The sequence below is a fragment of the Olea europaea genome, chromosome 15 (assembly GCF_002742605.1).
Source record: "Olea europaea var. sylvestris chromosome 15, O_europaea_v1, whole genome shotgun sequence".
Classification (NCBI taxonomy): domain Eukaryota; kingdom Viridiplantae; phylum Streptophyta; class Magnoliopsida; order Lamiales; family Oleaceae; genus Olea; species Olea europaea.
The window spans coordinates 79949-138812 of NC_036251.1; the positions used below are offsets into that span (position 1 = coordinate 79949).

General features: G+C 38.6%; 3 protein-coding genes across 3 annotated transcripts in view; all 3 read right to left on the reverse strand.

The window, feature by feature from the left end:
* Positions 1–31839: 31839 nt before the first annotated feature.
* On the reverse strand, positions 31840–38977 carry LOC111409733 (protein REVEILLE 6-like). The gene is made up of 8 exons (XM_023039734.1): positions 38595–38977; positions 37603–37660; positions 36231–36354; positions 35967–36137; positions 35738–35869; positions 34429–34538; positions 33449–33508; positions 31840–32320 (listed from the first exon to the last, which is right to left on the reverse strand). Exons 1-8 carry the CDS (start codon positions 38849–38851, stop codon positions 32213–32215), a joined length of 1020 nt encoding a protein of 339 aa, XP_022895502.1. The 5' UTR covers positions 38852–38977; the 3' UTR covers positions 31840–32212.
* A 6871-nt stretch (positions 38978–45848) lies between these two features.
* Positions 45849–51361, reverse strand: LOC111409734 (C-terminal binding protein AN-like). Its single transcript, XM_023039735.1, has 7 exons — positions 50575–51361; positions 50144–50312; positions 49924–50054; positions 48109–48906; positions 47872–47919; positions 46964–47077; positions 45849–46342 (listed from the first exon to the last, which is right to left on the reverse strand). The coding sequence occupies exons 1-7, from the start codon at positions 51145–51147 to the stop codon at positions 46271–46273; spliced, it is 1905 nt and encodes a 634-aa protein (XP_022895503.1). The 5' UTR covers positions 51148–51361; the 3' UTR covers positions 45849–46270.
* A 2488-nt stretch (positions 51362–53849) lies between these two features.
* The window catches only part of LOC111409735 (uncharacterized protein At1g01500), an 18031-nt gene continuing 13016 nt past the window's right edge, over positions 53850–58864 (reverse strand). Inside the window, exon 2 of the mRNA XM_023039737.1 lies at positions 53850–54565. Coding sequence (XP_022895505.1) covers positions 54335–54565 — 231 coding nt within the window. The 3' untranslated portion in view covers positions 53850–54334. The remainder of the gene's footprint in view (positions 54566–58864) is intronic.

Consider the following 58864-nt stretch of genomic DNA (forward strand, 5'->3'; position numbering starts at 1 on the left):
TATATATATATATATATATATATATATATACCTACTGCTATGTGTTGGTTATGTTTGTATTATGATAGTGGTTAAAATAGTGGAAATCAGTAAGTATAGCAGTGGAGCATGTTGCACGCCAAATATTTGTAGTTGAAGGGGAGAGGTAGAGCCACACTAAAACTGTGTGTACATTTATATGAAACATGGATCTCCTACAAGGGTGACATGTGCATGTTCGACACATGTCGAATACCAACACTCCTTGAACACTATTATATTTATTTTCTTTCTTTGACATTAGTAATTTATGATTTAGTTCAGAGTTAATTTAATATAACAACTGGCTATTCTAATTTAAAAAATTTCACCAACAAGGATTAAAACTTTTAACTATTATTTTTAATAATAAAAAAGTGTAGAGAAAAAGATATACTACATAAATTTACAATTTACAAAATTTGATTCATATTGTCTCAGCATATCCATGTCCTACTTTTTCAGAAAATCACTTGTATAAATATCCTTCTTATTTGTTATGTTCAAGCCAAAGACACGTGTCCATGTCTGTGCTTCTTAGCTATGCTTAGAACTTTGGTGTCTGTGAGAAGGAAGCATGGTTGCAAGGCATATTTGAAATACTTGAAATGGAATCTTTGTGATCACATTCCTTTTTCAAAGTTCTCTCAGGAAAACGAAAGTGCTAGATATAGTTTTAAATAATTTGGCTTCTAGATTCATGCGAAAACTATATCTTTGTTTTATAGAATGTGATTTGCCATTTGTCAACATATTATGACTATACAATTTCCATTTTCAAATGTTGAGATGCTCCCATTGACTTAAATGTAAAATTTTTAAATTACATTTAAAAAAGTAGATTTGAAATATTAGATTAACTATTTATATGTTATAGTTGGATAAATTTTGCTAAACAAACTCTAGGGCATGGCCTTTTTATAATGTTTAGTTATGCTCGTTCTCTTGTGTTTGTTGGTAGCAGAACTTCAGCTTTTCCGAATTTGTATTTATGGTTATTTCTTTACCCTATCCCTTTTCTGGCTTCTCTCATAAATATTCTTTAGAGATTGGAACTTTGATTATGTCAACGGATCTTGCTCCTGTCCTTTATTTTTTTGGACTTTCTACTTACCTGGGCATTTAACATGGTTCTCTTTTTCTTGGTCAAGCTCTTCAGCTGCCAAAGAGCTAATGCACACAAATTTGATATTCTTACGTAAATAAGACTTTTTACTCTAATACTTTGGTGTCTGTCAACTGTGAGTGTGATAGAGTCCCACCTGCTTATATGAAAATAACACTCAAAATATAGTGAAATGAATGGTTTATTGATGAAATATGATGAATAGAAACCAAAAAGATACAAGTTCAGGGCTATTTGAGAGGCCCCGTCTCTCCTCCCTACTCTCAACAAAAAACTAGATTTTTCATGCCCTTCCCGCCTATTGTCTCACCCTTTTTATATAAGTTCCTTACCATAGAATATTACATTTTTACCCCTCACTAACAAACTCAACTGACTTGGCCGAATCTGTAGTATTATTGCTCTTCTCTCTTCTAGCATATGTGAACCGGACCGGTGGCCTATCATCACCCGTCGCCTCGAAATCCACCTTGTCCTCAAGGTGGAAACTAGGAAATTGCAACCTGACTATTTCAAATGGTTCCCAGGTGGCCTCGAAATCAGGCAAATTCTTCCACTTAATTAAAACATCAGGTCCCCCCACTGTGTTGATAGAGTTTGGGTGAACACCCAGCACTGATTCTGGTTCCAAAATGAATTTCCCTTCACCAGTTAATTGAGGAGGAAATGATGAGGCTTGCTGTACATTTCCCATTGCCTTCCGGAGTAGAGAGACGTGGAAAACTGGATGAATAGTTGTTGTAGCAGGCAGTTTCAGTTTGTATGCTACTTGTCCAATCTTTGATTCCACTTCAAAAGGTCCATAGTACTTAGGAGATGGCTTCTTAAATGGTCTCTGTGCAACAGACTTCTGACGGTAGGGACGTAGTTTGAGAAAGTCCAGGTCTCCTACCTTAAATTGGACATCCCAGCGGTAGCTATCTGTGCTCTTCTTCATCCTTTGCTATGCTCTAGTGAGCTGGACCTTAAGTTCTTCCAAAGCCTCATCACAATCCAATAGTAGCTGCTCTACCGAGGGGTAGGCTGACATACCCTTGTCTAATGGTAGAATTTGAGGTGGCTCACGGCAGTACACAATTTGAAAAGGTGTATGCTTAGTTGCGGTGTGGAAAGAAGTGTTGTACCAGAAATCAGACCAGTGTAAATAATGACTCCAATCCCGCGGTCTGTCAGCTGCAAAACACTACAAATAAGTTTTCAAACACATGTTTACCACTTCTGTCTGCCCATTGATTTGCGGGTGATAAGCGGTGCTGTGCTTGAGAACGGTCCCTTGTGCTTTGAATAAGGCATTCCAGAATGTACTCATAAAAATTCGATCCCTGTCACAAACAATGGAACGTGGTATACCATGCAAACGGATGACCTCACGTGTGAAAACCTCAGCCACCATGGGTACAGTAAAAGGGTGCTTAAGACCAATGAAATGCCCATGCTTACTCAAACAGTCCACCACCACCAAGATAGTGTCAATACCACTCGACCGGGGAAGACCCTCAATGAAATCCATAGATACATCTTCCCAAATCATCTCAGGAATTGGCAAGGGCTGCAACAATCTACCCTGGGACAAAGCCATATACTTGTTCTGTTGGCACGTTATGTACGCTGCCATGTACTCTCTCACCTTCCTCATCATCCCTTGCCAATACACTTCCCTGGCAATTCGCTTATATGTTTTAAGGAACCTCGAATGCCCTCCTACCTCCGTGTTATGGCATTCCCGCAGCATAAGGGTGACAAAATGCGATTGGCCAGGCAAGACAAACCTCCCATGGAAACATATAACTCTATCAATCAGCTCATACCCTGTCTTCACGCTGACCCCAGCCTGCAGGTCCAACATTAATTTCCCCAGCACTTTGTCAACCATGACCTCTTTTTTCACTTCTTCAAGTTGCAGAATTTTAGGAGTAGTCAGAGCCAGAACATTCAATGAGGGTTGCATTCATGATAGAGCATCTGTCGCCTTGTTCTCCAAACCTGGGCGACGCTGGATGTCGAATTGATACCCCATGAGTTTGGTAAGCCATTTTTGATGATCATCACCCACCAGCCGCTGTTCTAATAAAAATTTTAAACTACGCTGATCTGTTCTAACCACAAACTATCTTCCCAACAAGTAGTGACGCCATTTCTGGATGGCGAATACAATGGCCATTAATTCCCTCTCGTAAACTGACTTTTGCCCGATATTTTGGGGAAGAACCTTACTGAAGAATGTGATAGGGTGACTGTCTTGCATCAAGACAGCCCTTAGCCCATGGCCCGAGGCATCAGTTTCCACCACAAACTGCTTAGAAAAATTAGGTAGAGTAAAGACTGGAACACTGACCATAGTTGACTTAAGAGTTTGAAAGGCTGCCTCCGCTTCTTCATTCCATTTGAATCAGTCTTTCTTGAGTAACTCAGTTAGAGGCCAAGCTAACTTAGCGTAGCTTGCCACAAACCGCCTGTAGTAGCCTGTAAGCCCTTAGAACCCCCGAAGCTCCCTGATGTTGCCTGGGCTGGGTCAGCTCACCATTGTCTCAATTTTTGACAAATCAGTTGCTACTTCTTTCTCAGAAATCACATGACCAAGGTACTCCACTTCCGATTGTCTAAACAAGCACTTCTTTTCATTAGCAAATAACCGTTGCTCTTGCAACACTTCCAGCACCATGTTCAGGTGTTCATCAACTGATTTACTGTAAACCAAAATGTCATCGAAAAAGACAAGGACAAACTTCCGTAGGTAGGGCCAAAATACCTCATTCATCAGGTATTGAAAAGTTGCAGGGGCGTTGGTCAGCCCAAATGGCATGACCAATAACTCATAGTGCCCCTCGTGAGTACGAAAGGCAGTCTTATGGATATCCTCCTATTTAACTCTGATTTGGTGATAGCCAGATTTCAGGTCCAACTTATAGAACACACGAGCCCCATGTAATTCATCTGACAACTCGTCAATTACTGGGATTGGAAAACAGTCAAGCACAGTGACCTTATTGAGTGCTCGATAATTGACACAAAACCTCCAACTACTGTCTTTTTTCTTTACCAACAGGACCGGGCTCAAGAACGGGCTGAGACTTGGCTGTATGATTCCGACAGCCAGCATTTCCTTAATTAACTTCTCAATTTCATTCTTCTGAACATAGAGATATCTGTAGGGCTTTACGTTTATCGAAGTTGCCCTGGGTTGCAGGAGAATGGCATGGTCTCGTGCCCTTGGCGGGGGTAGTTCGTTTGGCCATTCAAACACCCTGTAATGGTACTGTAGCAACTCCTTAATTGAGTGGTGCACTACTGCTTCATTTGCCCTTGACCCCACCTCCATACAACTCAATTCCAACAAAATTCCTTGCTCCCCCTCCTTAAAAGTTTTAACTAGAGACTTCAACAACACTTGTGTCTTGCCCAAGCTAGGGTCTCCTTGCAATACTACAGTTTCCCCCTTCACCTTAAAGCGCATGGTTAAGGCGCACCAATTCACTTGCATCTGGCCCAAAGTTTTTAGCCACTTCATTCCCAAAATAACATCTGCACAACCCAATTTGAAGGCTAGGAAGTCCTCAACCACATCAACATGAGGCAGCAAAACCACTACTCCCCGACAAAGACCACCTCCTTTCACCGACAACCCCGTTCCCATGAGAACCTCGTAGCTTGCCGACTCCATAACTCGTAGCCCCAAGTTCTAGACTAGCTTACTCGAGATGAAATTATGCGTAGCTCCACAGTTAATGAGGACTACCACTGCATGTCCAAAAATCTGCCTTCTCAACTTCATGATTTTAGGTGCAGTCAACCCAACTACAGATTTGATGGACAACTCTACCGTATCCCCCACGTGATTTTCAACCTCCTCCTCGAGTTCCTCCACCTCTTCCCCTTGCACTAACAATACTTGTAATTCTCGATTTTTACACTGGTGACCCGAAAAGAACCGCTCGTCATAGCGGTAGCACAGACCCCTCTCCTTCTTCAACTGAAGCTCGGCGTTGGTCAGTCGATTGAAACTCGGCGCTGCTTTGGTGGTTAGCGCCGGTCATTGGGTCCCGACTACCGGAGCTCTAGGAACTGTAATCGGGGCCTGCTGGTTGCTTTGGAGGGTTGGAGCTTTTGGATACGGACTGGCATAATTTGGGCTACTCACAAATAAATTGGTATGAGATGGGGCTGCGTTGGAGGGCCTAGATCTAATTGGACCTACCGACGCTTGGGCTCGTTTTAGGGACTCATTCCGATCCTCGACCTGTTGGGCCATCTTGATAATTTGGCCCAATCCCTGTGGCCTTAGCGTCCTCACTTCAGCTCTAATCACTGGACTCAATCCATTTAGGAAGTTTCCTTCCAACACCGATTCTAGGATTGCTGGCAGAAGAGCAGCTAACAACTCAAACCAACGACAGTAGTCTCTCACGGACCCATCTTGTTTGAGAGTCAGAAATTTCGCCAACATGCTACCCTCCTGCAATGGCCTGAACCTCTTTAGTAGCAGTAATTTCAGATCATCCCAACGAACCAAAGGATGTCGCCCATTTTTCCACTAATACCATGCGAGAGCCTCGCCCTCGAAACAAACTGCAACTGCCTCGATTTTCTCCCAATCAGAAAATTGGTTGATGTTAAAATACCTTTTTGCTCTGAAAATCCAAGCATCGAGCTCTTCTCCATTGAATACCGGCATCTCCAACCGAGAGGTTCTATTTTCCAACCGCCCCATATCCTCTCGACGCAACCGTCCTTCAGTTCCTCCAACGAACTCCTATGTTTTGATTGGTGCCTCCTGACAAAATATGGAATTGTTGAACTGAATTTCTTCTCATATGATTATCATTAAATAGAATACAGTCCAGCTTGATTTTCGCTATCAGTTGGCATAACATAAGGGGTTACACAATTTACCCTATTAGTCTACAGCTATATAGATTTACAGCACATGATTTACACTATATAATTTTACAAGAATAAAATATGTGAGCTGGTAAAAATTGTCTAGTTAATTTACTAACATCCCCCTCAAATTGATGTAGGTCTATCGACCAGCAGCAATTTGCTAACCAAAAACTGGTGACATTATCGAGTCATTGCCTTGGTAAACACATCAGCCACTTGAAGGTCTGTAGAGATGTGAGGGAGAGAGATAACTTGATTGTCAAAAGCTTCCCTAATAGAATGGCAATCCACTTCAATATGCTTGGTGCGTTCATGATAAACAGGATTAGCTGCTATTTGAATTGCGCTAGTATTATCGGCATGAAGTAGAGTTGGATGTAATTGAGAAAACCCAAGTTCAACCAAAAGACCTCGAAGCCAAATAATTTCAGAACATACAGTAGACATAGCCCGATATTTAGCTTCAGTAGAAGACTTTGAAACTTAATCTTGCTTCTTACATTTCCAAGAAATCAAGGCATCACCAAGAAACATACACCAACCAGTAGTAGAGCGACGAGTGTCAGGACATCCAGCCCAATCAGCATCACTATAGGCTTTAAGTTGAAGAGTTAAACCAGCAGGAAATAATAAACCACGGTTGGGAGACCCCTGAATATAGCGGATGATACGATGTACAGCAGCCATGTGAAGATGTCTAGGGGAGGTCATAAACTGGCTTACTTGGTGAACAGCATAAGATAAGTCAGGTCGAGTAATAGTCAGATAAATGAGACTTCCAACCAGAAGACGGTAAAGAGTAGGATTAGAAAGAAGATCTCCTTCATCACGACGGAACTTAACATTCACTTCTAAGGGAGTGTCCACTGAAGGAGTATCCTGAAGACCAGCTAAAGCAATCAAGTCTTGGGCATATTTCTGTTAATTAAGAAAGATACCTGCAGGACTAGAATGCACCTTAAGACCCAGAAAATATGTAAGTGGACCAAGATCTTTCATATGAAAAGAATCATGAAGATGCTTTTGAAGTTGACCAATTAAGTCAGAATCTGTTCCAATGATGATTATATAATCTACATAAACAAGCAGCAGCACAATACCCTTAGAAGTAGTACGAAGAAATAAAGAGGAGTTATACTGACTTTGCACAGAAGAGAATTGAAGCAAAGTATTCCGAAACTTGTCAAATCATGCCCGTGGAGCCTGTCGTAATCCATATAAAGAACTTTTCAACTTACACACATCCTGAGAATTAGTGGTGCTCAATCCAGGTGGAGGCTGCATATAGATGTCCTCTTTAAGATCGCCATGGAGAAAGGCATTTTTTACATCCATTTGATGCAAATGCCAATTCTGGGAAGCTACAATGGCAAGAATAGTACGTACTGTAGTCATCTTGGCCACGGGGGCAAACGTCTCATCATAATCCACACCATACTCTTGTCTATTACCAAGAGCCACCAGTCGGGCTTTATATCGATCCAAGGTACCATCAGAGTTGAGTTTAACAGAGTATACCCACTTGTAGCCAATGGGTTTGACATTAGAAGGAGAAGGGACAATATCTCAAGTGTCATTATCAGTGAGAGCTTGAAGCTCATCTTGCATAGCCTTTCTCCAGCACTCATCCTTTACAGCTTTAGCATAACAAGTAGGAATTGAAATAGAGGATAAGGTAGTAGGGGATGAGGTATTGGCTACATCAGAAGTAACAGACAAATACCCATACCTTTTAGGAGGATGAGAATGATGGCTTGATCTACGAGGTAGTTGAACAATGTCAGGCTCAGGTGCAGGAGTATGATCTGGAAGAGACCCATCAGAGCTTGTTGAGATATCAGGCTCATGTTGTCGACATCTTTCATACACTAATCCAGGTTTGTAACGCTCTATAGACAGAGATGAGTCATCAAAACTAAAGAGGAGATAAAATATTAGGAGAGAAAGAGGTCTCAAGTGTTGGAAAAAATGCTGATTCTCAAAAAACACAACATTTCTGGAGACACGAAGTCTTTTTAAAGACGGGTCATAGCATACAAAACCTTTTTGAGTATTGCTATAACCCAAAAAAGCACACTTAACAGACTGAGGGAATAATTTGTTACGTTCTGGAGGATGTAAGTGAACAAAACAAACACAACCAGAAGAATAAAGATCAAGATAATTGGGATTTTTTTGGTAGAGATGAAAATATGGTGATTCTTGGTTCAAAACAGGTGACGGGAGACGGTTTATTAGATAAACTGCTGTTGACAAGGCCTTAACCCAGAACTTCGATGGAACTGAAGAATCAATCAATAAGGTTTGAGTCACATCTAATAGATGTCTATTTTTTCTTTCAGCAACACCATTTTGCTAGGAGTGTATGGGTAAGAGCGTTGAGAAACAATGCCTTTATTAAGGAGGAAGTCATGAAACTTTTTAGACATGTATTCTCCCCCCGAATCAGATCGCAAGATCTTAACACAAGTAGAGAATTGGGTCTCAATAAACGCAGTAAATATTTTAAATGTAGCAAGGACTTCGGATTTGGATCGAAGAAAGTATACCCATTTAAACCGAGAATAATCATCTATAAAGGTTAAGAAGTATTAATATTGAGCGTGCGAAATAATTGGTGTAATCCCCCACACATCACTATGAATTATGTCAAAACATTTTTTAGCATGTGTGGCATAAGTAGGAAAAGGAAGAGTTTTGCTCTTGCCTAACTTACACGAAGAACAATCAAATTGAATATCATTAAAAGAATATTGTTCTTTATTATCCAATGAACCAGAATGTAATAAACGAGACAATACTTGAGAGTTAGGGTGGCCAAGACGTTTATGCCACACCTCACTTTTATTTTTGACAATGGTACAAGCAAGAGATAAAGGAGGGGACTGAATAGCAACAGGAACTGATAAGTGCAGTGGAAAGAGTCGTCCAACTTTAGGTCCCTTCGCGATCTGCATCCCTGACACATGATCCTGTACAATGCAACCATCACGAGAAAAAGAGACATCACAATTATTTTCTACCAATTGGCCAACTGAAATAAGATTGGTAGAAAGACCAGGAGAGACAAAAATATCTTTAAAAGATGAAGAAATAGCACCAACAGCAGTGATAGGTAGAGTGCTTCCATTGGCTGTATGAATTTTTGAAGTACCAATGAATGGTTGGACATTGGTAAAAGCAGTGGTGGATCTGGACATATGGTTAGAAGCTCCAGAATCAATAAACAAAGGCTGTGAAGTAGTATGATTACCTTGAAAACCTAAGGCTGAAAAAGCAGAGACAATCATCTACTGCACCATCTCTGGAGTGAGGGAACGAGAGCTAGCTGAAGGATGCATTGGTGAGGCTGAAGCACTAGGCTGCTCTGTCATTGGAGTGGAATAAATCGAGGCATGAAAGGCAGGTGTCTATCTATTTTGGGGGTGAATAGAACATGCTGTAATGATGTGACCAGCCTTCTTACAGTAATTACAAAATTTCTTTTGATAGTTGATGGCAATGTGCCCATATTCTTTGCAACTATAACACTGCACAGTACACATGTCTCTTCCTTTTGGTTTGGCATGTGCAGCATAGGCAACATCAGAAAACATAGGAAAAACTTTTTGTTGCTCCAAAGTAGCCTGCGTGAGTATTCTCTGTTCTTCACGAAGGAGTTCTCCCAAACAGAGGTCCAAAGATGGAGGTTTCTCACGGCTCATCAAGGCTGATCTGGTGGTCTCAATTTCAAAACGAAGCTTCATCAAAAATTGATCTCTTTTGCTAGTTTCATGCACTTCTTGAACAGCTGAAAGAGCTGCATTTGGTACCTTAGAATAAATTATTTCCGAGTATTCAGTCCAAAGATTCATAAAGCCTGAGTAGTAATCCTGAATGGACTGACTTCCCTGAGCATAATTGGCTATTTCTAGTTCCAATTGAAATCTTTTAGCATTGTTTTCCTGATTATATACCCTCTTCAAATATTCCCATATTTCCTTTGTTGTACGATAGGGACGCAGATAAAGAATAATGTGAGGCTCCACTGACCCCAAAATCCAGCTCATGATTCGGGCATCATTCACCTTCCATTTGGCAAGTTTATCAGATTCAGTAGGAACTTCCTCAGAACCATCAATATGCCCCCATAATCCTTTGCCCTTGAGAAACAATTGAAATTGAAATTCCCAAGCAAGGTAGTTCTTACTCGTGAATCTAACACAAATATTCTCAGATTTTTCCATAGACATAACGATTCAAAAGATCTCAGAATCAAGAACCAAGAGAAACAAAACTATAATCCAAGAATGCGACAAAAGCTCACCAGAAAATCCAAGTCTGAATCACAAAAAAAATCACCAAAAAAACACAGCCACCACAGGTGGAAGAAGAACTCACCAGAAATTCCTAAGTGAACCACAAAAAAAGACCACATGATGAGTTGATAATCCCAATCCAGGAATCTCATGAAAATTCCAGACAAACTAGAGATATCAACAGCGATTTAGAGTGCAGGCTCTGATACCATGACAAAATATAGAATTGTCGAACTGAATTTCTTCTCATATGATTATCATTAAATAGAATACAGTCCAACTTGATTTTCGCTATCAGTTGGCATGACATAAGGGGTTACACAATTTACCCTATTAGTCTACAGCTATACAGATTTACAGCACATGATTTACACTATATAATTTTACAAGAATAGAATATGTGAGCTGGCAAAAGTTGTCCAGTTAATTTACTAACACCTTCGAATCCATGGTTGGATCCGATGAGTTCCCATTTTCCTTCCTGTCCCACTCTTGTTCTCCCCACTTTGTCATCACAAAGTCGAGCTTCTCCATTATCATTGCCATATCCCGCTGCATTTTCGACTTCAATAGCTCCCCCATTGAACCTTGATTCCAGTTGTCCCACACGATCCGTAATTGTCATGGTCCCAAAAATGACGCTCTGATACCAAATGGATAGAGTCCCACCTGCTTAGATGAAAATAACACTCAAAATATAGTGAAATGAATGGTTTGTTGATGAAATCTGATGAATAGAAACCGAAAAGATTCAAGTTCAGGGCTATTTGAGAGGCGCTGTCTCTCCTCCCTACTCTCAACAGAAAACCAGATTTTTCATGCCCTTCCCACCTATTGTCTCACCCTTTTTATTTACATTTCTTACCACAGAATATTACATTTTTACCTCTCACTAACAAACTCAACTGACTTGGCCGAATCTGTAGTATCATTGCTCTTCTTTCTTCTAGCATATGTGAACCGGATCGGTGGCCTATCAGAGTGCTCGTACCTTGTTTATGTTATCTACTGCCACCATTTTGTCGTCATGAAACATGATACATTGTCTTTAGATTTGATGACCTTAACCACTTTCCATTATAGATTCAAGAAGGCATTTCGGCAATCAGTCAAGGAGGCCTTGGCAGCCTCCTAAGCATGACGGGCTTCTCGGGAGTGGTTCCTTTCCAAGACCATCTGGATATGCAGCTGGGATCTCTTGTTCAAAGGCACAAGGAAATGAGCACTATCAACTTAAGAAGTGCAATGAACCTTATCAGCCTCTACGACCATATAAGGTTTAGGTATCCTTTGTAAATTCTATCTAAAATGCTGGTACCTCTGTTTCATTAGTATGGTTTAACGAACTACTGTGTTTCTTCATATAGTTATTTTTTATTTTCTTTTTCTATATACATTTGGATAACTTTAATGAATCCACATGGCAAAGAAGTGAAACTTACGGTCACTGCGGTAAACATTATGTCGTGCAATTCATAATATTTTCAGGCAGTACCTTATTCACGAAGAGACACTGACTCTTACAATGATGAAACATTTGGTTCAATGGAGTCGACTAGTGAGGATAGAGCAGAGGAGGAAAGGAGGAGAATAGGTATCATTCCTTTTTGCTCACAAATGTGTAGTTGGTATCTCTGATAATTTATTGGTATTGGTATCTTATATTTAATTGATTTGGTCATATTCCCAGTTCTAATAAACATACTTTTCAGCCTCTTTTGATTTAATGAGGAAGGAACAACAAAAGGCTCTTCAGGAGAAGCAAAAAGTAAACATGGAGAAGCATAGAGCTGAAGGTGTCTCAGACCTTGGGCAGGAACAATGAATTAGACTCTTCCTTTGCGGCTTCTATCATAAATGATTCTGAAAAATCTTCTTTTGCTTCACACTCACCTGTGTCTAGGCTACTTGTTCCGCCAGGTTTTACCAACAATATTCTGGATAAGAGTTTCAGCTTAAAATCTTCAATTCATCCTCCTTTGTCAGAGGTATGTTGTTTTCCTCTCTACTTTTTTTGTATATTTCCTTGGTTGGAGATTCAAATATGCTTTACAAGTCTGTTAATCGAAGGCATTAATAAAAGCCACATAATGTGCACAAGTAACCTCTCTGGCATCTTTTTAAAGTGTGTTAATTTTTCCTTCTTTCCAGGTCCTTCTTTCCTTTTTTCTTGCTTGTGGTTGTTGGATAACCGTTATGATTTTGCCTTTGTTGATAGCTAAGTTGTGCTTATTAACAACACAATTATGACTAGGACAGGACATGCTCCAGCTAATTTGGGTTCTTGACCTAAATTTTTGGGTATTTAGTAAGTAGAACCGTCGTATCCAAATTTAATCGTGGAACTATTCCATTCGGTTTAGTTCTCGAGTTTCATACTATAATTAAAATTTTTAATATTTATAAAGTTACATTAATTCAACTATTGACATGTTCAATTTTTGCTCTTACAAAATAATGTAGTTCAATCTTATGTATCTTTACGTCTCTTTTTATTGAGTTCTTCATATATTTGATTGATCACAAAAGGAGGGAAATCGCGAGCTCACAATAATTAAGAAGTGCAATCAATCATCAATTTGATTTCTCCAGAATGATAGAATGGCACTATGATAGAGTAAAAGATTTTGGTCTAACTTAGGTCAATTTGATTAAGTTGAGTTTGAACTGAAAATTAGAAATATGAAAATTAAATTTTTGGGTTTGAAATAAATTAATTAGTTAGCAAATTTATTTAGAAAAAAATAAAATAATTGGCTTATATAAAATAAATAAATAAATAAATAAAATACGGAGAGTCGGCTCTTAATTCAATTCTTCGGTTCTTGATTTAGAACCGAGAATTGAACCAACTTGTCAGTTTTCTATTCAGATATCCGTTAGGGTTTTTAACTTAAAGAAAAAATGCTCATTTTGATTCATTTCGGGTCGGGTCGACTGTCGAGGGTTTTGTCCAGTCCTAATTATGGCTGATCCATGCCTTGGCCAATGATCTTGTCTGATTTCATAAAATAGACTAAATTATGCCGGACCTATCAGAAATTTTCTCCTTTGCCATGACTTCACATGTGTACGTTTATGTAGTTTTGAGAAAGCATTTTTGTCTATTTGGATATTGGGTGACTTGATGATCCTTTATAATTTCTAACAAATGTTCCCAGTTCTGAGAAAGGACTAAGTTGACAAGGTGTAAGTGATATTCTGTTTGCAGGTGCCCAGTGCTATGAGTTTTGCCGAGGGGTTGTTTATAGATATTCTCATCACTTTTATTTGGTGCTCCATTTTTCTAGGCACTTACTGATTAACATGCATCATGTTTAAATTGCAATCCAATGTTAAACATTGCTGTATTTATTTCTTCATAAGAATCATTTTTTTTATTTTTATTTTTGTGAAGGCATCACTAATCATTTTAATTTACATTTATAATGCCCTGATAACAATTTAAGGTTTGTACAGGTTGAAAAACCCATAACAAGGGAAAGCCTCTTTCATGCTGGAGCCAAATCCATCCGAAATGGTACTCACGATAATTTAGAAAGGAAGTTATCACTAGAAAAATGTTTATTTGATGGACAGCCTGAAGATGAGACTAAGCATGCACTGCTTTTGAACAAGGGTGAAAACATAAATTTTCATTCGACTTCAAATTCGGCAAGCTATAAACTTGCCATGGAAAATGAGTTGCACCAGAATTCTAGACATGTAGATGCTCGTGAAATCTTGGGTGGCCCTGAAATGTTTGAACTCAATGCCAAACTATTGGAAGACAAAATTGTTGGTGAGTCAAATAGAAGTTATTAAACGCCAAATCTGGAAAAGAATTATAGCAGCACATTGTCAATGAATGGAGGTGGATCTGATACTACTGAGGTAATTACTGCTCTAAATATGCCACTTCTATATGTGCCTTGTCCGGTTCGCGCAACAAAGCGAGATATGAGAGTGACAGAAATGAGCACAGGGTAAATTTGTCTTAGATTGTCAGGAATGTTTTTAGTTCTCTAGTTGAGCAATTAGAATGTTTCTCAAGTTAAAATACGATCTGAATTATATTGCTGGGTTTTGTCACTTTCATTTTCTTGGTCCTTGTTCACAGTCAGAGATGTTGATTCTTTTAATAAATCTATACCGGAAAGATATGGATACCTTCTCGATTTCACCCATAAATTTACAAAGCTTGAGTTGATGGCATGGATGTGAATGTTTCTTGTGTGGACTCTGAAGTATATTTTTGTTAGTTTGGCCTTTTATGCTTGGTATGTTCTTGTTTGTGCTTATAGCTTGAGTAATATTATTTCATTATGCGGCACTTTTCCCATTCATTTGTATGATTTGCTTGTTCAAGGACATCCTATGGTACATTCTAATTTGGATCAGGCTGTTTTCCAATATGTATACCTTTAAATTTTGCCCCAATAATGTACAAGGCTTGACTTTATGCCATGGATGCTAGTGTTGCTTTTGTGGACTCTGAAGTATATTTTTGTTAGTTGGATTTTGCTACATGTATATCAAGTTTTACATAATGAGTTACTTAATGACACATGTCATTCTATCATTTGACGGATGAAAATATGGTCAACTTTTTCGTTCAATCTTTTTCTTCCACATCATTTTATGTAATCCTCTATGTACGATTTTTATGTACAAGTAGCATAATCCTTGTTAGTTTGTCTATCTTTGCTTGGCATGATCTTGTTTGTGCCTATAACTAGGGTAATATTATTTCATTATGCGGCACTTTTCTCAGTCTTTTGAATGATTTGTTTGTTTGAGGATACCCTATGGTACATTGTAATCAGGATCAGTCTGTTTTCCAATTTTCCTGGGTAGATTTAGTTAATTAAAACGTAGGATGATTGATGATTTCTGGGCTGAAAAGTAGGTGCTTCCCTTATCTCGTGTCCAATCTATCAAGCATTTCCATGTCACTTTTTCTTCACTTACTATTCACTGTATGGGTAATGATCACTATTACTTTATTATTTGTTGCATTTATTTCTAGCGTCATGATGGAAAACTTGATGTTAAGTGGAGTTCTGTCGATTCATCAAACTTTTCCCAATGGTCTTTCAAGGAAGGTGTTAGGATTTTTCCTCTCTTCAATGCTTGATCAATTCAGATTTACAGCATGAGAAAACAAGATACCGACTTGGTAGAACATAAACAAAGTGTTTATTTGCACAAAACACTAGCACTCATCACTCAAAAACAAGACAGTACCAGAAAACTTTCAGAAAGTTACAAAGAGGTGTTGCAGAGACTTTTTCTCTCACTATCTTTCTTTCTCTAACTACAGAAAATCATCCATCTTGCTCACACCTTCAAGTATCAGCCCCTCAATCCTATTTATAGGCATGGGACTTGTAGAGATATACAAGGAAATGTATGTAAGACTCAATTAAAACTAATACCAGAAAACTTGTTAGAATCTAAGGCTCCTAACTGATTTTCTAACTCACTAACTAATTTCCTAACTAATGAGTTTAATAACTGAATCAAGAATCAATATTTTCTCTACAGAAGGTACAATGCTTAAATATTTTCATCAAATTTTGTAAGAAATTCTTAATTTTTTTATCTATACGGTTTTAATAATTTTTCCTTTTATTGCACTACAGATGCAAAGACAATGGATGATATCAGATCTGGAAGGCCCAGTGATTTGCTATCATTAATCGTCAGTGGTGACAAGGGCAGATATCAAATTTCTGGCTTCGAAATCGAGGATAAACCTTCAGATGATTTTACCCACAAGAGCTCTCAGTATAGTAATAAGTTTAGTTATGATGTGCCCCCAGGGCACATCTCCAAGTGGTAAAAGGGGAGGGTGGAGAAATCTAGCTTTGCTTGAAGCTGTTGCGTCAAGAGTTTGAATCCTGAAATATGGATTTGACTCTTGAGTAAGTGCAAGTGTACAAACAACCTTCCACCCTGTACTCTTGGAGGCATGCGATTTACCTCCCTCACAATACTCCAGGGCAGGGGTGGTGGGGGACCCTTAAGGTTAGGATTTAACCCTTTTTTTAAGTTTAGTTATGATGTACCTTCTGCAGCTAATGAAATCTCTGAGCAGTTGGGTATTGGTAACAAAAAAGAGATTGTTCCTGCAGTCCTTACATGTGAAGACCTTGAACAATCGATTTTGTCAGAATACAGTGCTGAGACTTCAAATGTGCAGCCATCGATACAATGCTGGAGTACTACTAGTGCGAATACTGAGCGGCCAAGAGATCATGTTGGTGATCATGCATCTGGGCACCTGCTTTCATTATTGCAGAAGGGAACAGACCCTAGTAATTTGATCCCAAACTCTAGTATGGATCTGGGGTTTTCTGGCAAACTACTAGTCTCTGAAGAGCGTAACAAGGGCAATGCTGTAAATGAACCTAAAGGCGAAGTAGGCACCAAAAATATAGATAATTTGGGAAAGACACGAACGATGGAAGCTTTCTTTGGTTCTGCTTTCATGAAGGACCTGCAATCAGTTGATGCACCTGTTTCCATCCATAGGGGAGTACCAGTTGAGTCTATGCGCACTGATGCCCCTGAGTCTCATGGATTATTCTTTCCAATCATGGATAATGACATTTTTTCTTTGGGAGTTGATCAAACCATACTTGAACGGACAAATCATGATAGTAGTACTTTGATTTCAAACCAGAGAAAGCAAACCAAGCCAGGCAAGGGTGAGAACTGGCTAGAGTATGACGACTCCCAAATTGATTCAAGTCATCATACTGAAGCAGTCTTCAAACGTGGTGGCTTTGATGGGGTGGTTGAATTTCAGCTGCCTGAAGAGGAGAGCTTAATTTCTGTAGGTAATCAGAATCATTCGATTTCAACATTTATTCCAAGTAGTAATTCGGGTAAAAATGACTTCTTTCTCAAACGTCCTTCAAAAACTGGCTCCTACCAATGCCATCATCAAAGACAAACATATTATTCTGGGTTCAGAAAGTCTGCCCTTCACACATGGTCCTCGTGAACAAATGGAGCAAAATATTCCCTATCATAATTTTACGACCCAACAATCACTGTCCCGAATTGAGCCTCCCCAAATGACTCATGGGAGGCCATTATTTCGTCCCATGGATTCTCATTGTGCTCGCACAACTTCCCAGATGAATTTCATGGATCCCGAGAAGATACTTAATCAAGAATCTTAAGCCGATCACCATTTTCTTGAAAATATGATCCGCCCTCTTTTTCAGCACTGTAATGCAGGGGATGGGTCTGAAGTCCCTACTCACCACCCTTCAATGCATCAATTGCAGATGTCAGGCAATAATCCTCCTCACCTGTTACCGGACTTCATATGGGGTGGTCTAATGTCGCACACTGGCAATCAACCAACCGGTATTCAGGAAATGAATCTGTTGACACATAAAAATTCAGCCCAAATCGAACAGCCCAAGGAGTGAAGCCCAATTGGAGAATCCCCATATCAGATAGCCTAAAGAACGAAGCCCAATCGAACAAATCAAGATGAAGGCCCAAATAAGGAGGCCCAAGAACGCGGTAACACCATCGCCCAAGTTTGCAAGTCGCCCAGAATCTGAGCGAATGGAGTGTCATACAGTCGCCCAGAGCTGTTACTCTATTCTTGCCCAAACCTTCGAGTCGCCCAAGGTATTAACAAACATAACGCGTCGTGGTTATCAAGAAGTGCAGTTATTAAAGCAGCCCTATCACGTTCCACGATTCAAGGAATTCAATCGAAAGCGGTTGAACGATAAAGGGTAATGGCAGCAGTTAAAAGACAGTTTCCATGACAAGGTGGCCATTACGAAGAAAGTGGGTAGTTATAGGACGATCAAGCAGTTTTTAGAGCAGTTGATTACAAAGAGATCGCCTATGAAGTATAAAAGGGAGAAAGGACGTAGAAGCAAGGGACCGAATCCGAAACTCTCGAACAAAGAATATGTAATTTTCATTTCCTTAGTTTTTAGATTTAAACACTTTTCTTTCAGTAACTCGTGTGCTTGCGCCCCTTGGAGGCAAGTTGTTTTTCATTTCCAATTGTAAAGTCATCGCCAATAAAAGAACACCCCTTTTTGGGACTTTGTCTCAAGAGGTTTGTCCCTTACACAATCGTCTGACCCTTTTTAATTGTTAGCGACTAACCCGCGCGAAACAATTTGGCACGCCCAGTGGGACAGTGGTGTTAGGTGTTGAAAGTACAAAAGGGGAAACAATATGCCTCAGAGATCCGATAAGGAAGCAGCAAGTCAGGGAGGAATCAGTCTGTAATCGAGCGATATGAGGAGCAGCATGCCTCTCCACGAACAGATGGACAAAATCAGAGCAGTAACAGTCGTTACGAACCAATCACGGAGTTGAGTCCTCGAACCATGCATGCATTACTTGGAGAACTCACGCAAGACGTCGTTGAACAGGTAAATCTTCGAAGTATTCATAATATGGAAAGATTTACACAAAATGGGAATGTACACTATGACAACATGGCCAAACAACTAAAGACGTTGAACGAAACGATGAATAAGTTAGTAGGCCAAATATGTCAACCGGCTATACCTCTTACAAATCACTTTCAAACTAGGACGATCGTGGGACATAATCCCTCGGTCCTAAATCCGAGTCAAGGGGTAGAACCGCTTTCTGGTCCATCTAATTCAAACCAAGGGGGTACTACAATGCCAAATCAAAGCAATGGTAGTGGTATGCCTAACTTGGGGGGTAATCCAAACGTGAGAGATAATGTCCTAAACAATGGACAGAATATTCCACGTGGTAACGAAGGAGTAGATGTTCAGGCTAATGGTAATGGCCCGAATCATGGTAATTTTGTTGTCAATTAAGGACCAAACATCAGGCCTCATGCAAACCAACCGGTTAACCAACCTGTAGGAATTCCATATGACCCCAACGTCATGTTGAGGAACCAGATTATGAAAATCGTACAGGATCAGATGGCTTTTGGGGTGCGTCCCGTCATTAGGCCGACGTACACAAAGCCATATCCTGATTGGGTAGACCAAGCATATCCATGGCCTAGAGGATACAAAGTGCCATAATTCTCACTGTTTACCGGTTTAGGAGAGGTGTCTACTCTAGAACACATAGGGCGATTCACATTGGAAAGTGGTGATGTAACCGATTACCATAAAATGAGACTTTTCCCTAGTTCGTTAACAGGAGTAGCTTTCTCCTGGTTCATCAACTTACCAGCGAACTCTGTTCAAACATGGCAACAATTGGAACAGTTGTTTCACGCTCAGTTTTATAATACTGAGCCTGAAGTCACTTTGGCAGATTTGGCGAATTTACGTCAAATGCCAAATGAATGGGCAGAAAGTTTTCTCCAAAGGTTCAAGACAGCAAGAAGCAAGTGTTCTGTACCTCTGCCCGAAAAAGAATTTCTCAAGATCGCTCAAGGCTGCTTGAGCTTTGATTTAAAAAAGAAGTTCCAAAACAAGGAATTCCCTGACCTTTTCCAGTTGAGTGCGAAAGTGATTAGGTATGAGCGACTCATAAGAGAGGAAGAACAAATAAAAAATTCTAGTAAAGGAACTTATTACAAAGACCCAAATTTTGACGTTCATACCATCGACAACGAGTCATACGATCAGGCCGAAATGTGTTTGGCCGAATTGGTCAAAGGGGATACATATACTTGTCCCATAATGGCCAAGCCTAGACCATTGGGCAAAGATGAGCCCATAAAGGATGGAAACATAAAGGCTAGAACGTTCTCGTTCGACGTGACCAAAGCTGACCTTATATTCGATAAATTATATAGGGATAAGCAGATAAGATTGAGCGATAAGCACAAATTGCCAAACCCTGAAAAAATTAATGGTAAAAAATATTGTAAATGGCATAATGCATGGTCACATCTGACTAACAATTGCTTGGTTTTCCGTCATGTATTGCAGGATGCCATTGAATCAGGACGAATTACGTTCGATGATAAGAAAAAGATGGCAGTGGACGAGAATCCTTTCCCACAGCTACTTGGAGTAAACATGGTAACATTTGGATTCAAGAACAAGTTACCAAAATTCAAATTGGTCGTAGACGACGGAAAAGAAGATCCTAGACCACATCCCAGCGTCTTTGAACGAATCAAGGGAAAAGAACCAAAAAAGGACGAAGACGTCCTGTGTGCAAGGTGTAAAAGAGAAGTAAATGGAAACACGGAGAAACCAGGGACATGGCAGCATCCTCATCGCCCTGCCTTCTTTTCAAACATTCAGCCTGGTAGAGGGCGAGGTACATCATTCTATAGAGGACTGCCTTTTGAAAGGCAGTTCAGACTAGCAGATACTGGAAGAACATTTAGGTCGCAACCTCGCCGGCCAAATGTATGGCATTCATTCCAGTACAGTGCAGGAAGGGCAATACCTTTCGATGAGATGACTAGGACCCAACAAAGGCGTTTTCAACGAAACTACGGACGGATGATGAGGTAGCAACAAGGAATGCCACATCCTAAAGCGCCTATACTACTCGAGGTAGCCAATCAAAATGTCCTCAAGAATAGTGAAGAGACCGGTACAGATGAATCAATGAAGGAACTGCCAGAAACTTCTTCTGGGAGATCAAAGTTGGAGCGGGATAGAAGGGATGAAGAAGATCTAGATCAGTCCCTTGCTATCCAATTCGGTATGTTGCCTCCTGTAGTGGCCAATAATTACCTACTGGCCAATGAATTCAAGAATAAGGAAAAAGAAGAAGAGAGGAAAGACAACGAAGAAGAAGCTTGCGTGTTAGTGTGTGAAGAAGGCCAGACTTCTAGGGAGGCCTACAACGACGAAGAGGACGATGGGATGACAGACACTGAAGAAGAGATCGACCTAGAAGCAGAAAGGAGAAAGAGAGGAGTATCGCGCAATACTCTGTTTAAGCAACTACATCAAGAGGGAGTTCGCGAAGTAGACTTGTTGGGGGAGCCATCTGGGCGTCCTTTCGATTTCTACGTACTGTATGGAACACCCAAAAGGAAGAAGAGAGTGCCTCGCTCTGAAAAGTATGGGTCACCTCCAAGAATAATGTCCCCTCCCACAGGTTGGATAACTGATGAGGAAGCATTAGAAAAAAGTAAGAAGGAAGTTCAGGAGGCAGAAGATCAGCGTGATATACTGCACGTCGACTTATCATAGGGGGATGATTCGACAGAAAACAAGCAAGAGGAAGAAATAGAGGCTGCCGAAAAGGTTATTTTTAAACGGCCAGCCATGAAATTGACTAAACACTTGAGGCCATTATACGTCAAAGCTCTAGTTAACGGCGTCCCAGTAGCAAAAGTACTTGTCGACAATGGAGCAGCTATAAACACCATTCCATCTAGGATGATGAGAAAGTTCGCAAAGACAGAGGGTGACATGATTCCTACAGAAGTCATCCTCACTAGCTTCAATGGAGGAGCAACTTCAGCTAAGGGAGTTATGCCTTGGACATAACTATAGGTACGACTACTAGGACCGCTGTCTTCTTTGTAATAGATGGTCCTACTAGTTACAATGTGCTCCTAGGAAGAGATTGGATACACGGAAGTCGTTGTATACCCTCGTCGCTCCATCAATGCCTGATCTTTTGGAATGACAGAGGCGAAGCAGAGGTGGTACAGGCCGATCATAGGCCTTTCGTCGTAGAAGCAAACTCGGTGGAAAAGTTCATGTACGAAGGAAACTATGGACCTGTCAGAGTAGTACAAGACGGGCAAGAAACTCAGGTTGTCGCACAAAGCGAAGAACCATTCTCATTGGACGCACTCACTGAGATGTTCAAACAGATGAGGCCAAATATAGTGGCTCTAGAAGAGCCAGTAATTGGCAAAAGAATAATTAAGGAGTCTTGAATGGACTTTAAGTTACAAAAGCAAATGGCCGACATTCAGGTCTTCAAAGCCAGATTGATGGCTTCCAATAAGGAATGCAGTGACAAGGCGAAGGAAGAGACTGCCCTAAAAGCGCTGAAGGACAAGTTGGCAGTATTCGAGTTAGAGCAAAGCATTGGCCGAGAAGTCAATAAGGTGGACTATTTGGAGGAGGAAGTACTTACAAGAGAACTGGACGACGAAGTGATGCGGATTGCCAAACCTGGATACGCTCAAGCACAAGACCCTCTGATCAAAGTAAATATTTGCGATGAAGGAGAAGATCACCCAACGTTCATCAGCCAGATGCTCGACCAAGAGGTTAGTAACAAATTAATCGCTTTGTTAAAAGAGTACAAAGATTGTTTTGCTTGAGAATATGAACAAATGCCTGGTTTAGATAGAGATTTGGTGGAACATAGGTTACCAACTAAGCCTAATTTTAAACCTCATAGGCAACCTCCTAGGCGTTTTGCTCCTAATGTACTCCCTGAGATTAAGAAAGAGATAGAGCGATTATTGAAAGCAAGTTTTATAAGAATAGCCAGATATGTTGAATGGTTGTCGAATATTGTGCCAGTACTAAAAAAGAATGGTAAACTAAGGGTGTGTATAGACTTTAGGAATTTAAACATAGCTACACCCAAAGATGAGTATCCAATGCTCACGGTAGATTCTTTAGTAGATTCAACTGCCGGACATGTCATGTATTCTTTCATGGATGGGTATTCAGGATACAATCAAATTTATATAGCTGAAGAAGACATACACAAAACTGCCTTTAGATGCCCTGGGTCTCTAGGATGTTTTGAATGGGTGGTTATGCCTTTCGGCCTAAAAAATGCAGGGGCAACTTATCAAAGGGCAATGAATTTAATCTTTCATGATATGATAGGCAAGTTTGTTGAGGTGTATGTAGACGACATAGTAGTCAAGTCCATTAAAGAAGAGGACCATTTCGAACAGTTAAGATGTTCGTTTGAACGAATGAGGCAATATAAGCTAAAGTTGAATCCTTTGAAGTGTGCATTTGGTGTTAATGTAGGGAACTTTCTTGGTTTCTTAGTACACAAGAAAGGGATTGAACTTGATAAAAATAAAGCGAAGGCTATCTTAGAAGCCAAACCACCTAGCAACAAAAAGGAGTTGCAAAGGTTTCTAGGCCAAGTAAATTTTTTAAGACGCTTTATTTCTAACTGTGCAGGGTGAACTAAAGTCTTTTCGCCGCTATTAAAGCTGAAAAATTAGGACGAATTCGTCTGGAAAGAAGAACATCAAAAGGCTTTTGAAAGCCTGAAGACATATCTATCAAGTCCACCAGTGTTGGTGTCACCAATCCAAGGACGGCCAATGAAAGTGTATGTATCGGCTGAAAAGGAATCAATAGCTAGAATGGTCGTACAGGAAGACCAATTTGGTGAAGAAAGGGCAATTTACTACTTAAGTAGACGGTTAACTAAATGTGAATGTAATTACTCTGCTGTTGAAAAATTGTGTCTTGCACTGTATTTCACATGTACAAAATTAAGAGCTTATTTACGGCCCGTAACCGTTTATTTAATTTCTAAAGTAAATTTAGTCAAGTATATGTTCTCGCGCCCTATTTTACACCAAAGGGTAGGCCTTTGGACACTAGCTTTATCAAAATTTGAAATATAATATATACCTCAAAAGGCAGTCAAAAATCAGGCTTTGGCTAACTTTCTAGCTGATCATCCATGCCTTGACATGCCTGAAGAAATCGAACTAGAAATCAATTCGTTCGAGTTAAAACCTTGGGTGTTGTATTTCGATGGGTCAAAAACCTCTAAAGGTGCAGGAGTAGGAGTAGCATTGATTAATCCTTTAGGGATTTGCTACAAGTTTGCATTCACTTTAGACAGAATGTGCACCAACAATCAGGCCGAATATGAAGCCTTAATTGTAGGCCTAGAACTAATGATAGATATGGGAGTAAGAAATGTGATCGTTAGGGGCGATTCTCAATTGGTGATACATCAATTGATCGGTGATTTTAAATGCCAAAGTGATTCCATTATAAGTCAATACGAGATCGCCCAAGAATTATTAGAGGAATTCGATCAAGTAGAACTTCAATGCGTTAATATGATATATAACGACGTGGCAAATGAGTTAGCCCAAATGGCTTCAGGATACTCAAAGGTCTTGAATTGGAAGTCTACTTGTGAGTATGGAACCATATTGCCGTAAATCAAAGAAGGGCGAGAAAAATTGAACTTTACTGTATACAAGATGGAGATGCAGTGGATTGGAGAACAGAGATTAAAGGGTTCCTTAAAGAACCTAATGGAGGGATTAGTAGGAAAACGAAGCTATGTTTGCTGAATTACACACTAATAGATGAAGAGTTGTTTAAGAAACGCTCTGATGGTGTATTAATAAAGTGTGTAAGTTTGCAAGAAGCCAAGACGATCATGGCTGAAGTGCACGAAGGAATATGTGGAGCTCATCAAGCTAGCCAAAGGATGAGATGGTTAATTATTAGGAGTGGATATTTTTTGCCAAAGATGGGAGAATTATGCGTTCAGTATGCAAAAAGTTGTTTAGCATGCCAAAAGCATGGTCCAATACAAAGGGCGCCAGCACGAGAGATGGCATCTATTATTAAACCTTGGCCGTTCAAAGGTTGAGCGATAGATCTGATAAGGAAGATCTACCCCCCATCGTCCAATTAGCATACTTTTGTTATAGTTGCAACCGACTATTTCACCAAATGGGTAGAGGCGGTACCTTTGAAAGAGATCACCCAGAAGAATGTTATAGAGTTTATCCGTGATCACATTATTTATAGGTTTGGAATTTCACAAACTTTAATGGTAGATCACGGAATATCTTCGAATGGGGATCAAGTGAACAAATTTTTGAGCGAGTTTGGGGTTAAATTAGTAAACTCCGCACCATACTACGCTCAATCCAACGGACAAGCGGAATCTTCTAATAAGATTCTAAAAAATACCATCAGAAAGATGATAGATGAAAAAGTCAGAAATTGGCACGAATGTTTGAACAAGGCCTTATGGGCTTATAGAACATCACCTCGGTCAAGTACCAAAGTTACTCCTTTCCAACTTGTTTATGGACAGGAGGCCGTTTTGCCTATGGAAATCAACGTACTATCGATTCGAGTGTGCTTGCAACATAATTTGAATGATGATGAGTATGCCGAATCACTAGTTCAAAATTTATTGAGTTTAGACGAATTAAAGTTGGACGTCTTAGATAGATTGCAAGTTCAAAAGCAAAGAATGGCTAAGTTTTATAATAAAAAAGTCATAGCCAAGTCGTTCAGCCTGGGTGAATTAGTTTGGAAGACGATACTCCCTTTGGATAGCAAAGATCCAAAGTATGGGAAGTGGTCACCCAATTAGGAAGGACCATACAAAATAAACAGTGTGTTGCCCAATGGAGCATACCACTTGGAAGATTTAGACGGCACCAAGCACGTGAGATTCATTAACGCAAATATTTGAAAAAATATGTTCCTTCTTTATGGGAATGTGAACAGATAAAAATATAATCAAACATTTTGAACGATTAAAAGATAACAAGGTCAGAGCGAAATACGTTCAAATAAAGTCCTTTATTATCAAACGTTCATTACAAGAATACAAAAAAAATACAAATAACGGATGTTCTACAAAATACAACTAAAGTAAGATAATCTCCCGGTTGATCGCTGAGTAAGCTTCACACCGCATTCCTAAATGCATCACTGCAATGGTGGGATCGCCGAGTAAGAGGGTGTACTGGCCTCACCACCTTCCTAAATGCATCGCTGCAATGGTGAGCAAAGAGGCTGAGAAGCACTCTCAGCAGGCAAGCTGAGAAGCACTCTCAGCAAGCAAAGTGGCCCACAAACAGCCCAAAAATTGCCTTCCATCATTGACTCCTTCTGAAGAACAAAGAGACGATGGGAAGAATTTTGCACGAAAGAACTTCGCTGCTGGCCAGAAAATATTTCCTATGCCTCCCATACCAAAGGTGACATCAAGGTAAATAGTAAGGTGGGCGGACTAAACAGTCCATTTTGGATCAGATTGATCGTCAGAATGCCAAGAAATGGCAGCAAATTAGTTTCGAAGAAGAAAATGAAGAGATGAAGATAGAAGATGAAAAATGCGAAGCATTTATAAGGGGGTGAAGATGAAGAGACAGAATATGAACAACGATAGTTCTGTCTAATAAACGGAATTAAATAGCCCAAAGTCTTGGGAAAAGTGGTGGAAATATCAAAAGGAAATGGACAATATTCTTAGTGCAAAGCAGTTAAGTGCTTAAAGAATTGATGACTAAAAAAAAACATCAAATAAATGCACAAGAAGTTAATGTTCATTAATGATGAACAAAGTTACAAAGGGAAAAATTGAATTACAAAAGAAAGAAGACATGATATGTCTTAATTACAGTCTACCCCATACTGAACGAATGCATTCCCTAAGTTTTTCCCAATCCTCGTTCTGCCGAGAGGAAGTGATGTTCAATTCAGCCGCGACATCATCATCAACTTCCAACTTCTTGTACTGCTCGACCAAGGACTTAGTTCGCTCAATTCCCTGGGAGGCGTTGCGCTTTTTAGCAGCCGTTCTCGCCCTGCAGTCATCCATTTTGGCTTGAAATTCCCTCATCTGAGCAGCCAAATTAACCATCAAAGAGTCTTCAACCATGACTTCGGAGGAGATTTCTTTCAACTCGTCCTCAGCCTTGTTAATCTCCATACGTAAAGACTCTTTCTCAGCTACGGCTCGAAGATATTGAGTACGCTTGGCCTTTAGTTCAGCATTCTTGGCCAGCATAGAAAGGACCTCGGAGTGGATGACCTTCAACGTCGCTTTAAAATCGGCAGAAAGATTGAGCGACGGAAGCGTCAGTGCTTGCTCCAACTTCGCACTCAAGTGCTCAAGTTCATCCTTGTGTCTGGCAGCACTAGCCCTTCCAATATCCATATCCATGAAGGATACGTACTCAAATACCGACTCCTTCAGGAACTTCAAATCTTCCTCTGAAGAAGCAGCATGACAATCAGATGGAGCAGGGCGAGGCGTCTGAACTTGTCCCCAGGAAGCGAACAATTCTTGGATAGAACGCACGATCCTGTCAGCATCCTGCAAAGGAAATTGCCAATATTAAAGATGCTCACTATAACGAACAAAATAGAAATAGAAGTGAAGCAAAGACTACCTCATCAACAATCGTAGAAGATGGAATGCCCTCAACCAAGTCTGCCACCAACGACTCCTCCATTCGTGAGGACTTTCCCTTGTCTGAGCGAGAAGATGTTGCCACAACGGGCAGACTCATAGGAGTATCTACAAAACTCAAGAGCAACAAATCAGAAACCAACAGCACGAGCAAAGGTAAGACATCAAAAAACTGAATTACCTTCTGCTTCGATGTTTGGGGGGTTGACACCCTGGGAAGAAGGTGGCTCATCCATGGGTTGTGATAAGGACTCTGGGATTGAAGATATCTCTTTAAGCGTAGTCCCCTCATCAACTGGTTTGGATGAAGTAGCCTCAGCAGAAGATGATGGAGCAGGAGTTGTCGATGTCAAAGCCTTTGAAGGAGAGGCTGAGCTTTTCTGAGAAATCCAAAAGATCATCAGCACACAGAAAAGTTTCAAATGTGGAAAAGTATACTTGTAAGTAAACCAATTTAATTACCTTCCTCCTGACGATAAGAGGGGCATCATCATCATCATCAACATCATCCTCCAGAATGGGAGATGCTGAGGCTGGCCGTTTACGGCTTGGAGTACTCTTGGCCGTAGTAGGCTTGGCAAAGAGAGAAGAAGATGGACGAGAGCGACGAGAAGGAGAGGGGCTCCGAACAGACAAAGGAGTGACCAAAACAGGAGGAGGAGAAGAAATGCTCGGTTGGTCTAATGAATGAAAGGTACGATTGGCATCAGTCGCAAATAATCTGCGCTTCACCGACGGCTAGAGTTGTTCGAAAAAAGGGTGAATGGCGTGGCTAGAATTGAAGGGGGCCAATGAAAAATGACTGGTTAAAAGAAGATTACGAGCATCTATAGCCTCTGCCTCCGCCTTAGTAATGGTATGAAAATGGTCAACTAAGTTCCTTGAATAGCAAGGAGGAACAGGCCAAGTTTGGCCAAAACCAAGCTGACGAGCAAAAAATTAGGGAGCATAAATCTCTACCCCCGCTTTGGCATTGGTCCCAGTTAGAATATCATGAAATAGCTCCCTCCCGGTTAAAAAATGGATCCAAATGAGCAGGGAGGTGCTCGCATTATCTATAGTGGAAGGGGGATGTACATAGTTTGGAGTCAAAAAAAGAGGAAAAGGAAAAAAGGAAGGGATTGAATCCAAAGAATAAAAGAATGAAAAATGTCCCTTCTGGACATATTTACAGGAGTTAAGGGCTCCATGGCTAGCCCATAACAGCTAGCAGAAGGGTGAGAAATGGATGGAGCACCAAGTGATGGAAAATAGGATCTCAACCACAGTTGAGTGAACCAAAGAAGTCCACTGCCAGTGGGAGATGCACCATTCTTCAATTGAGCTTGAAGAGAGGCCATGCCTCTATAAAGGGCAGCAAAAAACAAAGAACATAAATTCAAAGGCCTGCCACGCGCCAATTCGTGCATTATAGGTAAATAACTTAGAGAGGGCTTTATACTTGGCACGCACAAAACATATTTACAAAGCCAAACTAAAAGGAAGGCCACTCGCTCAGTATGGGTAGGCTCAGCGCTCGAATAATTGTGGAGGGTCTGCAGGCTTGAATAAGAATCGGTGTAGTTTCTACCAAACTTTGGGCCGCCATCAGAGACTAAGATACCAGGAAAAATGGTATCGTCCAAAGGTGGCAGATTCACCAGAGCCCCAACATCTCTTAAGGTAATAGACATGGAGCCAAGAGGGAAAATAAAGGTGTTATACTCAGAAGACCAAAAACTCAAAGCAATTGAAAAGAGTGCTGAATCAAAAGTAAGGGGGTGGATAGAGATTTCCAACAAATCAGAAATCCTAGCGCTATCAAAAAGTGCCTTGGTAGGACCATGACCCACAAGGCGAGCATGTCACCTACGAAAAGCTATATCAGATTTAGGCCAAGTGCGAATACCTCTTTCGCGAAGTGGCCCCAGCGGCAGAGAGTTTAGAAAAGGAGGGCCATGAGTGCAAGAAAACAGCTGACCCACCGCCGCCTGTTCAACTACCTCCGCATAGTTGAAGAAAAGACCCAAGTAAAACTCATTACGTCCAACGTCGGCGGGCGCGAGAAAGCTTGGGGTTATGTATGGGCGACTCAGAAGTCTTTGAAAATCATCAAAACTAAAGAAATCACTAGCTTGAGATTGTGAAGCAGCCATTTGAGAAGGAACGAAGCTTTTCAGGGTTACGTAGCAGGGAAGCAAAAGATGAACAGTGAATCGTGAAGGAGACGCAAAAAATATGAGGCGTGGTTTGATGGCAGTAAAATGGCGTGTTTGGGGTTTATAAGGGTTTACAAAACGACGCACCTTTTCAAATTATAGAAGGAAACAATGATTAAAATTCTTGGGAATTTCGAATGTTGCTGGAAACACAAAGTGAATATGGCAAAATTTAATAATTGTTATTAATTCTGCCATATTGGGGAGTAATTGTTGACACATAAAAATTCAGTCCAAATCGAATAGCTCAAGGAGTGAAGCCCAATTGGAGAATCCCCATATCAGATAGCCCAAAGAACGAAGTCCAATCGAACAAATCAAGATGAAGGCCCAAATAAGGAGGCCCAAGAACGCGGTAACGCCATCGCCCAAGTTTGTAAGTCGCCCAGAATCTGAGCGAATGGAGTGTCATACAGTCGCCCAGAGTTGTTACTCTATTCTCGTCCAAACCTTCAAGTCGCCCAAGGTATTAACAAACATAACACGTCGTGGTTATCAAGAAGTGCAGTTATTAAAGCAGCCCTATCACGTTCCACGATTCAAGGAATTCAATCGAAAGCGATTGAACAATGAAGGGTAATGGCAGCAGTTAAAAGACAGTTTCCATGACAAGGTGGCCATTACGAAGAAAGTGGGTAGTTATAGGACGATCAAGCAGTTTTTAGAGCAGTTGATTACAAAGAGATCGCCTATGAAGTATAAAAGGGAGAAATGACGTAAAAGCAAGGGACCGAATCCGAAACTCTCGAACAGAGAATATGTAATTTTCATTTCCTTAGTTTTTAGATTTAAACACTTTTCTTTCAGTAACTCGTGTGCTTGCGCCCCTTGGAGGCAAGTTGTTTTTCATTTCCAATTGTAAAGTCATCGCCAATAAAAGAACACCCCTTTTTGAGATTTTGTCTCAAGAGGTTTGTCCCTTACACAATCCTCTGACCCTTTTTAATTGTTAGCGACTAACCCGCGCGAAACAGAATCCAATACAAGGTTTTCCTTTTGGACCCGACCAACCCAACATTGGAAGTCTTGGGGTGCCAATTCCATGTAAGAAATTTCGACTTTACAGTTTTCTGTCTCATCCTGTTGCTATGAGCTGCATATTTTTCTGCAAAAGTATGCATATTAGCTAAACTTCATATAACACGCTAGGGATTGATTATACGTTTCGGGTTCTATGAAATGTGTGGATAATAAGTGATAGTGATCGTAGTTTCTACTAAATGTGTGGATAAAAAGTATGTTTTACTAGCTTAAATTATAAATTTTGCAAACACATGCACAGAATCTTGTTCAGTATTTGCTTATTTTCTCATTACCTTGCAGTCCCACAAGCAGTCTTCTTGGCACGCCTTGCAATGTCTAAAATAAGAATATATACTCCGATGTTTCATCATCTTCATATGAAAATTTATGCATATTATTCTTGTGATTGTGTCAGCTCCTGATATCAATGGCAACCCCGAGTCATTTCAAAGGCTAATTGATATGGAACTTCAGGCGAGGTCAAAGCAGATCCACCCTCTTGCTGCTGGTCGTAACCAAGGAGTTCACCATCACGAGTCAAGACATGGATTTCCGACATAGATAGTCAAGTGTGAAAAAGAGTTCAACATGGCAGCATGGTTTGTGTCTGTCGTTAGTTGTCGAACATGCTATTACCATCCTGTGTATTCTGTATGTGTACATATCTGTGAATGACAGGGCACACTGGAATTTGCGAACCTAATGAAAATGGGGGAGGAAAAACCCTTTAAAAGGCTGTTGTTTCATGTTTGTTGGTGCATAATTATAACAAGTTCCCAACTTTTTTCTCCTCTTTTTGATTTTCGTTTAAAATGCTTTACTATTTAGATTTTGCCACCTGAAACGCAGTTAGTAGTAAGGATCTTGGCTCGACCAACCCGATGAGCAGGCCCATGCAGTAAGTCGAGCACGAGTTAGCTTGCCTGAAGAATTTTGGGCTCAGCTCGTCCTGTGAACTTTTATCTTCATTGACAATGAAGCTCAATGGAAAACCTGAAAAATCTATTTTGTGAATGTGTAATAGAAATCCTCTTTTATTCGGATTTGATACCGCATATGTAAGTAAAGTTAAGGGGCTGTTTAAACACATTTTCCATTTGATAAGATGAGAAATATATCCGTTGGTGCACATTGCTCTTTGAAATTGTAAGATGTAAGTCAACAACTGCGTTGTATGAGAATCCAATAAACAGCATGCAGGATGATTGAGCAAGTACTACAACATAAAAGATCATGTAAAAAACCAACCTATTATAGATCACATTGTCTCAACATTTAACTCTCAACAAGCACAGCGACAAAACTATCAAAAACTAGTCGATACGATGAGTTAAATAAAACCTCGTAATACTTTCAGAACATGTACACAAGATCGAAAATGAAAAAAACATATATATGCATAACAGTTTCTATGAACTCGTCTTAGGACGCCTAAGAGAACAGACCATTCCTTCACTGTTTCTACATTATATGTACAAACGGCATGGAAAATGCAAGATGAACCCGGACCTTCGTGTTCCACTATTCTTCAGTAGACCTGAAATAAGCAGAGGATGTCGGAAATGGAACTTTATGAACTGCAAATGGGACGTACACCTTCCTTTCTACGCAGTTGTAATTACATTCCCGAGTTTGTCAACCTGAAGATTTTTGAAAGGGCTATCGAACCTATCTTCCTCGATGCCAACACTGTGTGATGATAACATCTTCCTCTGTATCAATAATAAAAAATAAACAAGATCGAGGCAAATGATTAGATAAAATGCTTTTTGTAGGCAATCAGTCATTTACATTAATTGCATAACTAGGCTGCCACCTTCGGAAAAAAAATAAAAATAAAAATAAAAAAATAAAATTTGTTAAATGAACAGCTTTTATGCTCCACATAGATTTGACAACTGTTAAGAAGAGACACAACTAATAGAATTATATGGAAATATGTTATATCAGCATGATTAAGAATAAAGTCTCTTAAACTACAACCAAAATTGTTCAATGACTGTATTTTTCTTTGGAGCTTAACCAAACACGCTAATAACTAAAGCTAATATATTAGGCAATGCATCGCAAAAAGAAACTGAAATTCAGCAAGGAAACTCCATCAGCAGCTGAAAAAAGTATTCTTAACAAATGCGAGGCCGAAAATTTCAATACAAGTCAAAAGTCCAATTTTTATTTGAAGAAACCACCATAAATCGCTGTGTTCATTCATGCTCAAACCCAAAGGGTTCCAAATAAATGACCACAAAGTTGGCTTGTGTTGGGTGTCTCGTCTTAAGACTCCCAACACCTAGGAAAACTTGAGATCGATCAATGTTCCAGCATGCACAGTTTTAATAAGTATAGAAAAACCCTTCTGCAGCAAGATCCTATAATTGTAGGCGTACGAAAATAAAGCCAAAGATAATTACATTAGCCAGTGATACATGGCAGAGAGTTGAACAGTGTAGTCAAATCATATAAATGTAAGGTGGACATCACATTCACTGTGGTCGAACTAATGCATCTACGAATTTTGAAGTTGAACGTTCAGGGATCATGAGTTTCATTAATGTAAGCTGGATGAGAAGTTGAAGTTACACGTGTCATTCAATAGCTTCTTTGCAGAATATGTAGTTTAAGATTGGATCATTGAATTGGTAGAAATGAATTGGGGTTTTGGCTTCATTCATGGACGGATATCCCCTCCAAAAGTCCAGGAGATTGAAATCAGTGATTTAAAGCATCTAACAGCCTAACCACCGAGTTAACAAATTATTAAATTCAATTATAACCTTAGCATGCATTGAGCAACAGGAGGCAGGCACAACAGAAAGGGAACTGGGGTAGTGAAAACTTACATGATTCTCAAATTCAGGACTCATCAAATTTATAGATAGATTCTTCATCAACATCACCGCCTGGAAAAGAAAAATCGATTAGAATGTTAATAATCAGTCAAATGTTTCACAGACAACTCCTAGAAACACAAATGACATATCCACAACAAATAAATAGTCAAAAACAGCATAAGCATGTTTGCACATTATTTATAAGCAAGTGTACACACTTCCTTCAGGGAGCAAATTTTTATTTTTCATTAAGATTGACCGTCCTCTATAATGAGGAATACCTCAATACTGAATGATCAGTTTTTCCTAGTATGGAGAGCTGGTCCAAAGCTTGTTCAGCAAACACAAAAACTCAAATGAGTGTGTGTACATTTTACTTAAAGCTCAGATAAGGATGGATTGTGCACGTTATATGTTCTGCCAGCTCATCCTATTTGATGAATTGATCTAAATGTCACAAGCCCACAATTTAATGGGACACTGGATTATACCTGCCATGCAGATGGTCTCCTCACACTTCTAGACTTGTTAAAACTGTTATTGTGAGACCATAGTCTCATCTGAGTCTTCTTACTAGATATTTGAGATCATGAATTGATGGCTTCACAATAACTAGCTTCCGTCAGGTCAATTAGAAGAGATGAAAATAACTAAATAATTTTACAATCTTAGGTCCACGCCCTATTTGAGGTTGGAAAAAGAAATATTCACTTATAGGAGAAGCCAAAGCCCAAAAGACTGTTTGGCGGATATAAATTCAGTAGTAACTGAATCTCCCCAGAAGAAAACTAACTGCATCCTATATATCCGTTTATAGGAGAAAACAAGGATGTTGTTCTATGCAAACGATGTTTAGAAATAGTTGATAGTCTTCATAAGCAAATTAACCACATCAGGTATTGTTCACACCAGTCCCAGTACAATTGAGTAGCACCACAACTAACACAAAATAAACTTGATGAATAATGATGCGGTCAAATCAGACTTACTGTTGCAACATTTATCTGGTCCATCTTCTTTAGTCTTTCCAAGTGATCACTTGCATTAGGGTCAAAGACACTACCAATAAAGCTGTAGACTTTTGCAAAATCAGGCATAACTGCATCAATGAAAAATATTTGCTTATACATCACTTATTTATCTAATATGTGCATAAACAGAAAATATATCACTTCTTAATCCTAAACAAACTCTTCCGATTTAGAAAGTGATACATATAACTGCATATCATACATGGACCAAACAGCTTCAGTCAAACAAACATAAATATATTGACCTGTAGAGTCACAATGCTGCTCAAGCAACAAATCTAACTAATGCGGACACTAAACTAAGTTGTAAAAAAGCAAAAAAAAAAATGTATATTCCTGATATAAACAAACAATGCACTTGAAATAACCCAAAAGTCAATTATATTCCTGACATAACATATGCATTCACACATAACCGAAAGCTTTTGAGCAAAAATGATGCCTTGTAATAATAATTAATCTGACGATTCTTCGTATGGCTTTGGCTCCTGTTTGAAGTATGACTACATAAGAACATACCCAATCATGAAAGCGAATAACTAGATAAACAAAGATAATTAAATTTTATCAATACACACTTGTTGGCCAACAAACATTTTTTACTCGCACAAACACAGTTTGCTTGTTTAAACCTTAAAGCAAGACATCCTGGTTGTCTCACCAACAGTTTTCCAGTATACAGGGGCAAGTAGACAGAAAGTTTATTCTGACCATTTTTCCACCACTTGAGAGGTCATCTGCTTTTCTCTGTCTCATACTAAAACAATACTAGATGTAGCACTGAGTCATTAACAGTGAAGTACAAGTCAACATGAAAAGGCAATAACTTCCTACACTAGTTTTATCATTTATGTATATGGAAAATAGATGGTTCCTTGATTTAAAACCTCTCTGGACTTATATGCTCTTGCTAATTGAGGGTCTACGTTCAACTTTCTTATCCGATGGAAGTTCAATGGCTGACTCCCCATACCTAGGTCCCACCACTAATATTATGAGTTCTTTATCTAATGTGCTGACTCCCAAGTTCCACCACAAAACCCTATGAAATAACATGTCTTTCAGCTGTCTTAATGTAATGTGCTCACCATGCCTTAAAAAGACATCCCTCAATTCATTTAGAAGTCTGCAAGCAATAAATGGGAGTATGGAGCATTATGAAGAGGCTTTCACAAATTCTGTAGATCAGAGGTTGCTCTGATCTGTTATTGGCCACTCTTTCTTCAAGAAATTCACAGATCATACACAGATAAAAAAAGAAAATTACCTTTTGTTGGTGGGCCTTGTTTCTCTTTTACTTGGGAATTTGATTCATTACTTGGCAACAGCTGAGGAGTGCTTTCATTACTGCCACGACTACATTTACGTGTCACTGCTAAACTGGCTAATCCCATGTCATCTGAACCACCAGAATAAGACATTGTTTAGGCAGGATGACACAATTGACTTCTCAAAACAAGTTTAACTACATGCATGTTTAAATACTAGAATCATACCTCTTGACATGTGTGACATACTGCCTGCGGGAACAACATTATAAGTCCAAGGCGATAAGGCAGCCCTATCAATTGTGTTTCCAGGTACTGACAACTGATCCGGCCTCACAACATATCCAGGCTCCAGTAGAGAAGCTGAAGACTGCAATGATCCAGTGGCTTGAGACACAACTGTTATAGGCAAGAATGCAAGTTAACTACGACGAGTTTGAGATCACAAGAAGTCGTGGAAAAAAAGAATAGAAAAATAGCTACAGCTCTTGCCTTTTTTGGGAGCCTTTTGTGGATATGGATGGGCTGCTTTTCTCTTTGGACGTGGCGGAGGTACGTGTTCACTCGTTCCATTCTTCTGGGCCTTCAGAAAATATTTCTGAGCATGGCTACGAATCTGCAGAGACTAATCTTTAGAAACTGCAGAATCAATGGAACATGCATGCAGTTTCAATACCTACTACTTGTAGCTATCAATTTACAGAAAATATTCATTCTTTATTCCTGAGTGGCGCTCAAAGGTTCTCAGAAAAAGGTACGAAAGGGTTAGCAAATTTCATGCAGCTAGTTTGCAAGAAAATGGATGTCTGGTCGATTCTACAGAGTCCTATATATGAAACACCACCGAACTTATATCACCATTTTCTAGTAGTTGTAGAACGCGCTAGGCACTATCTTTCCTATTGCTTGCCCTTGCTTTTTCACTCTAAAAGGGCGGGTCTCTCTCTTTTAAAACAAGATGAAGAAAAGGGCGGAGGCTGAAGGGTGATTCGGAATTTCTTTTTTTTTTTTTTTTTTTTTTTTTTTTTTTTTTTTTTTTTTTTAAGTTTTTTTCTTTTTTTTTATTTTTTTTTTTTTTTTTCTTTTTTTTTTTTTTTTAAGTTTTTTTCTTTTTTTTTATTTTTTTTTTTTTTTTTCTTTTTTTTTTTTTTTTAAGTTTTTTTCTTTTTTTTTATTTTTTTTTTTTTTTTTCTTTTTTTTTTTTTTTTAAGTTTTTTTCTTTTTTTTTATTTTTTTTTTTTTTTTTCTTTTTTTTTTTTTTTTAAGTTTTTTTCTTTTTTTTTATTTTTTTTTTTTTTTTTCTTTTTTTTTTTTTTTTAAGTTGATTACTTTTTATTAACTTATTTTCATATGCTGATATAAATTATGATTTTATTTTCATTTAAAGAGTATATGTTTTCAAAAAAATATTTCGTTCCTTTCAACTTTTGAACAATAGAACAGCTCATCAATCAATTTTAGGAGTATATGTTTTCTCAAAAAATATTTTGTTACTTTCAACACTTGCACAATAGAACAGCACAACAATCACATTCTTGTCAGAATTCTTATATTTACTTTTTTTGCCATATTTGTGGTAGGTTCCAATTTAAAAAGAATTTTTTTAGAAAATCTCTTTTCACTTCTTCAACCCATATTTCATTTTCCTGATTTTTGAAATAGAAAAATACTTGAAAAAGGGAAAAAAACATAATACAAGGATGATAAAGTAAAATTTTCCAGACAATAAAAACATATATCATTGCCACACCGCATAAAGTTCTCAGAAAAGACGAATGCTAAAAGAAGTCTGACCATTTGCTTCCTATTAGACTCATAAAGAAAACAGTTTAAATTATATCAAAATTTGTAACAACTTAGTTACCTGGATAACTGTCTTTGACCCCACAAAAGCTTCAATCTTTTTCCATTCACGGTCAAATCTGAAAGTTGAGAGGTAAAAGAAAGCAAAATAAAATCAACACAGGTCCAACACGATAAACAGAATCAGATGTCAAATTTCAATTTTCATTCATCATTTCTCGTAAAGAATAAGGAAAAAAGTCATTCACCTTCCTGAAGTCATATACAGAAAGCAGGCTTCAAGCAACTACTAAGTTGGCAAATCAAGGCTTCTTCGTAAGTCCCACAAAATATGGAACATACAAACTTCTACAATCACCTAATGACTTAATATACAAAATTACACTATTGCTGCAACTAATTTTTATTAATTGTATAGATTCCAGTTTCCACATTCCGAGACTTCAACAATGAAAGGTTACAACCCAAATTTGTTTTCGTCACGAGTATTCCTTTTTCGAAACACACAACACATGGGGCTGAGCAAAGAATCTGAAAATTAATATTCCCAAAAATTAAAAGAAAAAAAATGATTATTTCCCATTTTGCGGAACAGAGGCGATAGTAATATGCAATCTCCTCTGAACCAGAAAAATTTTAGTATATCAAATCTCTATGATTTCAACGAATATAAGTTATCCATAACCTTCAAGCTAAAATAAAGTCTACGCACGATTACCAAAATATACAAATCTGAAACATTTTCCAAAACAGCCAAAAGTTCCCAAGCACAATTTTTACATAATGCCTATTTTCTGTCTTAATAAGTATTCTAATCCCAAAACCAAGGAGCATAACCAATTAGTAAAACAACTACAATTCAAGAAACTACCTAAATAACTAAAATGATCTTAACTTCCCATTTGACTCAAAAAAAAAAAAAAAAAAAAAAAAAAAAAAAAAAAAATCCCAATTAAAAAAAAAAAAAAAAAAAAAAAAAAAAGGAAAAAAAAAAAGATTCCCAAAAAGAATTCGAACAACAATCATAATCCTCGTACACAAACAGATACATACAGTTGAAGGGCTTCGAGGAATTTATCGTGCTCTTGCTCAGTCCAGCTCTCCCTAGACTTGGTTATAGTATACGGCTTCCGGACCTTCTTATTCTGGTCCTCCACACCTGCACCCGCATTCCCGCTTTCCGCCACTATCAATAAATTGTTATCAGCATTCCTCATCGCCATCGTACCCGTTTTCATCGGTTCCCCATCCATGTAATTGTAATAACAAAAATCCTGACCACGTACTGGATTCCGGCACACTGACACCATATATAACACGAAATTCTACCTCAAATCCTCCAAAAAAAAAAGGGTTCTTTGAAAAAAAATTTGGGTTTTTTTGTTTTTGAAATTTCCAGATGAATTTTTCGTTTCAGAGGTTTTTGGTGAGGGGTAAGGAGCCGTGAAGTTTTAAATAGGACGCAACCGACTTTGTAAGGCAGTAGCAGAGTGAAATCTGAGCCATACACGTGGCGAGTGGCGGGTGATGGGCAGTGATTGTTGCCTCTGGAATGTGTCATCATTTCTTTGGAGGATCAGATTTGAGATTTTACTATGAGAGACATAGTTTTTTAAGAAATTTTGACCTGGAGTCCTCAAACACTCACTCCAGTATTTCTTGAGTCCCCATTCTTAATTTTTCTGGCTAACAAATCTCCAAACTTGAAAAATCACGTGCATGGCACATGACATGTTTCTCAAGGGTATTTTAGTCAAGAAACTTTATTTCTTAAAAACAATTAAACGAAGGGTAATTATATTTGGATTATACTACTTGTACATAAAAATAGTATATAAGAAATTATATAAAATGATGTGGAAGAAAAAGATTGGATGAAAAATTTGAATGTGTTTTAAATTGACAAATGAAAGAATGACGTGTAATATTATATAATTCATTATGTAAAATTTGATGTACATGTAGCAATATCAATTATGTTTAATCACCATGAGTTGAGCTCGTGTGACATGGGCCCCACCTTATGTGAGAGGTATAGACACTTCTATGTACAAAAATTATATACAAGCAGACTTTTTCTTTTGTTTATTGCACTACATTTTATTTTCATTGGAAGTTCTCATTCGTTGCAGTTAGGTAGGGATGGCAATCGGATTCGTCGGCTCGGACCGCCCGTGGTTCGACCTGAAAAAAGCTCGAGCTGAGCCCATTTTGGAATGTCGGGCAAAGCCCGAGCTGACCCATGTGGCTCATCGACTCGAACTCACGAGCCTATATTTATTATTTAAAAAATAAAATTAAAAGGACCTGCTGTCTTATTTGAAATAAGGCAGCAAAGGCTACCTTAAAAAATGGCAACACTCGGCTGCTTTTCAGCAACCTGCTGCCTTATTTATAAGGCAGCAGAGTGTAAAGGACCGCAAGGTCATGACATGAAACTTGACAAGACACGGGAATGTCATAGCACAAAGTGGGAAAATGAGATAGACTTATGGTAAATAAGGTCTAAGTTTCGACGGTACAAAGTGATGAGTGCGTCGTCAAATTCAGTGGGAGAGTGACTTACGCCTACGCGGTCGCGTTCGACCCATCCCTGTAGCGGCCGCAAAACAGCGTGGACAACACGCTTCAACAGGACAGAACAGCTTGCGATAGGAGACGCAGGCAGATTTGGTAAAGGACACAGGCAGACTCGGGCTGGGGACGCAGGTAGCTTGTCTTGGGCAGAATGCAGGTTGCCTAAATCGTGCTATTTTCCAGCACGTTAATGAGGTTTTTCTAAATCCCGACCCAGCCATTTTGGGAGGAAAAATACATGAACCTGCAGCGGGATATTTTGAATATGCAAGTCGACAACTTGCACAACTTATCCACTAGTGCCCCTTGCAAGATATTATCAAAGACGCTAGCTAAGCACGAGTTGGCAAAGATATTATCAAAGATGCAAGCTAAGCACGAGTTGGCAAGAATAATATAAAAAATGCAAGCTAAGCACGAGTTGGCGCCAACTTGCAAGGAACATGGTAGAGAATGTTCACTTGATAACAACTAAGCACGAGTTGTAACCAACTAAGCACGAGTTGTAAAGTGGAATGTTAAGGAGGTTTAAGTTTTGCCTATAAATAGAGATGGAAGTCTTATTTTTAAATTATGTAGAGAATGTAGAGTTAAGTGAGTTTATTCTTTAGAGAAATTGTAAAGTTTTCCCTTTCATTTATACAAAGAAAGTTTTCCCAACCTTACTTATTTTCCATATATTCCTTACTTCAAAATTCTCTTCTCAAAGTGGTTATAATTTAGCCTCATTGGTTAAATTATTTGTGAATGTGGAAAGGCTGACTTAACGTTTTCTCGTGAGGGACGGAAATTGTCGAACGTTAAGGCCGCACGATTCTAGTTTGTTCGGGTGTAATGAAATTAGATCCGTGATAAGTGGTGAGGTGAGGTGACGTCCGTGTAAGGTTCACGTGGTGTGGACTACGGAGGCAGTATCAAGGCAAAGGTTTGGTTGTGGTAACCAAGTGCGGCTATGGTAGCTAGATTCGCCGGAGATTCTTGGAAGCTAGATTTGGGTGAGGTGCTCAAATGGCGGAATCTCAAGAAACTGTTGATATTGAGATTGAGGAGAGGGGTGGAGGTGCTGCCCAAACTGAAGTAAGGAAAACTCGAGGCAAAAGTAAGGTGAGGGGAACCACCAACATGGAAGGGAAACTTGACCAAATCATCGCAAATACGGGTGATCGGGTCGAATCTCTTGAAAGCTCCTTCGAGGCGTTGGAGGGACACGCCATTGGAAAGCTAGAAACTCTACAAATTAATGTCCAAGAGGTGATGGACACACAAGCATCGTTGGGGGATGATGTCCAAACGATGAAAGATGATGTTCGAGCTGTGGTAGCCGGATAAGCCGCGGTGATGGATGATTTTGGTCGTCTCCAAACCAAAGTCTTGGATGCCATTTCCGCTATGCATGGCCAAGTTAACCAATTGGCTGTGATGATGGAAAGAATGAGCAAAGAGCTTGATCATACAAGCAATCCACTACCAGTACAAGCGGAGGTGCCGCTTCAACTATTGTTGCCCCGAGGATTGAATACCCGAAGCCTAAACATTATGATGGGCGACGGGATGCCAAAGATGTGGAAAACTTCCTATGGCAAATGGAAGTCTACTTTGAAAGCGTAAATCTTGTTGATGAAGCCATGAAATTCCGGACTGCTTCTATGTATCTCTCGGATATTGCGGCGTTGTGGTGGCGTCATAAGCATGGTGAAATTGCAAGTGGGGCTTATGGGATTGATACTTGGGACGAGTTCAAAAGGAAAATAAAGAGGCAATTCTACCCGGAGAATGTCGTCCATGAGGCCCGCAAGAAATTGAGGGAATTGAAACATACAAGAACAATTCATGACTATGTTAAAGAGTTCACGACCCTTATGCTTCAAATCACAAGCATGCCGGAGGATGATTTGTTATTCTATTTTCAAGACGGTTGTGCAACATGGATACGACAAGAGTTGCAACGTCATGATGTCAAAACCATAGGCGAGGCCATTGCAGTAGCCGAATCCTTGACGGAGTTTGAAGAACTTGAGACCGAAGCTAAAACTATCAAACCCGCCAAAAGAAATTTTGACGATAATAAGGAAGATATAGGGAAAGCCATGCAATGGAGTAAGCTGGATTGGAGGCCAAATCCCAAAGTTGATTACAGACCCGTTGGCAACAAACCAACTACTTGGAGTAAGCAATATGATGAGAAGAAGAGGAGTAATTTTACACCTCGAGGTTGCTTTATTTGCAAAGGACCACATCTCATGAGGGATTGTCCTGAGTTGGGATCATTGGCATCTATTTCCCTTTCGGAGAGCAAACCAGAGGCCATAGATAGCCAAGATGAGGATGAAGTTCGAATGAATTCCTTCCAGCTGTTTAATGCTATGAGTGCCGAAACAGTTTCTGTGAAGATGGAAACACAACAACTGTCAGGGATGCAGTTAGCAGAAGTCCTTGAAGATGATAAGGACATTATGCTCGCGGAGATTCCGAGGGAACTATCGAAAAAGAAGAAAATTGAGGAAGCATTGTCAAAGAAGTCCGAAATTGGGTGCATGAAGGTTTAAAACTTCGACAGGTGTGGAGACACTACAACCGAAGGAGTTGTCCATCCGAGGAACCAAGGTAGAAGTGCTGAGGGTGAAGGTTGGTGTCGAAGATGGCATGCAAGAGGTTGCAACGGGAAAAGGTGCAAGGGGCACTGTGGAAACCGGTCATCGAGGAGATGGTGCCACAAGTTGGGAGAACTTTGATGCCCATTGACGTGAAAGACAATACAAGGTTGCATGAGGATGTACGGAATACGTTTCGCTATGAGGACGTTAGCGAATTGAGTGGGGGAAAATGTAACGGACCGCAAGGTCATGACATGAAACTTGGCATGACACGGGAATGTGATGGCAGAAAGTGGGAAAATGAGATAGACTTATGGCAAATAAGGTCTAAGTTTCGGCGGTACAAGGCAATGAGTGCGTCGCCAAATTTAGTAGGGGAGTGACTTACGCCCATGCGGTCGCATTCGATCCGTCACGATAGCGGCCACAAAACAACGTGGACAATAGGCTTCAGTAGGACGGAACAGCTTGCGATAGGGGACGCAGACAGATTTGGCAAAGGACACAGGCAGACTCGGGCTGGGGACGCAGCTAGCTTGTTTTGGGCAGAATGCAGGCTGCCTAAAAATCGTGTTGTTTTTCATCACGTTAATGAGGTTTTTTTAAGTCCCGACCCAGTCATTTTGGGAGGAAAAATACATGAACCTACAGCGGGATATTTTGATGATGCAAGTGGGCAACTTGCACAACTTGTCCACTTGCGCCACTTGTAAGATATTATCAAAGATGCTAGCTAAGCACGAGTTGGCAAAGATATTATCAAAGATGCAAGCTAAACACGAGTTGACAAGGATAATATCAAAAATGCAAGCTAAGCACGAGTTGGCACCAACTTGCAAGGAACATGGTAGAGAATGTCCACTTGACGACAGCTAAGCACGAATTATAACCAACTAAGCACGAGTTGTAAAGTGGAATGTTAAGGAGGTTTAAGTTTTGCCTATAAATAGATATGGAAGTCTCATTTTTAAATTATGTAGAGAATGTAGAGTTAAGTGAGTTTATTTTTTAGAGAGATTGTAAAGTTTTCCCTTTTATTTATACAAAGAAAGTTTTCCCAACCTTACTTATTTTTCATATATTCCTTACTCCAAAATTCTCTTCTCAAAGTGGTTATAATTTAGCCTCATTGGTTAAATTATTTGTGAACGTGGAAAGGCTGACTTAACGTTTTCTCGTGAGGGATGAGAATTGTCGAAAGTTAAGACCGCACGGTTTTAATTTGTTTGGGTGTAACGAAACTAAGTCCGTGACAAGAGGCTGCCTTAAAAAATGGCAGCACTTGGTTGCCTTTCCTCGTTTAACTTAATTTTAAAAATAAAAAAAAAATCAAAACAAAAATCGAGCCTGCTCGAGCCAAAAGCTCAAGTCGAGCCTAATTTTTTTGGCTAAGCACGGCTCGGACCCCAAAAAAAGCTCGCTCATTTTACCTTGGCTCGGCTCGTTGATATCCCTACACTTAGATTCTAACATTTTTGGCCATATTCTTTTCTTCAACATTCTATTAATCGTCATACATGAAAGTTTATATTGAAGCATTATGTTAGTTTGCTTGTAAATTAAAATTTTGACTTCAATATAACTACCTTTAAATGGAAAAAGAAAAAAAAAATAAAAAAGAACCGAAATCCTCCATCTTGAACAATCCCCATATTGAGACTAAGGAGGATGTATTCAATTGAGACTTTTAATAACTTTTTGAGATTTAAAAAATTTAGGAGTATTCAATTGAGACTTTTTGAAACTCTCTAAAATTCACAGTGTATTCAATTAAGGCTTTTATAGACTTTTAAAAAATCTCTAAAAGTTACGGTGTATTCAATTAAAACATTTTAAAAGTCTCTATAAGTTTTAGGGTATTCAAATTTTAATGATGTCTAGAAACTTTTATAAAAGTCTCTGGAGTACTAATTTTTAAACAGAAAATACTCATAATATTTTAAAATTTTTCTCTTATTAATCACGAGATTTTGGGAGACTTTCACTAACAAAAAAATAAAAAAACTTTTTTTTTTCGATCTTTCTTTCCTTTAATCTTCTATGGACATGTATAATTAAAACTAATTTTTTTCTATTTATTATATTCCATTTATTTTTTTCTCTCTCTTATTATTTTATCTCTATTTCCTATAAAAAAAAAAAAAAATTTGATTCTTATAACTTTTTTTTTTCATTCATTTTTTCTGAAAAATACTTATATTTTTAATAAATTATAAAAATTTATAATTAAATTTGAATATATTGATATTTATTTATTTTTAAAAGTATACTATACTAATAATATTGAATCATATATATATATGTATAATTTTGACTATTAATTATTTAATTAAGGTCTTAAATCTTTATTTTTTCAAATTTTTTTTTTATTATATGGGAAGAAGAAGATGAAGGAAAATGGGAATTATGGGAACTAACACCTCATATGTGAGAATCTTACACTATATCCATGTGAATCCTATTTCAAATGAAAGTTTTCAAAAGCCTTTTAAATTCCGCAAAAGTCTATAAAAATTTTAAAATGAAAATTCATAAAAGTCTACGAAAAACTTCCATTAATTCCATACAAATCTTTAAAAGATTCACGAAATTCACAAAAGTCATCACTTAAAAAAAAGTCTATCAAAGTCTTCAAAAGTCCCAATTAAATACACCCCCTAAGTTTCTTCAAAAACCATCTAAAAGAATCTCAATGCACCTATTATGTAAGTTTAGGATGTAATCGCCAAAAAATTAAGAATGAGGACTCAAGTGATACTGGATTGGGAAACCCCCGTGTGTTCACTTTCATTAGATTTTAATATATATATATATATATATATATATATGTGTGTGTGTGTGTGTGTGTGTGTGTGTGTGTGTGTGTGTGTGTGTATCATTTAATATCTTTTTAAAGTCTAATTGGCTCTTATCATTAATTCCCTTGGATCGATTGATTTTTCCGAGTTAGGATAGTAGAAGTCACACACACTAATTGATTGGAGATTTCCGAACTTATCAATCATCATTCGTTTACAAGTAACATGTACATTCAACATATTATAATTACAATTGTGTTACATATACATCACCCTATACAAATTTATTTACCAAGAAATGATGTGGAAATTTTTGATTGAATCAAAATCTCATCAAATAAAATGAAAAAACTTCCCCACTTTTTTCTTGACATATCCATCAATTTGTATGTGAATGGTGATATAAAACAACTATTTTCCTTAAGGATTATTCTTGGTGTACACCAATACGGGGGTGTAATGGACACCCTTATGTACCCCCTATGTACATCAAGAATATTCCGGTCCTCTTAAAATGGAAGCTTTTTGGAGCTCCTTGACAACCGAAAAACAAGCTTTAAACAACAGAACTCTCCCATAACCTACAACAAATTTATCAAGTGTGACATCTACAAGCAATACAAAAAATCTTCCAATCCTGATTTGAACGTGACAATGGAATACTTTTCGACTTGCAAGGTCTCCTCAAACATCATAAATCTTAAACGTAAACAAATTTTGCTGCACGCGTTGTGAGCTATCAGTTCTAATGTTCAACAACTTAATCAAGCCAGCGAGTGATTCCATCTTCACCCATGGCTGCAACAATTTCTACACGTACGTCCAACACAGCCTGTCGTTATGGAAGATGTTTTAGTGATAAAAAATATGCGAGAAAAAGAGAGGATATTGCTTCAACTGGAGATGGATAGGAATAAACCCATCTGCTCATAAAACATTTCTGTTTCTCAAGCAAATGGCACGAGGAACAGCTCTAACAGCCTAACCCCCATTCAACGGATGGAAAGTGACTGTAAAGAAAAGGATCAAGGCGTGACACACTAAATTGGTTGTGATGCATGTTTACAAAATGATCATAGAAATAATTTTGGATGCAACAAAAATTTACTTGGAAATGATGTGTTCAACTCAAAATATTCCAAAGAAAAACGAATAATATAGTACCTATCTTTGAGTGACAAAATGGCTGAAAATTGTATGGCACAACTTGAATGCTAATGAAATAAGTAAATAATGACTTCATTTGGTCAGGTTGCAACCGAGCCTTTGAAATTTTAACCTAACAATTTTAGTTTCAAAAATTGATGTATATCACAAAACGTATTAGCATTAAAGCTATAATTTGTCAACTGCCATAAGCATATTGTATATCAGTATTTGTGCCTGTTCCTGGCCAGACTAGATGACATTGCAACCTATGATTTACTAATTACAGGGTGAGTAAGAAACTTACCAAAGGATTTCTGCAATTCACCAGTCTACACTCTTCCAAAGAACCTTCAAATGTCCAGCTCTCCCAGACATCAAAGCTGTGGCTAGCAAAGACGAATTCCATCCTCCTATTTATCTTCAATGTTAAAGTGAGACGTTTAGATAACTAAATTTTCGATTTTTGTCAAAAATATCTATCTCAGATATGATTTCCATATGATATGTAGTTAATCACGAAAATTTCCATATGGTATGTACTTAATCACAAAACAGAAGAAAAAATTTCACAAGTCTAGACTGTTAGACCGAATTAAATGAAAAAAATAATTGCGTATAATAAACTATTATAAGTACTTTATAATAAAGTGAATCTTAAAAAAAATACTTGTTTGTTTCCTGTTTCAGACTAATCTAAAAATATTAATTTTAATTTTGGAATATTTGAGTATCAAAAAAAATTCAACAACAATACATCTATGGAGAACAAAATGCAGACGGCAGATTCATTTATACCAGAGGGCACTTCAACAAACAATTTAAAACTTGTAACTATTTCATAAGACTGAATTGAAAAACAAAACCACCCTATTTCCCAGCTCATAATAATCTAAAGGATCCTTGATGAAGACCAAGAAGTGAGAGCATAGTCACATATTTCTCCACAACTCTTAAAAGAGAAGTTCGATGAATAACAGAACAATTTCCAATGCTCCACCATTGAAATGTTAACATCATTACTGGTTCAGCAATAAGAAGACAGAGACATTTAGGAAACATTAATAAACAATATTAGATCACCACTTCGGAAGCTAACAATTAAACTTTCAGCAACTTTTATTACATTCTCCAAATTCCACCCCTTCAGAATTTATGACCACATACATCAATAGCATAAGGCTAATATTGCAAGACTGAGACAGCATGTTGTACCTGCAATAGCTTTCCTCCAGCAGTAAATGATCTCAAACCAATTGTATCCTGCAAAAACAGAAATCAAATAGAATAAGCTTTCGTAATTTCTTTCTTCTATTCTTTTTCCTTTCAGTCTGAAATTGTGTCGGTGGCTAATGTCTGGCAAATTCTTTAAAGTGTATCCAACAACCAAAAAGAATAAAAGACTGTCGCATATGGACAAAATACACAATACTAAAGTTCTTATCAACAAACCTTGTTTCGGAGCACAACAAGGAATTGGGCTGCTGGATCTCTTTTTGTTACATTGGACATAGTGTCAAGGAACCAGCCACCACCTTTAACTCTTTGTTTTGAAACATGAAGTGCAGGGCGATCTCTAGCATGTAAAGCAATAACATAACCATCTTTCAGCAGTTCGCCAGATTTCCTACTCATTTCAATGCTTGATTTCAAAAGCATCTCGGAAGTTGATTCCTGAACAGAGTCAATTGCCGTCTTCCTGTTTCTTGAATCTTCAGGAGAAGCAAAACGTGATCTAGAACTCAAACCTTGATCCGTGCCACTCATATTAGTATCATCTTCTTGATATGATGTGCTCTCTTTTCCAAAAGCCAAAGCATCATCTCCTTTGTGCTTAGACTTTTGGTGGGAATGCCTCTTTTTAGCCTTCTTACTTGATCTGCTTCGCTTTACTTCAGATCTATTGGAAGTACTTTGAGACAAAACAGAACTTTCATTTTGAGTTGAAGTATCTTTTGACTGATTTACTAGCTTTTTCTGGGAACTATCTGCAGTTAAGTGAATATCTCCACCCACTCGCTCACCAACAGAATCTTGGAAGGAACTGACATTATCTTGACACAATTGAAGTTCATTTCCCACCTCACTTTCCCCTTCTTCATCATCATCAGATACTGCATTCTTTGGAATAACATTATCCACGAAGTACGTCTGAAGTATGGATATTGCCTTTTCTCTTATTTCCATCCATACTTCTTCACTATAGTCTGCACTTCGGGGAAGAATCAAAACATTGGGCATCTCCCGCACCTGAAGTCACGTCATTATAAATATTATAATAAGGCCCAGAAGGTTAAAGGGGAATAATTATAAACCCAAGAAGATGTGAAACATAGATTATATTTTACACGAAGAATCAATGATATAAAATTAGTTTACAATAGAATCCATATTTCTGATCTATGCCTCTTGCAGAGGGTTTACTTCTAGATGTAATAAGAAAAAATGTAAAAGGCATCACTTCAGACACACCAGGATATTAAAGTTAATTAGTCTGTTTGAGTGTCTTCACAAGAATAGCAGCCATATATCAGAGTCTGATGCAAAAAATAAGAAAAGCAAAAGGGTATCGTTTTGAATTAAAAATTTGATGTAGAACAATGAAAATATGTTATTGCAGTTTTCTGTTTTCATTCTTCAGCAAATACATGTGACAGAAAACAATTCAAACTTTTCAACTTTTATATCTGATAGAAATAATTCTTGTAAATCACATTTCACATAGCTTGATAATGAGATCAACCAAAGAAATGAACTGAATTACTAAATACGTCGAGGAAAAAAAAAATTGGTGTCTTTTGAAGTGCAACACCAAATATCATTAACAACCAGTATAATGTGTCTAAAAGGACGCCAACCTTGATATAGTGCAAAATTCTAGGAAGATTTTTAATTGACAATTGTCCTCACACCACTTGGAGGATAATGACTTTCAATAGTGAATTTCATCGAGTAAATATTTATGTCTATATCTGCACAGTTCTCATCTGCTCCATATCTCAGAATACAAATTTCACCAGAGGGGCGTAGATTCACTCATGCAACTTGAGGTATAATTAATAACGGGGGTTGAAGCAGATACAACTGATTGACATTAAAACAGTCATTTCAATCTGCTAGACATCAGGCAATAATGAATTCAAGACAGATAATGTAAAGTCATTTCAACTTCAAGGGGGGAAAAAGGCATAATATGTCTTCGAGCAAATGAACACCGTAAAAACCATTCCTACAATGCATTCATACCCCTAAGACTACTCATCATACCCATGCTTCCATCCACTGGGGCCCTTCAGCACCATCCAGAGCACAACCTGCAAGGGTACCATCAATCAGAAGTTGTTTCACAGCACAATCATCCAATAGCTGGCTGCTACCGGTATTCACAAGAAATGCCCCTGCATAAAAGTTTTTTCCTTTATGAGAGACTTAGAAAATAAATATCAAAAGCTGAAATAATACATACACAATTGTAAATCATAATTACCGGGCTTTATGTGCTGCAAACAATCTGCATTAATAACCTGAACGGTTTCATCAGTAAGTGCACAGTGTAGTGATATAAGGTCACTTGCAGCGAGCAAGTCATTAAGAGTCTCCATTCTTCGAGCAGCAGGAGGGAATGCAATGGAAGATCTACTTACTTTTCCAGTTCCCTATGTACAGATGTGAGATTGAAAACCTTCATTAAGGAGCAGCAAAATCAAATCATATATTGTATGATACAATCTTCATTAAAGTCGGCCAAAGAAAATTCCCCAATTGACTCGAAATTCACAAACAAATAACTACTAAATGTGCGCAGCTATCAGAATATCCTCCAATTGAAACAGTAATTGCATAAAAATAGAAATGAAAAACGCCAAATTTCTGTTGAAGAATGCAAAGTAAATAGAGTAGCATAATTTTGATCTATACCTCATGAACATCAAAATAAAGCACACTCATTTTAAAGGCCAAGCTCCTCGCAGCCAGGGACCTCGCGGAGGCAGATCTGCCTACGATCCCTAAAACGAGACCGCGGCATCGCCGCATTCCACGGCATAGTGGCTGAACAGACCCGAGCCACCCTGAAGCCGAGAGCGCATGCCGCGAAAGGAGGTGAGTCCGCCGGAGTAAACCAAGAATCAGCGCCATGACTGTATCAGCAACCTCCTCAGCGCGGCTAACATCAACTTGGATAAGCCGGCCAAGACCCAGATCAGCAGCGAGGGCAGAATCCATAGCCCGGTCGGAGGATCCGAGGCAAAGAATAAGCTGCCCAGGGCGTAAGCGTCGCTGGGCGGCTCGTGGGAGGAAAGAAAGCGAATGGAGCAGCACTGCCATCGCAGACTCAATCCGCGCGTCGGCTAATCGGCTCAGCGGCACGTGCTCCACACGCGCCACTCCCATCAAGCATTCCTGTTCCAAAACCGTATCCTCAATGCAATTTAGCGTCACCACCAACGGCAGCGACTGCGGTTGATTTGTAGAATTTTTCCTTTGAGGCATTGCCACAGCAGATCTTAAAAATCAACTCCTCCTCCCTCTATTCACATACATGTATATATATACAAATTATGCTTATATATGTGCTAAAGAAGAAGAATCATCATCATTTCGGTTCATGAAGTGAAGTTCACTACATATAAGAGCCCTGATTTTCTCTCTACAGAAGCTTTGTATTTCCGGTGAAGTCCCAAATCTTTGTAGGAATATGCTTTCTCGCTGCACTTTTGATATTTACATCCACTTTTAAAAATAAAATTTTATTATCTTTTAAATCCTATATAAATTTACTTAAATAGACCTAAAGAAAATTAAATAAAAATATATAACTCTATATTCATTCACTTATTTTTATTTTCATTAAATTACCCTAAATCTTTATACATTCTTTTAGAATTGTATTTAACTAGAACCCTAATAGATAAGAGAAAATTACATGAATATGTTCGAAATATTTTAAAACTCAGAACTTCAATAGACAAATAATTTAGTAAATAATGGAAGAGACGCCACTCGAGCAAATATAAACAAACATAGCAATTTATGAAGAGGAATTTGAAAAAGTAGGTTACCTTTTTATCGTGTTTTGTTGTTTGATTTTTGTTTGAATTTGGACGTTTTAATTATCTTTTCTTGATTTTACATGTTGTCTCTAAGTCTAACTGGTAAGGGCCTTTGGTCACCGAGCAATCCATGGCGTAAAAACTCTTTCTTGATAGTTGCTTGAATTGCTTTATTTTTTCTCCCCTTTTAACTATGTCAGAAAGCTAATAGTGCATATGTAGAAAGTGATGTTTTATTTCTTAAATTATTTACCACCCCACTTCTCCAAAAGAAGAAAAAAACAAAAAACAGTTTTTCTCTTTATCTGGTTTTAATTCTTTGTTGTACAAAATCCTAAGTTTTGGCACACGCATTGCTCTTATCTAGAAGCACAATGTCCTTAAATGACTTTATGTTGATTACCCCTATTAAGGGACTACAGTGCAATTTCTTGTAGATATGGTACAAAAATAAATGGTTGCTAAGTTGTTGAACAAGAAATCCAGTAAGATAAACTTTGAAAGTACATAATTATATAGGTTTGTTAATTGATTTCTGTTGAGGGATTGTTTTTCAGTAACTTCTAACCTTCAAGCTCTAAAACGATTCTTGTTTTTCCTTTTACGACATGTTTGGTAAAGATGATTGTAAAACAATGGACAAGGCCTTTTTTTTGGGTGTGTTTGGCATACTCATTGAAGATTTTGTTTGGCTATGTTTATACGTTGGTTCTTGGCAGTGTCAGTGTGAGTGGTTAAATTGAATATATATTTGTGCGCGTGCGTCTTTTTGCATGACCTTTCATTTTTTTGATGCAGTATTATTTAAAAGTCTAAACCAACTAACTGAACAGAACCAATTGGTTTGAAATTTTTCTAAATCGACTAATTTAGTTTTGATTTCAGGTTGGGATCAAAACCAACCTAAAGCAAACTGTGCCCAGTCCTATTTAATTTATAGTTGTTTGCTTTGATGGATTGAGTTTTAAGAACAAGAACGATAAAACTTCTAATCTAACATGGTTAAACGAATAATATATGTTAATATAATGTTCAATCAGTTCAACTTTATTCTTAATTCATTCATCTGGTTGAAAAGAATTTATAATTTTAGAGAATATGTGGATCTATAATATTAGATATGTATTTAAAGTGGGATGAATATATAAAATTCATTTGGATATATATTATTTAAATAAATGAATTTAATAAGAACAATATTGGAATATGACGTGGATGTAAATAGTATTTTTTTTAAAAAAATTAAAATTTAATAGGGATGAACTTAGAGGTGCATGTAAATATAAAAAATATGGATGGAAAATAGCAGTTCCCTTTTTGTATTCATGTTTCTATTATATTTTGTAGTTTAGACCCTGTTTGGTAGCAATTTTTCATCCAAAAAAACTAATTTTTTACCGTTATTTCGCTATTATAGTTGTCATTTTTTATTTCTTGACTTACAAGTTGACCCATTTGTCTTTTTAATGATCAAAAAATCAATTCTTATAATCACTACTGAACAGTCTCTTAGAATATTTTGGCCAAACAATAATTTCAAAAATTAAAAATCAAGTCGGGTGAGATTTCTGCTATTGCTTTTACTTTTACTTCCATGCGGAAGAATTTTCATAGGTCAACTTTCTTTTAAAAAAAAAATAAATAAATAAAAATAAATAAATAAATTAGTTAGACAAAGCAATTTCAAAATATTAACATCTAGGTCGTCAATATTTCGTTATGCCTTCTATATGTGATTATATAAAAACTCCACCAAATGAGAGATAAAATGCAAGAACAATGTTTTACGTTGTGTGACAAGAGATAGTAATAGCTTCATGATCCATATGTTTTCTTAAACGAGTTGTAAAATTTTTCAAATAAGTTACTCTTATCCTTACAAAACTTAATTTTATCACACAGCGAGAGCTCTTAGAAGAAGCTAACCCAATCTGACTTTCTCCAAAAATTCTTCCAGATGGAGGAGTTTTTTTAGAAATTAATTATCAACATCAATTAAAAATTCTTCCTACAAAAGATATAAAGCAAAAGTAAAACCTGCCAAACGGGCCCTAAATTTAGAGAAAATAAGTTTTAAGCAACAGCAAAACCCACCGACTCAAGAAAGCAATTAAAAGTATCCATCCAGCAAAAGAACTAGAATTGACGAGGAACTAGACAAAATCTCAGTTTCTCAAACTATCTTCCGTTGAGTTATTGACTCCAGTAGCTGCATTTCACGTGATCCGCCCAAACTACATTTTTCAACAATTAAATTCGAATAAAAAACATGAAAAAAGTACAAAAGCTCAGTTTACTCGCCAGAAATAACCTCCCGATTACTTCATACAAAGAAATATATACGTATAGCTAAGGACTACATAAAGATTCATACAAGATGTAGCATTCCCTTGTGACACGATTGGCCAAAAGCCGAAGCCCTCACTTAAGAACATGTTATCAGGCCCAAACTCAAGAATCAGACAATGCAATCTGCGCCTACCTGGTCTATCGCAATTAACTAGCTGCATTATGTGCTTCCTGCTTCCTCAGTTGCAATCTCGAATGGTTATACTCCACTCTTATTCCCGAAGGAAAAAACATAATTCCATTTCAGTCATTTAGCCATATCATTGCAAATATGAGAACTAAAAGAACCGCCTCCTTAAATTCCTAGTGGTAGCTTGATATGAACGCATGAGCAGGCCAACACCAATTCCCACACCAAGGCACATTCCAAGGCCTATTCCTACACCAACCCTTACACCAGCATTGAACCATGTAAGTTGCCCATCTTCACCATGGTACATGTCTTCCGAGTAATAGCTGCATTCAGCTTTCCCATCCATTTCATACGCATCCATGTCTGCATCTGTATACTGCAGAAAAAACATAAGGGATCAATTAGTAACATGAGACAGGCAGGTGACATTAAATTATTCAGTGTGCATTTACTAAAGAAAAGAAAACTTTCTTGTAGCAAAAAGAGAAGATTCAAGAGAGGAAGTAACGGTACAAAAAAGCTTCCATATTCCAAACAGAGGGGAAGGGGATTCAGAAATTTGCTTCCCAGCATGCGGTCAGAATAAGATTTGAATAGTGACTTTCATATCAAACTGTTCTGCTACTTGTAAATATCCTTGTTATGTGAATGGATCACCCTGTACTTCGAGCATACTGAAGTACAAGTTCTAAGAAGATTAACATAAATACAATTATTCACCCTGGTACACAGAGTATTAAAACACAATATGAAGATCTTAACAAACAACTTAGACATTTCTGTCTTAATTTATAAGAAATTTTTCGTATAAAAAATGCTAAATTATAAGGCTGGCCTTTAATATAGCAGGAAGCAAAGGACCCTAGTAGTTATTTTCTTTGTTTGTAACCACATGCTGATGAGGACATCCAATTTTAATTATTCTAGTTGGATTTAGGTTATTTTAATTTTATGGACTTGTGTATTGGGCTTGGCCCAAGGTTTGCAGTATTTTCTAGTATTTAAACCTTAAATAAAAGAGTTGGCTTGCAGCCGTTTTTCCCCTCTTCCCCTCTTTCCCCGCCTATGTCTTCTTCTTCTCTTCCCTTCCCTTCCCTTCCCCCATCTCTTCTGTTATACTTACTCCCCATCTCTTCTGTTATACTTACTGAGTTATTATTCCCCTACATCAAATTGGTATCAGAGCAAATCCTGTACAGCAATTCACGCAGCATCAATACAAAACCCGTTGCTGCAGACAAAACAAAACTTGCTGCAGAACCCAGTCCCTCCCGCTACAAAACTTGCGACAACCAACAAGTTTTGTTTCAGCTTCAGCTACATACAAACTTGCAGAACCCAGTTCTCGTTTCAACAGAATCCAGTTTCACGCCTCCACCGCTTCTGCATATGTTCCCGTCCACTGCACTTCACAAAATCAACGGCAACTGCAAATCCCCAGCAACGGCCATTGAACCCCCTCACACCATATTCCCCACCACAACCGCCGCTGAAATTCTCCCCATCGAAAGCTGCCCGCAGACCGCCCGGACTTACAGAAACGGAACCCCAGCCTCACCGCCGCCAACAGCCGCCAGCAAACTGCCGGCTGTTCCAGTAATCGCCGGCCAAGCCCAACGTCGTTGAGATGTTCCTCGTCGGCCAGTCCAGTCGCCGACTTCTGCAGCCTTCAGTCGCCGACTTGTTGTAATGAATTATAGGGTTAATTGGATTGTTAATTAAGGGGTTGGGTTATTAGTTATTGGGTTGGGTTAATTGGGTTATTAATTAATTGGTTTAATAATTAAGTGGGTTGGGTTATTTGTATTGCTTGGGCTTGGGCTTGTTTAAGGTTTTGAGTGTGATTTAGGCCCAAATTTGTGAAATGGACTCATTTATTATTTTGTTATTCTGATTTTGTATTATTTAAAAAAAAGTCAAAAAAAAAGAAAAAAAAGAGTCAAAAAAAAGAGGAGTTAAAAAAAAGTATCGAGAATTTTTGGGTATTTCCTGACATTTTTTATAGGTGCATTATTTTCTCGACGAATACGGAATTTTCTATCTTGGCATCTCAGCGCTTAACAGTTCAGAAAGTGGAGGCATTCAACGCTAGGACGACTCGGGCCAACTGAACTCAGGGAGTCTCTGATCCTACTCATTTTAGTGACACTGTTACTGTATTTTAGAATTGCATCAATACTTCTTTGTGTTGCTAATATTTTAACAATTTAGTCTTAATCTATTGGATTGAAATTCACGAGCCGACCCCATTGTTCACTCGTTTACCCCACGTGACTAGACCTAGCATTTGTACCTTTGCTTTTTATTTTATTGGCATTAGTAGTATTAGCTTGCGATCGGGGTATACGTAATCCCCACGATAAAATAAAATAATAATAATAACAATGGATAAATTTCAATGACTATTTTCCCTGCTAGCACTCGTTGGTTGTTGATCTCAGTAGACACTTCACCTAGCTTGTGTGTTACCGTGTATGCAATTGCGTAGTGGTCGCGTTACTGCCTCTAGCTCTAGTACCGTTGCCATGGACCCTTCCCACATTGAAGCTATCACCCGACAGTTGGCACAATTACAAAATCAACTAACGGCTGTCTAAATTGAGTTAGCCGCTACACGCGAGGAGAATAGAGCCCTAACCGCTAGGGTAAACACTCTTAACCCGACCCAATACTCAACTGAGGCTGAAAATTCTGACGCTTCCATTAATAGACCTCATCGTCGTCCACAAGGTAGTCGACACCATGCTAGACATGATCGTAGGGAAGGAAATCAAGCTCGTGGGCGCGAGCGGGAATATCACCGTCATGGTACACTGTCCCCCCCTCACCACGAGGAGCGCCTCTTTCGAAATATTAAGTTGGATGCCCCTACATTTGATGGTTGTCTAGATCCTAGCGTATTCAATCAATGGGTTAGAGATATGGATCGCTTCTTCGCCTGGTATGGGGTCCTTGAAGATCGAAGGGTACAATTTGCCAGTTTGAAATTGACTGGCACCGCTCAACTATTTTAGGAAAGCGTTGAGGACCTCCTAGAGAGGTGCCATGCTCCCCCTGTTGGGAGTTGGAATGAAATGAAGCGTCGCCTTGAAGAAAAATATTTACCTCAATCTTACAGGGGCAACTTACTGGATCAATGGAACGCACTGACACAAAGCAGTCGACCTGTGACCGAATATGTTGCTCAGTTTGACGAGTTTCGAATGAGATGTCAGGTCGTTGAGGACGAAGTCATGACTTTGAGTAGGTTTAGGCAAGGCCTACGGGATGATCTTAGACGTGAGCTTGTTCTTAGAGGTGTCACCACTTTTGACCACGCCTACTCTTTCGTTCGGGATTACAAGTTAGTGACTAGGACACCGTACAGAAGTCGTAGTGACTCCCGCACCGCAACCTCTTCTGCATCCGCTCCACCCCCTAAGTCTATTCTAGGACCTCCTCCTTCTAATCTTACCCCTACATCGGATAGTAAAGGTAGAGGTTCTGAGGTTTCAAGAACGTCCTCTCGTTTGCAATGCTTCAACTGTAAGAGTTTTGGTCACATTGCTTCTAAGTGTTGATGTAGAATGATTAATTCAATAAAGATAACAAGAAGAGATATAGGAGAAGGAAGAAGAAGAAGAACCCGCACCGCAACCTCTTCTGCATCCGCTCCACCCCCTAAGTCTATTCTAGGACCTCCTCCTTCTAATCTTACCCCTACATCGGATAGTAAAGGTAGAGGTTCTGAGGTTTCAAGAACGTCCTCTCGTTTGCAATGCTTCAACTGTAAGAGTTTTGGTCACATTGCTTCTAAGTGTTGATGTAGAATGATTAATTCAATAAAGATAACAAGAAGAGATATAGGAGAAGGAAGAAGAAGAAGAAGAAATAGGGCACAAGAGGGAGAAGAGATGGCAGCAGCCAAACCAATAATTCTCAATTAATTCATCATCCCAAATAACAATGTAAGATAGGTTTAAATACTGGAGAATAATGCAAACCTAGGGCCAAGCCCAATACACAAATCCATAAAATTAAAATAACCTAAATTCCAACTAAAATAATTAAAATTGCTAAAATTAATTAAAATTGGATGTCCTCATCAATTCTTCCGGGGTGGGAGAGAAAACTCGACCCTGTCGAGTGGCTATATCACCATAGGCATCTGTCAATCTCCCAACCATAAGCTGAGTGGCTGGGCGAGCTTCTTCCTGCGTCTGTAGAAATGCGTCAGTGGCGGTCTGAACCTGGTGTCCTCACCAACTCCCCTCGGGTGGACGGGAGGCGATCTGGGCCAAGGAAGATCCTGCTGACTCCGATAAAGCTCTAGCAAATCTGGATCCAAATGCTGTAGTGTCTCCCTGGAGATCCATGCACAATCAGAATCTGGTCGACCAACCCAACGAACAAGGAAGCGCTGAACCTCTCCATCATTAGTGAACACAGTTTCTTCATCTAAAATAGCATCAATTTTATCTGTGTGTGCTGTGAGAGGTGGTAGTGGGTTAGAAAGGGCAAAAAATCAGGGTCAAGGTTCACAAAAGGAGGTAACAGAGGATCATATGAGGGAATGAAATGGTCTTTATAAGCACCTAAGTCCTCAACATTGAAAGTAGAGTGGTAACCAATGTGAGGTGGAATGTCAACAACATACACATTTGGACCAACTTGCTTTAAAATTTTAAAAGGACCA

Excerpts from the sequence above, each read along its gene's own strand:
- LOC111409733 (XM_023039734.1), bottom strand. The coding sequence starts at position 38,851 with ATGGTGTCAGTGTGCCGGAATCCAGTACGTGGTCAGGATTTTTGTTAT. Across the intron at positions 37,661-38,594 it reads TTCCTCGAAGCCCTTCAACT|ATTTGACCGTGAATGGAAAA; the intron begins GTATGTATCTGT and ends CTCAACTTTCAG. Across the intron at positions 34,539-35,737 it reads ACAAGGCCCACCAACAAAAG|TTATGCCTGATTTTGCAAAA; the intron begins GTAATTTTCTTT and ends TCATTGATGCAG.
- LOC111409734 (XM_023039735.1), bottom strand. The coding sequence starts at position 51,147 with ATGCCTCAAAGGAAAAATTCTACAAATCAACCGCAGTCGCTGCCGTTG. Across the intron at positions 47,078-47,871 it reads CTGGAGGAAAGCTATTGCAG|ATAAATAGGAGGATGGAATT; the intron begins GTACAACATGCT and ends TTAACATTGAAG. Across the intron at positions 46,343-46,963 it reads TGAATTGCAGAAATCCTTTG|GCTGTGTTGGACGTACGTGT; the intron begins GTAAGTTTCTTA and ends CCATAACGACAG.